Genomic DNA, 71,817 nt, shown 5'->3' with positions numbered 1-71,817 from the left:
GATTGCTAGCTACAACTAAACAGTGATTCAATGTTTGGACATAATATAGGTTTCTGAAACCATTATACTCTTGATAATATATGTCTAAAACTAGGACTTACAAGACATGTAAGTTGTAGAGATCCATCCATCATGAATCTTAGCAAGTTAGTGGGAGCTATAAGCATCTTATGAGAGAAAGATCAAATTGTTTGATTTCTCATAAAGATGTAAATAAATATTTTGATTACTAGGTTTACAACAGATTAGTGGGAGTTAATCAGATTCCTAAATTTGAACATGTATATATGATATATTAATTTTGGAAATGAAAGGAATTTTCTTCATTAAAGTTATGACTTTAAACGTTCTATAATGATAGAATGTATATGGAAGACATAGTCTATATACATGGGATGGAAATCTGTAATGATAGATTTCAAGATATAATTGGATTATCTCAATCCATATTGATAGACGATGGATGTAGGAAGTTTCTCGAATCATAAACTTCAAATGAAAGGACAATTCCAATCAGACTGGGAAATTGCTCTTCTAAAAGGGAATGTACCCTTTAGTGCGTAAATAGAATCCTTTATGCATACGCAAAAAGGTGATTTACGTATTTCATATTGTATGAAAAACAATGATATGAGTTGTACCAAGATTGATACAAGACGATATCAGTGCAAGCCCAGGATCACAACCATGGCAATTATCAAGTGAGTCTTTAAGTATTTAAGAAATACTAAAGGATAAATTCCTCAAGAATGAGGAAGAATTAGAGTAACGCAATGGAAGCGTAAATATATTAGATTATGAATCTAATATCGTATCCATCATTGGATATCTTTTTATTATGAATGAATAGATAATTGGATATCTCTTTATTATGACTAAAGAGATATTTGGGTGGAAACATTATAAATAATGACTTTAGTGTGTTCCATCATGCATGCAAGATATATCGCCATATAAAAGCTTACAACAATGTTGTTTGGATGGGAAAGTTCATTTATGAAATCTCCATTCAGTTCCAACCAAAGTGTCTCTAATATACCCACACTATGACACTAATGGGGCGATAGCTCAAGCCAAGGAATCAAGGTCTCATCAAGATCCAAACTCAAATGAGAGACTTAACGACATGATTGAGAATCATGTATAATGGTGACATCGTTATTCTCAAGGCTGCTTCTATGGATAACATATAGATATCCATTGTCTAGGCCTACTATTCAGCCATTTTTTGAAATGAATTCAAAAGAAGTATCATCACTGATGACCAAGCAGATTGGCTCTAGTGCAAATGGGAGATTGTTGGAAATGTGCCCTAAAACCAATCATATGATGATACTTTACGAACATTTCACATGTTAAACTAATCTAGTTTAATGTAAAGGGCAAAGACTATTGTTTAAAGCCATCTCATATAAATGTTATATGCTTAAACGATAAGTCCAAGGAATATGTAATTGGGAGAATGTGATCTAAAGAAGTTAGATTCATGAGACCATTCTCTTTCATATACATATCTCAAACGTTCATGATCATAGATTGCCAATTAGACATTGACAGTCCGTTAAGATCAATACGTCCCATGTCTTCTCTTAGAGAGAGTGACTAGTCTCAAGTCATTGGTGTGACTGACACTAAGACAAGTATGTAGGTGCTCAATAGAGAATGAGTCCAGTGAACGTGATCAACGAAAAGTTCTCATACTCATGTCACATGAGAACTCATGGTTGGGATAATGCAAAGTAGTCCTTTGACTTGAGGCATCATAGTTGTCTTATGGTTAAGTCATTGATCTTTAACTATATCAAAGTCACTCCATCAAAGGGTGTCCATGACATAGTTGGGGTTAAGCCACTTAGCCATGGAGGCAAGTAAATGCATAACAAGGGATCTCTAACCTTCAAACCTTTTAAGGGAAAATACTCTATGATATGATTAAGATTCTCTGGCTAGAGTATAAACAAGATTTAGGAATTCACTCCAAATCACATTCAAGGTAATCATTTAAGTAAGAGAATCACATTGGATAGCAGACATGAATAAACTATCAAACCAAACAATGTGGTCAAGAGTATTGTATTGGAGAAAGACCGTATTGCATTGTAATCCTAAATTGAATAGGTTCTCCACCTTTTCTGATTAGCTTGGGTAGCCATGACATACTACTAGGTGTCACTCATGGTTTATGGAAGCCCTAAAGGTGTATAATCCCTAAAGGGAGAATTGAAAGTAAGTTTCAATTCACAATCGATTTGAAGAGTTCTAATCACCCACTGACTCGCTAAAAGGAACCTCATGGATCGTACACCGTGTAAGGTAGAGATTGAAGAAACAATGGAGATGAGTAAGGATAATTAAATGGTTTAATTATTTATGGCTAGGATTAATTAATATGTTAATTAATCAAACGAATAAGTTCGTTTTAGTTTTTGAGTAATTATTGGACCTTAAGGCCCATTGGGCTTAGAACCGTCAAGCCCATCAACTTAAGTTGTATGACAACTTAATGACTAAAGACTCAAAAGGGCCCAAACAGCCCAAAGCCTTTAGAAGGCCGGCAATATCATGAATGAAAGGGTTTTGGTTCTTTTTGTCACTTAAGTGAAGTGACTATATAAAAGACTTTATAACCAAAATTCATTAGGGTTCTCTCTTGAGGAAATTGGAGATAACAAAAGCTCTCATTGTCTGTCTAGGAGGCCGGCCCCCTTGGAGGGGATTTACTGGTATGAATCATCTTCCAAGGTTACTCATCTCTTCTTCAAGTCCCTCCTTGGTGCGGAGACTTAGAGGTTTCCTTTCTTGGGAACTTGGAGAATCCATTCATCCATCATCCTCCAAGAAATTCATGGAGCTAAGAAGTAAGGAATGAAGACCCTCTCTCTTAGGTGATTAGCCTTTGCTTATGGAAAGAGGAATCAACAAAGGTATAATATTTCTCAACTTACTTTGTTCTTGAGTTGAGTCTTGGTTCACCACAATTACTAGGCCTTGAATTTCATGGGTAAAGTTTTGTTTTTGAGTGCATACAAGCATGATTCCGCCTTTTAATTGTTAATTGCATGCATAGATGTTGCTCAAATGAACTTAGTTTTCACAAATATTTCCTTCACCAGGAACTCTAGAGGTGGCCAGCATTTGGATCCCACCAAGCAACGCTCACTTGAGCAAGGTGGAATGGATTCAGCAAGAACTAAAGAGAATAACCAACCTCTGGATCACTTCTTAAAGGTTGTATTTTGATGGATCTTGCACTTAACATGTTGTTAGGGTAGATATTGTTATTATTGATCCCAAAGGTGAAAACACAGTTTTTCATTCCTTCTAGATTATCAAGATACTACCAATAATCGAGCAGAGTATGAAGCTCTAATAATTGGCTTGGAAATCTTGATAGAGTTGGGAGCAACTGAAGTTGAGGTGTTTGGTGATTCAGAGTTGGTGATTAATTAGCTAAATGGAGACTACAAGTGCAAACACATTACTATGGCTGGTTATTACTTGGCAGCCACTCAACTGTTAAGTTATTGGGACATTGAGATTTTAGTTAATTATATTCCTAGGGAATGAAATTCAATTGCCAATGAGATGGCACAGCTGGCCTCTGGAGCGCAGATCCAAGAAAGAAGGTTCGAGGTGAATGTGGAAGTACAAAGGAGAAATCTCCCTTCTATCTTCGAAAGAGGGTTCATCCTTTAAATTAGTAGATATGTCACTTCTTGTACTTTTTAGCATGTATTCAAGTTATTTCCAAATTGTTTGCTGTTTATAAGTATTATTTGCACCCATATTTGGTTAACTAAACAAATTTGTTTATATTAAGAACAACCTAGAACCTGAACTCCCTCATTTCTAGACATACAAGACAAGGCAAGAAAAAGAACTTTAGGCAGACTCAACTCATCTACAACAATCCTTTGATAACAAGAAGTTTAGGTAACTTGGGGTGCAAGTAATCGACTTAAAACACACTTGTTCTACATCTGCTATACTGAGATAGCAGTGGCACACCAAGCATATTGTTAGTTTTGATTGTGAGCCTTAAAATGTTTTATTGAAGTAGAAAGTGGAAAAGAAAAAAAAAGAAAAAAAAAGGACGGCATATGCTTTAGTGATAAGAATTTGAAAATTAAAAAAAAAATTAATTCAATAAGCTTAACGCACACCCGTAGTAGTTCAAATGGTTTTCCTAACATACCTCTTCTGACTACCCTCAAGGTTGGCCCTTCTAAATCGAGGGCCCAAGATGGTCGTCTTTTTAAATTTTCCTAATTTTCTATTGATTTATAAGGTTTTTAATTTTGTGTAATTAATTATAAGGGTAAATTCATCTTAAGGGGTTGATGCGAAAGTAATTTGTCATGGCCCAATCCCAAGATAAGCTTAGGATCAACACCTGATGCCACCACATACCTATTCATCTTTCATGCCTTGCCTCCGAGACATGTACAAAACACAAAGCAAAGGTTTAACAACGCAGTAACTTTCCTTTTTATATCATGGCTACATCTTACCTCTGTGTTAAACTATCTACGAACCCTAAAAGATGATTAAGTCATTCATAGCTCACCATTTGATAAATTCCGACATCCCTTAAGGCACTTTCTAGCAGAAAAATATAGAGTTTCATAATCATTAAATTTCTAGAACTCAACAAGCATGATTCACTAGGTTCTAGACTATTTAATGAGACGATATAGCTGCCAAGATTGTCATTTCATCAGTCACATATATCACATTGCTTTGCAACCACAATTCCACAATTACAATGAATATTAGCTTCAATAAATCAAAGACACACAATATTAACATTTAACTATGTTAATCAACCATTAAAATCATATATTACTTTACTAAGTTTAATAAAACCATCCTCCATAAGGTTTGTCGTATTTCCCTACTTGAAATCCAAATCCAGCACTATAACCCTATGTTACAAAATTAAGCATAACAAAAGCAACTTCTATGCACAAGAATCTAGGGTTCCATACTAGTCAACAAAACTAAATAGGGAAAAGGATTTCGTCTACTTAACTAAATCCAACAAGGGTTTTGGACCACTCAGCGGAACCGAATAGGGAAAGGGATCTCACACCATTTAACGGAATTCATCATTGGAATATGTATGTTCCCCCTAATACAGATTAACCAGGCAGAACCAAAGGCAAGCATCCAATAGTGTAGTCCCCTAATACAGATTAACCAAGTAGGATCACCTATGGGAACAAGGTAATCGAATAGGCAGTAACTGCGGTTTAACCAACTAGAGTCATCCCTATAATGCGTATGGTCCCCCAATACGAATTAACCAAACAGGACCATAGGTATCATCAAATGGTGTGATTTCCTAACGCGGATATACCAAGTAGGACCACCTATAAGCATCATATAACCAAGTAGGAAGTGACCCCCCTCCCTAAAATGCGGATATGCCAAGTAGAGTCACCCCTAGAATGCGTAGGGTCCCAAAATGTGGATTAACCGGGCAGGATCATAGGTAAGTATCCAATAGTGTTGTCCTTCAATTTGGATATACCAAATAAGACCACATATGGAAGTAGTGTAACCAAGTAGGTAGTGACCCCTCAATGCGAAATAACGAAGCAGAGCCACCCCTATAATGCGTATAGTCCCTCAACGTGAATTAATCAGACGAGACTATAGGCATGTGCTCAATAATGTGGCCCCTTAATACAGATATACCAAGCAATACCACCTATAGAAGTAGTGTATCCAAGTAGGTTGTGACCCCTCAATGCGGATTAACCAAGCAGAGCTACCCTTATAAGGCGTATGGTCTCCTCATGTAGATTAACCATGCAAGATCATAGGCATGTGTTTAATAGTGTGGTATTCCAATATGGATTAACCAAGCATGATCATAGGCATGTAATCGAATAATGTGACCCCTCAATGCAGATAAACTAAACATGACCATTCATGTACCCCTGCAACATGGTGCAATCACATCATCACACATCATAACTCATACATGAATCACACTATAAGCATGCATACACTGTCGTCCCACATGGCTAACAAATATCTAATCACACTAACGTACAACTAATACAGAATAATTCTAATATGGTACTTGGATTGTCACTTCATACTAGTAATCATAGGTCGGTCAAATAAAAATAACGCGCGATAGGCTCTCTGCCCCTAGTCATTAAATAGTGTTATTCTATCCTCCGGGGGAGCCCAAATTATTGTTCACCCCCGATGTTCATGTTGGGTGAATTATGACCTTTTCTTTGTTTGAAGGCTTCAAGTGATGATCAAATCATCGCATCACCAAAAGGTACTCGAGTGTACCTTAGAGCATGGCGGGTCAGAAAATATAACAAAAAAACAAAAAGATAAAGAATAAGCTCATTCTAACTATTCAAATTTGAAGAAAGACTCTGAAAATGAGGTTTAAAGGGAAAGCAGGCTCGACTAGCCTTCAATATATCATTTAGATCATCTTAAAGTTCACTAATCACGTTAATTTCCAAAAGACGCCACTTGCATGCAAACTAACGTACGCATCCCACAGGATGGCTCGCTGACATGCAAAATAACGTGCATAAGTGTTAATTTCAATATTTAAAAATGATTCAGAACATTTGGGCCAAAGTCAACCCTTGGGCAACAGTAAGGTCTACAACCCTAATAATTCAATATGAAAGATCCATACATCTTGCTGATCCATACATCTTTCTGATCCATAACTTCCTAAGGTCCTTATTATGCATGTGGTGCCATGAGTTACAGAGATGCATGGAACATTGGTAGAGCCTAGAATGATTGGCGATAACTTCTTAAAATGAAGTTATGTGATGGCAACTACTACAATCCAACCGAGTGTTGCCATAAGCCAAGTCTTGATAAGAAACCCAAGAAAATCAACGATTTTGGATTAGAGACATAACAGAAACTAATGTTGTCTTTAGAAAAGCCAAAAAAGTGAGATAAGACATTGAAAATGTGGTGGTTTCTTATAAAAGTGCACTAGATTAGATATGGCTTATTTAGTAGGCAAAATTAAGTTTGGCTATTTTGACGTGTTAGCCATAGTTTTAAGGTACTTAAAGCACATTATCATGGAGTGTAATTTACAATACGCAAAGTATATCCACATGTACGTGAATGATTCAAGATGCTAGATAATTGATTTTTTTATAATGTGAAGTCAAAGTACATAGGTGGATATATATGCAACGACATATGAAAAATATTTTTTTAAAAAGATATGGTTCAATCCATATAACGTGATTTTTTATCGAATAAGGCAAAGAACAATGTCTAAATTGAAAAGAGTAATTTTCACAATAAAAGAGATAATAAACAATATACTTATCGTAAATGATTTCTAAGGTATGAAGAGGTTATAGACATTCCTACAAACACCTTAAATGTGGGGAGAATGTCCAAGTGATTGCAAATTACTTACTAAAGTCTCAAAATGTATTTTTGAGGACTTGACATTGTAAAACAACTACTCTTTTATGAAATATAATTTCATAAGATGGATTGCAGAGAGAAATTTGAAAAACAAAAAGCTCTGTTTCTAAAGAGCTTAAGGTGGGAGGGGAGACAAAGGACTCAGAAGATTTTTAACTTTCGAGTTTCTTTGACATTTTATTCTATAATGGGTGTAAATATAAACATACTTTTTAATTGGGTTTGGTAAGGTACTTTAGGTAATAAATTTGGGTTTAAAAAGATATTAATTCTGTAATTAAAAATAGGGTCAATCTCAGTTTACTACCTTAAAGTTTCATGGTTTTCAACATTTGGTATATGAAGTTTTTTTCATCCTAGAGTCATACCTCAAGTCTTAATTTAGGACAGTTTCATACATCCGTTAATTTTTCCGTTAGAACTTCTGTTAACTGATGATGTGGTGCCCACGTGGATAATAACTGAGCGCCATGTGTCAATATAGGCCCATTTCAGTATTAAAAAAAATTTAAAAATACAAAAAAATAAAAATAAAAACCTCACCCGTCTTCTACCTCCCCCAAACCCCTGCAACTCCATTCCATCTTCTGCGTCGTCGTTTCTATTGCTGGCGACCCCCCCAACAAGAAGCAAAATACCAAAACCTCCATCATGAAGCCCCTCCACCTTCCTTCACCACCCTCTCTCTCTCTTTCTGCACAACCTGCAATTGAAGTGCAGGAACCCCACATTCCTTCCTTCACTCATGCGACATGCATCTACGCATCCCCAACTTCGATCTTCGATTCCTCCACAACCCCAATTTTTCTCGTCCCTTTGCCAATGGAAATTAGGTTTTTTTTTTTTCTAGAGCAACAGAGAAAGAGAGAAATGAGTAGAAATTAGGGTTTTACAAATTATAATTTGAGTGTGTTAGAGGAATGGCAAATTACAGGTTGTAAAGAGGGATTTTAGAGAGAGAGAGAGGGGAATGGGGAAGAAATTGTGGTAGGGCTTTGATTCGAATTTACGAAGAAATCCTGGCTTGTCTAATGTTCCTCCAACATGGATGGCCAACCGCCATATAGATGGTTAAAAATTTTTCGTTTGATAGTTGAAGATTTCTGAAGACTTTGATTGATTAGTTTGCAGTATTTACTGGAAATTCTGTGGAGAAACATCGCCAAAAAGGTTGCTTCCAGAAAGGCAAATCTTTCCTCGCAAGTTCACTTGGGTTCTGCTATTTCTTCTTCAGTGAAAATTTCTCAAGACTCGAGCTTTCTCGAGAAAACCAAGCATTTCAATGCCCGGAACTACGCCAACAATCAGTTTTTGGTGATGGGTTTTTGACAAATTGGCGATAAAGTTCCCAGAATGACGAATTGGGCAGATGCATACGGGTTGCAGAGGGGGTTGGGTACGGGTTGCAGGGGTTGGGGGAGGTAAAAGACAGGTGAGCTTTTTTTTCCCCCTTTTTTTGTATTTTTTTAATTTTTTAATATTAAAGTGGGCCCATATTGACGTGTGGCTCTCAATTACTGTCCACATGGGCGCCACATCATCAGTTAACAAAAGTTCTAACGAAAAAATTAACGAATATATGAAACTGTCCCAAAATTAAGACTTAAGGTATGACTCTGTGGATGAAAAAAACTTTATGTACCAAATGTTGAAAACCATGAAACTTCAAGGTAGTAAACTAAGATTAACCCTTAAAAATAATATGGGTGCAGAAAGTTAGTTGGGTGTAGAAAGATGTTAGATAGGTTCAAATAATAATTCTCATTATTGACTTCCTTTCTCTGTTCTTTGTATGCAATGTATATTCTACTCTTTTTATTCTACAAAGTTTATGATCATTTGCATCAATGGACCTTAATTGGTTACATCTCTGCCTTTCAAGAATTTCACTTGTACTTATAATATCGAAGTTAGCCTCCATTGTTCATGCACTCATACATATTTGTTTTGTTGCATACAAAGGCATGGATGAACTTGAGACTCATTTCGTTGTTTTTATGAGTGTTTGGATTATAATGATATAAGTGTATATTTATGAATGCACAATTGTTGTGATATAGACAACAACAAAGGAGATAAAGGGAAAACGGTAGTTTAGAGTAGATTATATTGATTTCAAAACTTAAAATAGCGTTTGGCTAATACATGAACTCTCTCTCTTTTCAGTCGTCCGACCTTAATACAAGATGTCCTCATCCCTTTATATAGGTCCTCAATAAACCCCCCAACCTTGGGTTTTCCACACTTGGCATTTAATGCACCACCTATGTAGACTAGTATACTGACATTTTTTCACCTATCAATTAGACATTTGACAGCAAAGTGACATGTGTTCAGTCGAGATAACGTGCTTTTTCAAAGTGATCTCGGTCTTTGATTATCCAACCCTATCCCTCCGAGCGTTATTCTGAGCACCTTTACAACCTATATTAAGTTTCTGTCACTGAATGTGGATCGCCATATGGCCTGATTGATATCTGGGCAAACCTATCCATGGAGACTTGTGTCATAAAGCTATCAATTTGCCCACATTCGCTAGACAGTCGAAAAGCTCTTTGCACGTCCCAGTCGAGCTGAACTCATAGGTGGTTAGCTTTAGCACCTTGGAGTGTCCTCTTCCAAGCCCTTTGGACTTCGTAATCTCTCGTGAACTTTTCGCGACTTCTTTCCCAACCTGAACCATTAAATGGGCCTAGCTCTACATTAACAGTATTGTTTCCCATCCTCGATGAGATGGTTACTTATGGTGTTAAGTGTGAGATCAACAGTTTTAGAGTTGGTACTTTCCTAACAATTGCCTCCAAGATGCGGGAAAAGATTCTTGGTATTAATAAAGAGGTGAAGCATGTACAAAACAAGTGAAGATTCTAAAAGGTAAGTATTCCTCAATATATGACATGATGAATACTAGTGGGCTTGGTTGGGATGACAAGACAAAATGTGTTGTTATGGATAGTCTTGGGTACTACAAATTTGGTTGAAGGTACATCATTTTTCTTTTTCTTTCCTAATTGGTTGCTTTGAAAGTATGAGCAAAAAAGATATTACTACCTATTATTGCACCTTCATTAACTTTGCTTTTATGTGTTCTTATCTATAAACATCCTAATGCAACTTACGAACCAAATAAATCTTTTCTATTGTATCCACAATTGCGTATGATGTTGGGAGAGACCTAGCCACGGGTAATATGGCTAAATCAACAACAAATGCAGTCGAAAACATGGCTTTCAAAATTAGGATTACGAGGCCTCTGACATGTTTCACACTTCACCTACCCCAACTCTTTTTGTTGGTGCATCCACTTCATTTGAACGAACCTATTAGGAAAAGGAAAAGGAAGAAGAGGAATGATGGCAATGCAGATCTTGTATCTATTATGGATGTAGGTTGGGATAGAGTAGTTGGTAAAATGAAGAAGTTGGGTGAAGTTTTACTTTCGGTTCGGTTATCTTCTAAGCTTCAGGTTGTGGGTCTCCCATACGAGCAGATGTTACGAGTTACAATAAAGTTAGTGAAATATACTAATCTGTTGCGTATTTGGTGTACCTTTGACGACTCACACAAAAATTTTATTAAGATATTTATGGATGACCTCTAACAATTTGGGGGTTTGCTTTAAGTAGGATGAACTATATTAATATATGATCCTTTCATTATTGTTTTAGCAAGACAATATCTTTTTTTTTATAAGTCAGGACAAGTGTTCAAGTTTAGATATTTCATTTTCTCTTTTTTGTCCAATTTCTTTTTTTTTTTTTTTTGTCCAATTGCATCTTCTCTTATTTTCACACTTTAAGTTCTAGAATGTCTTTTTTTAGGTCACAAGAATATATCAATTTCAAGCACCATATGTTTTGCAATTAATATATCAAAATCTTCATTACCTATTGCGTTTTTAAATAAGTATTAATTTCAATAAGTGTTAGTGTGAGAAATATATCATGAATAAGCATTATGTGTTCAAATATGAACAATTAAAAAAATCATCTCGTTCCTTCCAATAAACATTGTACGAAACAACTGATGGAACTTGAATACATGGGTTATTTAATTTTTTTCGTCCCATTCCCTGCGCATGCCAAATGTGAAATATATATATATATATATATATATATATATATTAACAAAATTCAAATGTATAATTTAAATGTGCACTTTAAAAGAAATTCAGATGGGCCATGAACATTAAGCTTTTAGTTTTGTCAGTTATAACCCATGTCTCAGCTTGGATCAAAGACTGCATGGAAATGCATTTAGGCCCATGCAGCATAGATCAGGACTTTTGTTAAGTTTAATTCTACTTATCTTGTTCAAGCCTACTCGAAAATCTAAATATATATAATAAATTGTAGCAATGGTTCATCAACTAAAAATTCATTATCATTTGTCCTTCAACATATCACGTGTAGCTATGGTCATTTTCGTCAACTCCGCCAAAATGAGTTATGTTGGAAGGACCATTGCTATAATTAGGTTAAAGTTGAGAGACCATTTCTCCAGTTGAATTAAAGTTGAGAGACCATTGATACATTTTTTTATTTGATTTTCCATATTTGCCCCTTGATTTAGCCTCATGTGCATGGCATGTGACTCATTTTAACAGAAGTTCTAAAGGAGTTGATGAAAGGACCATAGCTACAAATTTTAATGAGTTGAGGGACCAATGGTAAGGAATTTTTAGTTGATGAACCATTATTACAATTTACTCAATTATATAAGATATGTTAGAGCTCATTTGTGATTATTTCTCTCAGCCTACCTCTTTTCATAATTATTTCCTAAAAAAATATGAAAGTGCATCTTAAAAAAGCATTTGGTAGTCACTTTTTTTTTTAACAAATGATATTATCTACATTAAGTGAGAGAGAGTGGGCTTAACCTCAAAATGGCTAGCAATAATGTAATTCAAATTTTCTTTAGGCAAAAATCGAACTTAATATATCTCATTTATAAGTGACGGAGAATACTACTAAAGTATTAAGTGGCCATTTGGCAATTACCTTTTTTTTTTTTTTTTTTGGTACATCAATATTTTTACACTAGAAAAAGAGAGAGTTCGATTAAATCACGCAATAGACAGTCTAATTTGTGAGTTACTTTTAAAGGTTCCTTTGAACATGGATTAGACTAACTCCAACCCGGCAAAGGCCAATAATTTTAGGCTTTAGCCTTTTGACCTTGGGTTTCTAATGCTGCCGAAAGATTGACCCAAGCAAAAGAAAAAATGAAAAAGCAAGATTTAAGCCATGATTTTGGCCCTGCGAAACGAGTGGCAACCACGTATGCGGGGGGATTACGCGACGAAGACCAAATGCTGGCACGACGACGTGCAGGACGTGACAGGCACCGCCGACTTTTCAAATCGTGCGATTAAAAATTAAAAGAGTAAGATTTTCTTCTCTCCTGTTCTTATTTTATTTCCCTTTCTCTTCTCACATATTTTTTTTTATTATCTTTATAAAAAATTAATATAAAATATTAAGACTAAATCGTAACCGTTAAAAAAAAAGGAAAGAAGAGAGAGATTAAGAAAAGAGAAAATCCTTCTTCAAAATCAAATCACCAATAGTTGATTCAAGAGAGTTTTAACGAAAAGTCCACGGTACTATTCATCTTAACGAAAAATCATATTTTTACACTAAAAAGTCAATTCCAGTACCATTCACTTGATCCTTTATTTTGCTTTTATCATTAAAACTCAAAATTTTCAAATCATTTTCATTAGTTTTCCTTTGATCCAATAGTCTTATTTCAAAATGTTTTTACTTACTTATAATTGAACCTATGTGATGAAAAAGAGATCAAATTTAATAGTCAAAAATTACTCAATGCCCAAAATTAAAATTCAACCGTTAAAATAAATTTAAAAAAAAAAAATTAACCCTATCGTGTGATATTTGATATTTTTTGAGAATGTAATATTTTTATATTGAAATATTCATAAAATTAAGCTGTGTTAATCTAAACAAATAGTTATTATTTTTTAAGTTAACGGAAACAAAAAAGTTTACTAAAACAACATTTTAACAAATTTTTGGCCTAAAATTTAGGCCATGCTATTGAAGTAAAAACAGTTTCTGGCCAAGGGGCTAAAGCCAAAAGCCAAAATTTATTTTGACCATAGGCCTAAAATTTGAGTATTCAATGACACAATATCTAATGAAGACGGAATCTATAATTATATGTAAAAACTTGTCTTTTTGAAGAGTGCACCGACAATATATAAAGTTTTGCGTGTCAAACTCAAATGAAAATACCCTAAGAAATTACGCAGTCTCCAAGGTGTAAGTGCATTAGTTTGTTTTTTCCGTTTGACTACAATGGTTCTATTATTTAGTGTTAAAGATTTTATACAAGATTTAACCGTTACAAAGATTTATTAAATCCTTATTAACGAGATCTAACTATTAAATTTTCCGGATTATTCAATGGTATATACCATAAAAACTATTGAAAAAGAACTATCATGGTCAATATCTAAGTCGTTGGACATATGCAAAAGACCAAGACTTTGTTTATTTGATTTTTTTTTTTTTTTTTTTTTTTGGGACAAAGAAGGGGATCAAGGTTACAGGACTAATTGGCATTGACACTTTTTGGACAGAAAACGTGTAAGTAGTTGTCAACAGTCAACACTGATCATCTCCTTAATTTGAAATTTCAATGAACATTTTTGTGTACTATCCAAAGATTTGGTTAGCCCTACACAATCTCTTTCTGAAAAGCTATACAGTTTCTCCATCTAAAGTTAACAAAAGGCCGGCGGGCGTGCATGGAGTTGGCAAAACCAACTGTATCTAGTGCGGATAAGCTGCCTTCTACTACAGTAGTAGAGATAAATATTATTTTTATATTACGAAATGAGTTTAAATCCTGTCGACTCACTGATCTAAGATTTAACCTAACAATTCTACAGTATGTTTAGAAACAAACTGCGCCCGTGAGCATAGTTCAATTTAAAAGGAAAAATAAGAGAAGATTCTCGTCGGATTATCTTTGTAAGGATTCCGGAAATCTTTTAATTACATACGTTCATCGTATGTCGTGTGATCAGTTTTCGTTAGGTACAGTTTATATTTAATTTTAAATAAAAAAATTTACAATGATTTCTGACAACACGATACTGAAGATTTCTGAAATCCTCACAAATATAATCTGGTGAGAATCCTCACTCGTTTGAAATATATAAAAAAAATCTTTCTAAATGCTCTATATTGAGTTGCTCAGCTCTTACTTTGGACCGTCCATACGGATTTATATTATATATTTATGGAATGCATGGTTCTTACGGATAAGAATTCTCTTCAGATTTATTTTGTGAGAATCATTAAGATTCTTATATTATGATCGCTTATCGTACATCGTACAGTCAGTTTTTGTTAGGTACTATTTGTGTTTCATTTTAAGTAAAAAATTTAAAATAATTTATAACCGTACAATGTATGATAAATGATTAAAATGTGAAAATTTCTAAAATTTTCACCAACGGATGGAATCCCATTCTGGCTCTTGCAATGCTTGAGAAGCAGCGTAAGGAGAAATTTTTATAGATGACAGGTACACTTGCCGACCTGCAGAGCTATCAAATTCTGCCCCGGCCTACAGATATGACTAGAAAATCGTACGTATCGTGTCATCATCATCAATTGCGCGCGCCACCATTGAAACAGTAATGGAGCTCAACTGCGAAATGTGCTAATTACCAGAGAAAGATACACAACGTGATGCATGCAGGTGCAGCTGCCGCCGTTCATACACATATGCTTGCATGCAAATGCTTTATCATTTGACCGAATAACAGGCATGTCTGCTGATAAAAAATTGCTTTTGTCTCTCTATATAGGAAAGGAATCCTCTCTGAATTTCTTCCTCTTAATTCATCAAATCAGGAAATCTGTATCGTTGAAATTTGATTAAACGACTACAAATAAGGGCTCATTTTAAAAGTTATAATAACTTCAGTCGTTGGATCAACTTTCAATAGCACGGATTCCCTAATTTAGTGGATTAGGAGGAAGGGGTCTGGAGATGATTCATTTCCCTCTATATATAGTTGCTTTTCTGTCATATTAACGGGCAGTTACAATTATACTCATACGAATTTTATGCAAAGAATAACCATTGTAAAAACTCATTGGATTTTATATGAAAGATTTAATCGTTGATTTTTTAAATTAATTAAGAGTAATATACCATGAAAGACAAATTACAATTTTTTTTTAACAAATTTTTGTGACATATATATGTTCTAAATACATATTGTTGTTGTGTAAATCCTAAGTAGAAATAGATATGAAATCCTTTGGGATCTAAAAGATCTTTCCTAATAGACATTTTATTACTTGGAGATGAAGTTTTTCTCCCCCTTATTACAATAAATAAAGGCATAAGGATTGGGGAATTAACACAGAATTCCTCAAACCTATTCTCCATTCTCTTTCTCTCCATGCCGCACCCCTCAGTTAAATATAGGCCACAACACGTTATCAGCACGCTCCCGCTACGCTAAAGAGAATTTATTCGTCTTCAATCAGGGGATTACTACGTTTCAATTATTTTTAATTCATTAAATTTTGATTTTATTGACTTCATATACTTTTATTGATTCCATTTAAATTTTTTTGTGTTGAACGTGATACAAGGTTTGGAGATGGAAAGCCGAAATTGAAGACAAAACATATTCACAATATTCATCTCGCAATCTAGGTTCTTCCAAAACAACAGTTTTTATCTCGATATTTTTGCAGCCTTGATTGCATGAACCTTCACCATAATGTATGACCCAATTTTACGTTTTACGAATTTTAAATTCTACATAAATTGTATATGCATTATAATCATAATATTGCTATTATATGAATTAAATATGTGTGAATAAAGAAGAAGGAAAAAAAAAAAAAAAGGGGATGTTGAAACCCTAGAACTCTTAATGGGCTTAGATACCCTAGTCTATTTTATACTGGGCCTGATCTACAAATCCCCAGCTTGAGCATGCAGCTCGCGCTGGAGCCGCTGAGCCGAAGCTCACGCTAAGCCAGACACAAGGGTCCAAACGACTTGTCGTTCATGTCGTTTTCTCCGTCCACCTCATTGCCTTTGTGCGATTTTCCGTCAAGATGTATGATCTCCGACAACGTAGACGACCTGCAGTCGTTTCCAGGTGAGACCCAAGATTTCCCGATGACCTGAAGTCATCACAGTGGTGAAAGCCGACGACTAGATGTCGTCCGATCTCCTCCCCGAGATTAAGGCTTCAAGGTTTCTTCGAATTCTCAATGGAATTTAAAGTTTTAAGCCCTCGAAAATGGTTTGGAACACCATCCCGACGAAACCCCGATAGCATCTGCTCGGAAATCGCCCAACGCCTGCAGCGTGTGCCTTGTGTCGTCAATAGCAGCACGCCGACCCGAGGCATTGGGCCTCCACTTTTGTGCTCAGCCCACTACAACCCTAGCCCACGTCTTGGGCCTGGGGCTTGGTTCCCATTCTTTTTAGGCCCGCAGTTCTTTGGGCCAGGTCTTGACAGCAAACCCCACGAAAAAAAAAAAAAAAACGAAAATAGGCAGTAAGCCCAGTTTGGCTCTCCTAACCGTTTTGGGTTTTTTCCAGCCCACTTGTTTTCTCCCAATGGACCTGTGGTCCAACCCACGTGTGGAAATAAAATTTTTTTTTTAAAAAAAAAACATCTTTCTTTTTGGGCCTATTTATTTTAGCCTATATGAAACCTTAAACCCTATTATTTGGATTTAGTTTTCGCTTTTTCTTTCTTAACCCATACTTGGGTTTGGGTTTGTTAACCTAGTTTTTCTCGATGGCCCACAACCCAACTGATTAAAATAATATTTTTGGACTTGAAGCGCCATACTTTTGGGGCCATTTCCCTAAACTTTCATACAAAGGGTTCCGAAGCTACCCACTATTAATATATTTGTTTTCTTTTTTGCTTTATATATTTTTGTCTTGTATATATTGTGTTTGTTTGCAGGTATTATGAAGTTGAAGTTCATACTTCCGAACCCAAAGTTTTGAAAAGTGCCATAGAAACCTGAAGTTTATTAATGCGCAACACTTATGTTAAACCAAACCATGTCTTAGAACCTAAATGTTCTAATTTTGATTTTTATGGAAATTTAATTTCCTAAAACACCAATCACATTCTTGTTTCCGCCATTCAGTGTATTGTCGAACCGTAACAAGCTCAATTTCACTAATTTGGAAGTTTCGAATAAGAAACTACGTTATGTGGATACAAGACGTGACACCCCGCTTGACTACGACTAGTTGCGAAATCTTTGTAGCCAGTTGTGGTATGGAAGAGTTGAATAAGCCTTTGTCATGATCTGCATTCGAAGACTTATGCCTAAAGCATATCAAATGGAAGTACCTCACTGCCAAAGATTCCATGGCTCTTTGACTCACTATGGACCATTTCAAATCATGCAAAGATGAATTCTTGCCCCAAGCAAAACATGATTGAAACTTTTATGCCCATGAATAAGTATAATCTGAAGTTTATATCCTATTGAATTTTGACTGGAAGAAAATCTTTCTCGTCATTCTATAACTAAATTGCTCCCGAAGCAGCAATATAGAGACCAAAGTTTACCAAATTCTCGGATCTGATTACTACCACACTTGTGAGAACATGGTACCCCAGCAATTCAGCTGGGAGCTACCGAACGGTATAGACCCAATTTCTACTAGAGTTTACCAAATGGTGGTGTCCTATTTTGGCAGGGATGCACCGAAGGGCATGCTCTGCTTCAACAGAGGTGCACCGAACAGTACTGTTCTGCTTCGACAAAGGCCTACAAAACAAACCCCTCCAGCTTCGGTTGGAGCCTACTGAACCCAAGTCTGGGTCTGTCTCTTTCTCACAATCTAATTTCGAGTTTGTTTTACAACCTATAATAGAATCTAGGCCTGCCGAGAGGTGGTATCATGCTCGAAACATGATCCTTGGCACCTAAGGCCTAAAAACTTCAAGAATATGGGATAGTATTCCCAAATCTCAACCTTGCATAATCTAATTTCGTTTTTCTGAAATAGATCATTGGTTCTGCACTTGTCTGCGCCTTTACCAATGTTGTTGAGGAGTAACATTCCAGTAGCCACTCTATGAGACTAATTTTGCTCCACCTAACACATTTGGCGAGCAAAATTTGACATGGAATACCGCATTGGCCGTCTATTTGGTTTACTTTGTGAACAATTTATTTTGTTCTTGGATTTAATATTGGTGTTTGGATGTCACTATTATTCTCGAATAAGAGTTAATTAACGAAAATTACCATATGTGACTACAATTAACTCATGTTTAGGTATGTTTTGTGGGGAAGTTAGTTGTCTGGTTCTATGCTAACTTCATATCTAATCACCCCCTGACAACCTTTCAAGCTTATTCAACCTGATTGTGGGGGCATGACACTGCTCTATATTGTCCAATGGCACCAATATTACCATAAAGGGAAACCTTATACTCACTTCGTTCGGGAAGAATGCTTTTTTGAGCTTTAAGGATATTTAAGAGCATTATTACCATATTGAAACCAATGTAGAAAATGGAGTAAAATTCTTTCGCATATTACCATATTGCACTTCCTACGAATATAGCAGAAGCGTATTCTAGAGAAGATTGAACGCTTAACGAGTGGATTACACTCATTCAGGCCCATAATGTGGCCAACCAGAAGCCTGAGATTCCAAATGAATTTTCGCTGTGGATGTACGTTTGGGATGTCTAGGATGATCTGTGATGCGCCATTTTAGGCATCCTCTTACTAGAAGTTAAGACATCATACCTCGAAGCGTACCATGCCTTAGCACCCTCCATCTTTTCTACAAATGATTCAAGGGGACATTTGTGGACTGATTCAACTACCTTGTGAACCATTTAGATACTTTATGGTATTAGTTGATGCTTCTACACGTTAGTCACACATGTGGCTGTTGTCCACAAGCTACCTTCTCCATATTGGTGGCTCAAACTAACAAGCTCAGGGCTCACCACCTTGATTATCTGATCAAATTTATTTGATTGGATAAGTTGGAGAATTTACATTGAAAACTTTTGATGGATATTGAATGTCGGTTGGGTTTTGAAGTTGAGCATCTAGTACACCATGTTCATACCCAAAACGATCCAGCAGAAGCATTCATTAAATGCCTTCAAATATTGTTACTTAGACGATCTCTTTACCGCTCATTGTGCAGATTGTCACTTTTATGAGATAGTCTTTCCACCGTTAGGAGGAGATAAAAACGTCAATGTTCCTAAAAGAACAACATGAATTATTGTGGACATCCCCACTATGTCTCATCTCGATCTCAATCTAGATCGTTAGAGTATAACCAGACACTTCCTCTGATCTAACAAAAGTGACGAGATCACATATACCAGCTACAAATGTGCCTACAAAAATGAATGTACCACATGTACGATGAACTTTCGTCCTTGAAAGCAAGAATGGCACTACTGTGGCCGACCCTCATACATTGGCTACTAGCCAATCAATCTGTCTTGCACAAGAAGAGTGGCAGATAACTCAGTTCGAGGATTCACTTTCCCAAAATTGGAGGAATATGGCACGAACGAATCTGCCCCGCGATTGCTATCTCAATCCTTTCCATCTCATGAGATTAAATTCGGATTACTCCCAAGACCTGAAGTTCTTGGTCCAGTATACTAGTTTGGATGAGATATGAAATTGGAATGAGATTATCATAGACAATGTTTCATTTATATGGTAACTACTGACATAAATGAAAAATGACGATAACGAACCGCGTTCCGTTGATTAATGTCAATGTAGAATTGATTGGTCAACTAGAAAAATCAATCTATGACAAATGAGATAAATGAAATAGTGTGATTGACACCTTGTGGCATAAGGTTTCTCTCATACGCCCTGTGATTGATGCAGCATTACAAACATGGTTGTAGTATCTCTGGGATCCTGATACAAAACCTATATGGAGTTTCCAAATGACTTACATGTACTAATTCAAATAATTCTAGACCATAAAAACACCCTCTTGGTTCTAATGAGGCCTTCACTTTGCGGATGTAGAACTATCCAGGCGGATGTGGTATACCCATCTAAGTGAATATTTAATCAGATAGATATATGCCCTTACGCGTACAAAATCCAAAATTTCTAGAGTTAAGAAAACTAACTCACAACTAAAGTCAGACTTTAAGATGAATGATCTTGGGAAAACTTGACATTACCTCGACCTGAAGTTTTGAGCTAGTTTTAATGGTATTCTGGTCCACCACTTGAACTAGACCCAGAAGGTGTTATGTCGAGTATACCTTGATCGTTTGAACGCTAGATGCAAATGAGACCTTTACGAAGGATATGGAGCATAAGGTTCTATATTGGAACTTAAGGCAACCATATCTAAGTCAATTGGTGTTTGTTGTACTTAGCTCAATGCATTAGAATCATACATCTTATGTGATGATAATCTTTTGGCATAAAGCAGCACCGCGCTTACACGCCACCACCAAATTTAGTGTTAAAGACGTTTCTTTCGTTACTATAGATTTGGCTTATCTATCCCTATGCATCTCAGAATATATCACACCCCCTTGATCTTAGGAATGATGCCTATCTTGAGGGATTCACTGAATCAGACTATCTATCTGACTGCATAATGTAGGTTCCAGAATGGTTATGTCTTTACCATTAAGGAACACCACAATATCTTGCAGGTCTGTGATATAGACCTTTTTCTATGAAACCTTTAAATCATTCCAAGACTCACTGTATCTCATCACATGAGAGATATGGTCGAGAACTCTTGTTGAGCATATTCGAATTCCCTGCGATTTTCACCCATCGTTGAGTCCCAATAACGCTCCATGAAGATAACGCCGTATGAATCGACTAGATTATGATACATCCAACAAGTCAACACCAAGCATATTGTGTCTATATCAGCATAAGCATAAGAAGATTGAAGTTAAGCAGTCTAATCCCAGACAACCTTTCCAACCTTTACACGAATCACTGCTGAAGTCTACCTTTCAGAAGGATTTTTTTTTTTTTTTTCAAATTAAGAATACTTACTTATCAAGTTGATCAGTAGATAAGTACTTATGTCAGAAAATTAAAAGAGTGCATTACTTATCGTATATATTTCTTCCCGTTCCAAGGCGCTCCAAATAAAAAATTTATTCACATTAGGTGAGAAAACATAACCAAAAAAAAAAAAAAAGCCTTAGGCGCCTAGGCGAGCTTAAGACTAATCCCATAGGGTAAATTCCAGGAATTGGTATGCGTAACTTTCTCACTTGCAATACTTATAGTTTCATTTGGAAGTTATGTCAAACTTAAGGGGTATCCAAAAGTATACTCACTTGACCTTAATGTACTCTTTTTCCCTACACTTAGGAGCATTTTTCCCACTGTGTTTTTGCTACCTAACTAGGTTTTGACGAGGTCATACCCTTGTGTACGTCCTACTTGCATCCCGAAGATGTATAGTTTTGACTTAATATAACTTCTCACTTTTCTCCTCTAGCTATGGGCTTTTCTGCCACCTTGGGTTTTGCCATAGCAAGGTTTTGTGGGTTTTACCACTCATGCATTCTTCCGTTTGTTTTGAGACTCACATTCCCTACTAGTGCTGACTAGACGAGACGACTTCATCAACTGCTTCTACATTTGCCTGAAGATTTGATGCGCCATCTACTTGAGTATTTGCATAATCAAGGGGGAGTGTTGTGGCATATGTTCTAAATACATATTGTGATTGTGCAAATCCTAAGTAGAGATAGGTTAAGAATCCTTGGAAATCTATAAGATCTTTCCTAATAGACATTGTATTACTTGGAGAGCAAGGTTATCTCCTCCTTATTACTATAAATAAAGGCACAAGAACTGGGGAATTAACACACAATTCCTCATGCCTATTCTCCACTCTCTTTCTCTCCATGCCGCACTCTTCAGTTAAATATAGGTCACAACATAAATGATATTATCTACACTAATAAGTAGGGAATGAATTTAGCTTTTACAAATTATTTATATATAGATAATTAACAAAGAATACCAGCCATCTTTCCGTTATATACTGAATAGTAGACCAATTATACTGACCTTTGATGTAGCTCAATATATTATTATAACATATGTTTTTTAAAATGGGGTGTGCTATCCACACACTTCATTTTACTTTTCACACACTCCTTGATAATTTCTGTTCGTTGATCTTCTTTAATTCATCTGATCATACGGCTGAAAATTAAAAAAAATATGTGAAAAGTAAAATAGGGTGTGTGGATATCATACCCCTTTAAAATTTATCTCAATACTCGCTATCTTGCTAACAAAACACCTGACTCAAAATCCATAACCAAATATCCATCTTCCTTAATCCTCACCTATCTGTTGATGTCATGGCACATCTAACGGCCTCTTCGTCAGCCCATCATCCATTTTTCTCTCATCCGTCATCATTGACACATCCTCTCCGAAATCTCTCACATAATTAAGCTACATTAAAGGTCGATCATTACAATTGGGTACTAGCTAACAGTCGATCTTAAAGGTAATACTATAGAGACTAAATTTTAAAAATTAAAGGATGTGATTGTTGATGATTATATTATTACTTAAGTGTTAATTAACATATTTATTTTCGATTAGTGACACATCATTTAGGTTGCAAATTTAGTTTAAAATTTTAGTTAGCATTACTCATAGTCAAGTATTGTCCTATGGTTGATGCTAGATAGACTAAATTGGTGGATAAAATTTCAAATCAAATGATGTGTTACCAATAAGAATGAGCACGGTTACCAATAATTAAATAATAATCCAACTATTAGCTTTCATATTATTTAGTTTACCAAATTTTATTTATAAATTTAATCTCTGTAGCATTACTCATTACCTTACAGGTGTGTTTGTTTCACCGGATTAGGGGGGACTGGACTAGATTAAACTAATTGCTAGTCCAGTCTCATGTTTGGTTTGCACAAGGATTATGTTTAATGGGATTAGACCGGACACACTCTAACTAGGTCCTTCGTTAAAAGGGCTTAGCGAGACCCCCCAATCAGCAGGGGACTGCTAAGACCGTTTGTGTCCCTTCCTCCTCGCGTCTTCGTCCAGCTGTCCTTCTCGTGTCTTTGTCCTGGTTTGCTTGACCGAACTCGTCGGACCAGCCCACCAACGGCGACGATTGTCGACGAGATGTACAAATTCTCGGCTTCGCGCTTCTTTGGGTTTAGTCTGACCTACATAAAAGATGAGAACGACAACGATAGGCGCAAGGCTGAGTTTGAGCTCTCCACCGCCAGCGGCACAACCATTCACGTCAAATGGAGGAGGGGATGGGGGTGGGTCATTGGAGAAGAGAGGTTTAGAGGGGGAGACGATGGTGGGGTCGAAGGAACGGGGACTCAATGGTTGATTGAGATCCGCAATTGAAAATGTAGGCTCGCGGCATGAGGTTTGATTCGCAGATGGAAACCTTAATGACGCAAATGAAGGCCTGATCTACTTACCCTTCGTGGGAAATATATTGCCAATGTGTGGCTTTTGAGAAATCGAGGCTATAAATCTTTGGTTTTAATTGAGAACATGAATTTTTGGGATAGATTATGAGTTAATTTGCCAATTCTTCCTCTGGGTAATATGCAATTTAGAATTTGATTGTAGATTGGTTGAAATTGAAGTTGGTTGAAATTGATCGAAATTTTGGTAGAATTTGGGAACTGGAAATTTTAGTTGAAATTGAAGTTGGTAGAATTTGGGAACCGGAAATTTTGGTTGAAACTTTGATGTTGGTTGAAATTGAAGTTGAAGCAAATAACATGGATATTTTTTTACATATCACCGGTTGTTTTTTCCTTTTATTTTTATTTTTATTATTCTACTTCTTAGTCAGATATTATACCAAACGCTTCACTAAATCAATCCAGTTTAATCTAGTCTAAGCTAGTCCAGCTTAATCCCTGAAACTAGTTCAATCCAAAATAGTTCGGTGTAATAAAAGCAACCCACATGTCTTAACTATTAATTTTTTCGGACTATTCAGTGGAATACCATAAAAAATTATTAAAAAAGAATTATCATGGTCAGTATGTCGTTTGACGTATGCAAAGCAAAAGACCAAGACTTTGTTATTTAATTAAGGATGTAGATATCACATCCCTTAATTAATTCTTTTTTTGGAAAAAAACCAGGACTTTATTATTTAATTAATTCTTTTTTGGGAAAAACCAGGACTTTGTTATTTAATTAATTCTTTTTTGGGAAAAACCAGGACTTTGTTATTTAATTAATTCTTTTTTTGGAAAAAACCAGGACTTTGTTATTTAATTAATTCTTTTTTTGGAAAAAACCAGGACTTTGTTATTTAATTAATTCTTTTTTGGGAAAAAACCAGGACTTTGTTATTTAATTAATTCTTTTTTTGGAAAAAACCAGGACTTTGTTATTTAATTAATTCTTTTTGGAAAAAGAAGGGGACCAAGACTAATCGACATTGACACTTGGTTTGGGGCTTTTTTCTTGCAGAACACAAGCAAGTGGATTCTATCTTGATTCGCTTTACGGGGATTGCAAAGATTTGTAAATTGTGTTACATTTTCCAATGAATTTTGATCAATTATCTTTTACGTTTAATTTTAAATAAAAAATATTTAAAATATTTTTTAATTATACAATATGTGATAAAGAGATACAATTTACATATTTTCACAAGTAGTTGCATCGCATTTATTCAAAAGATTTTGCATGCTATCCAAAGATTTTACCAGTCTACAAAATCTCTTTCTGAAAAGTTAAAAAGACTATAATTTCTCTTTCTGCTATGTCTATATAATTGGGCACTGGCTAACCGCTCGATATTCAAGTATTGCCCTATATATCTTAACTTATATTAGCTCAGTTTTTTCTTCTTCTTAAGAATCTTAACCCTCGTACACTATCTTAATAGCTACGTGTACCACTGTCTTCCACCCACTCAGCAAACATTCATATTTTGATGGGATAATATTTAGGTTACCGGTAATGCTAGGCAGATTAAAGGTTTAGACTAAATTTTGTGAAATAAATGATATAGAAGTTAACGATTGAATTATTACTTAAGTGTTGATTAACGTGCTTATTTCTTGTTGGTAATACATCATTTAGTTTGAAAATTTAGTTTACCTAACACCCCATAGGTTACATGTAGTTACTAATGAGTACATTATATACTCACTGTTTAATTTGGCCTAATCGAAAAATACCACGTGTTTCTTGTTTTTTGTTTTTTTTTTTTTTGAATATATAAGATATTATCTGCACTAAGGGGTGAAGGAATGGGTTAAGCTTCACATTAGGCTAGCCATAATAATTTGGTTCGAATTCGTTTTTGGCAATAATTAAATAAAACCTCTCATTTACAAGTTAAGAAGAATATCATTAAAGAATAATACTAAGTTATCACTTGTTCCTTGTTTTGTAAAGCCGAAGAAAAATCTTTCTCAAAAAAAAAAAAAAAAAAAAAAAAGCCCTAGAAAAATTAATTAACATGTATTTTTTTTATTAAATTATAAAATATATATTAAAATATTATTGGACCAAAATCAAAAGGTGAGTATATAAGGCACATACTCAAGTACCTAAATATCCATTTTGTTCATCTCACAACTTACAAGAGAGATTTTTTATTATATTCGAAACACGGCTCGGTATACCGGGCCACCGGGCTATGTTTCAATAACATAGAAAATTATCTTCTTATTTGCTATTGTCACTCTTTACAAATAAATAAAAGAGCTATTGTTAAAATGAATCTACTTAATCGTGAATCCCTTTGGAAAAAGATTCGTCTGTGTCCCATACAAAAAATGAAAAGAAAGAAAAAGACTTGTTGAGACAACTACTGGCATGTGGATCACATGAATTCCATCAAACTTTCATTAAATTGAAATCGTCACAAAACTTAATAAATAATACTAGCATTTTCTCTTTGGGATAAGCTCATTCATTCATTAACAAATAACGTATTTTATCGTAAAATTTTTATAATCGGAATCCTTCGATCTCTTAATTTTTATTTTAAGATTATTCTTAAAAAAAATCATCCAAAAGTATCAAATAACTGGATAGTTTATCATTAATATGTTACTTGGTACCTACGTACCGTTGATATATTTGAATACCTAAACGATCACTGTTTCAAATGATTTTGTGAAGAAATATTTTTCAAATAAAGATTAAGACATTGAACAGTTCTGATTACAACATTTTTACGATAAAGATATGTTATTTGTAAGTAGGAGAATGAGTTCACTCCTCCAAAGAAAGAATGCAAGTATTAATCAAACTGAATTCCTCACATTTTCTAAAATGTGTTTTAAAAAACCATGAGTATAGTAATAAATAATCAAATTTAATAAATTAAAAATTAAAAGACTCTTGACATGTTCTCCTCACTCTCCTGTCCAATTTTCATGCAAGAACTTAAGAGCAACTCCACCCCAATTTGTTAAGCTGGCCTAAAGTCCAAAAAAGAGGCCGGCACCCCCCAAAATCACTCCAACCGAGCCTCATAGGCTAGCACCTAGCCTCAGCCAACTTCTAGGCCAGCCCAAAACATGATGAGCAAAGGCCTGACCTATGTGACGTCACATTGGCGTCAACATGACGTCGCATATGCCCACTGATTTTTTTGCCTCAGGCGCGTGGGATACACGCGCAAGTGGGCGCGAGTTGGCGACATGAAAAGCTCTTGGACCGAGGAGAAGCCACATGGCTCGTTTTGGACTGTTGGATTTCCAACGGTCGAAAAAATTTGAAATTCAAACCGAACAACTAGTGACGTGGTGCGTTATGGGCCGTTTGATCCCAAGATCAACGGTCCACGATTTTCGCCCAAAAAACGAAAAAAAAAATACAAAATGGTCAGAATTATGACCATTTGTCACATGTCCACATTTGGGTTGTTGGATTTGAATCTTTTTCAAATTCAACAGTTCAGATTAATTAACTTATTAAAAATTAATAAAAAAATATTAAAAATTGTTTAAAATACAGTAAAATGTTTTTTTCCTATAAATACCTAACTATCATCTTCCACCTTACACCACATTTCAATATTTTCAACACTTTCGGAAAATAACACGTAACGTGACAAGATTGGTTAAAAATCCTATCCAAAATTATAACTAATTTTTTTAATTATTTTATAAAAAAAAGTAATAATATTTTAAATGAATTGGGTGCCAACGCATTTTTTAGAGGTGGAGATGCATTTGTGCCAGCGCATTTTTTAAGAGTGGAGTTGCACTTGACCAATTACTATTCATTGAAGTCAATCCCTATTTATTTCAGTGTATTAAATAGATTAGATGCCAACACATTTTTAGAAGTGGAGTTGCTCTAAAATAACTTGTTTGTCATCGCATCATGCGGCTTTAATGTAGAAATATATAATATATTGGACTTAAGATTATGAGACATCTCAGTCAATGTCTTTTTCTTTTCGGTGAGTCTCATTCAATGTCTTTTTCTTTTCGGTGAATCTCAGTCAATGTTTTGCCGATCTGTTTTGCATATTGGAAAATCTTGTACCCATATCACGATCTGTTTTGCATATTGGAAAATCTTGTACCCATATCACGATCTGTTTTGCATATTGGAAAATCTTGTACCCATATCACTATCTATAAAAAAGAACGGTTGCAACACGTACTTTTGGTTGGTGCGATTGGACCGATTGCAAGACATACTACTATATATAAAAAAGAACGGTTGCTCCACATACTTTTCGTCGGTGCGATTGGACCGATTGCAAGACATACTTTTTGGGCTGTATTTAGCTGGAAAATATTTTCCACATTCAATCAAGGGGCTAATTATAAGCGACAAAAATAAATGGAAGTGTGCACAAATTTTTCATTCAAAATAACAATAAAGTATTCTGCTAATTTTACCTTTTTTTTTTATACAAAAATATTGAGTAGGCGATTTAGTTAAGCCATAAAATAAATAAATATTAATTTGATATCAAATATGAAGGTTGAACTTAAAACTTATCGCTCGTAGAAAAAAAAAAATTATCACTACATGTAGTACTAGTGGCCAGAAGCTTTGTATTATTTGTTCTTTTTCTCACACGGTTTTCTTTAATGGCACGTTTACGTAAGCGTAATTAGAATAAGAAAAGGGAATTGAATTTCGATTACGGAATATTCCGGTGTTTACGAAATATTAAGGAATAAAAAAAGTGGTGGAACCCACACGAAACAAGGAATCCAATTCCTGAAATTAGAGGAACGAGATTCCCTGGTTTTGTGAGGTATTTGAATTCCCTGAGGGTAAGGGAATCGGGAATGCATCTTTTATTCCTATTATGCCCTCACTTGTTTCTTATTATCCCAACATTGCCCTTCATTTGACACTTATTATGTCATTTTTAATAAATAAAAAAAACCTATTTATATATTTTTATATAGATAATTTTATTATATAAATTTAATTTAATTAATTAGTATGAAAATAATTTATTTATATAAGGGCAATTTAGTCATCAACTTAGTTTTCATTTCCATTGAAGTGAATTAGTAAACAACTTATATGGACTCAACATCATTCTTGCCATCTTTTAATAAATAAATAAAACCTATTTATATATGCTTATATAGATGAATTTTATTATATAAATTTAATTTAATTAACTAGTATGAAAATAATTTATTTATGTAAGGGCAATATAGTAATCAATTTGGTTTTCATTCCGATTGAAGTGAATTGGTAAACGACTTATATGGACTCAACATCATTCCTACTCCGATTCCAAACAGTTTTAGTAAACAACTTCAACATGAATCTGATTCTGATTCCATCTCATTTCAATTCCTCCTCAATCCAATTCCCCCTCAATCTAATTCCTCTCAATTTGATTACGAGCTTCTCATTTTACCTTCTTGGCCATCCTTCTTGTCTTGAAATGTTGCTTGATGAGTAGAACTGCCTGCTTTCTAAATGAGAAATTATATTAACGACTTAATTATCATTGTCAAAATGAAGAGTTTAAGTGACATAGAAATAGATATTTAGATCATTGCACAATACAAAATTATCAGAAAAGAGAGTTGAGAATGTTCAAATGTAAAAGTTGTTGCCATGGACGATAAAATTAATATATCATAAACCTAGCTATAATACACATTGATGAATAAACACAAACATCATTGTTAAATAAATCAATAAAAAATTCCCATGGTCTTCAAGACGGCTATACTATCGTGGACTCTAACTATTTAGGCCTAATCTTGAGAAGATCTTCCCTGCAGCTCCGGTGGTGAAGAACAGCAAGTGGGTCTCTTCTCAAGTTGGCTACCGTAATCTAAACTGTGATTGCATGTAATTTTCGTGCAGCAAGCAGCAAGTGATGGTTTAAGGGCAGCACAATCGAAATGGTGGCGCTTCTTGCCCGTGGAGGCTCGATGACATTGTCAATAAATCCAGAGGACGCCTTGCCAGTTTCAATACGAGGAGCTTAAACGTGTTTTTGGAGAAGTAAACTTTGTCCGGAATGCTCTTGTTAAGTTTGGTAAGTGATAAGTTAGCTTGGTGTGGGATAGTAGCTAGCGGCCATATTTGCCCTAGGGGATTCTCTGTAATTTATTTATTTATTTTTTTTCTTTTTGAATACATAGATGTTTTTACATTAAAAGGAATGGAAGTTCGGCTAAGCCATACAATGGGTAGCTTAATTTGGTATTAAATTCACCATCTATGAGATTCGAACTTAAGACCTCTTACTTCTAAGTGAAGATAAATACTATCAAACCGTAATACTGAGTGATCTGTAATTTATTTATCTAAACTAATATTAATGAAACGCTTTTTATTAATCAAGAGAAGGTGAAAAGACATTTTTTTTATTTATCACAATAAAAAAGTTAAAGACAATAACATAATTTTATAAAACAAAATTTTGTAAATCTCACCTACAAATAATTTTATCACCTTTAATTTATTAAAAAAAAAAAAAAAAACCTCTCACACTCTCTCCCTACTCCCACATCCTCTCACTCTCTTCATTTGTCCTTCAATTTTAAAAATTTCACACACGTGTGGCATATGCTAGTTTTTTTTTTTTAATTTTTTATAGAAAGGTCATTATTAAATAAATAAATAAATATAAACAATGACGTCGTTGTGATCGTCACCAACCATTGCGTAGTGGATTTTGAAAAAGCGCACTGTTAAATGCTTCTTTGCTAAAAACACTTAAAATGGTTTTTGAAAAATTAACTTATACTTTTATTAAAGTTTGGCTCTAAAACATTTTATTTAAATGTGCTTTCGGTGTTTGAAAGCCAAAACAAACGAATGAGAAGGCTCTCCTTCTCTGGCTCTCATTACCCTTCAACCTGCAATGCGGCGTACGCGTCGTGTACAGGTAAGATCTCGTTTCCGATTTATCCTCCTAAATTCGCGGTCAAATTTATATAGCTTTTTGCCCCGAAAAAAAAAAAAAAACCCGATTTTTAGTAAATAAAACCCACGAAAACAGAAACAGTAGCGTCGCCGCTGAAAACGAAAAAAAAAAACAGAACATTAATTCTTCTGCTGTACGGTTGTTGTTGCCGTGTTGCAAACCGGCTTTGGTTTCTGTGTTCTTTTTATATGGGAGTTTTGCTTCCTTTTTTTTTCTCTTTTTTAACATTTTGTTTGGTGTGGTTTTTGGCAAAGGAGGTGGGTGGGCCCCAGCACAAGTTTGAAACGCTCCGGGGCCGTGCCAAAACGGAGGAGAGAGAGAGAGATCGAACTCTTTGTTCGTAGCGTACGACGATTGACAGATGGCCGCGTCACGTGGTTCGTCGTCTTCCACGAACGGGTTGTTGCCGACATCGTTGTCGGAGCGGAACCACCACGACATGGAGGCCGGGGGAGGGGGAGGAGGGGAAAGGGTGGGACTGGAGACCGAGTTCGACGACGACGACGCTGCCGCGCCGACCGATCCCTTCGACATTGCCCACACCAAGAACGCGCCTCCCGCGACGCTCAGGAGATGGAGGGTACGTATTATACATTTCAACCACATTGCACTGCTTGCACTGCAAATAGCAAAGTCGCTTTTGTGTATTCAGCAACATAAATTTTTTGTATAATATTGCAATGTGATGCTTGCTAGCATTGTTTTTGGTTGATTGAAAGTGGACACGAATCGGCATTGTCCATTTCGTATTGGATTTTGGATTGGAATCGAATCGAGTCAAATTTTTCAATGCCAGAAAATAATGCCAAATGCCATTGGTGTAATGTAATGGGGCACATTACACAAGCGTTCATACAAAAAAAAATATATGTTAACAATGTACAAACCCCTTCGGGTTAGCCCAAGTGGTACTATAGCTTCAGGCTCGATTCCCTCCAATGTAACCGATAAAAATTTAGGAAAATGGCTTGAAAATTTTGAGTTTTAATGATAAGGACAAAATAAAGGGTAAAGTGAATAATACCAGGATTGACTTTTTAGTGTAAAAATGTGATTTTTCGTTAAAGTAAACAGTACCGTGGGCTTTTCGTTAAAATTCCCTAAAATTTTACAAGGTGTCCGGTGTCAAAATGGGACGCATCTTTTTTGTTTTTTTTTTTTTTGGTGGATAATCTTATTGTGATTATTTTACCAATTGCGCTTGCTTATGATCACTTTCTTGGCAGCAAGCGGCACTAGTGTTAAATGCTTCCAGGCGGTTCAGGTACACTATGGACTTGAAAGCGGAAGAAGAAAAAGAAAATAGCAGGCGGATGATTAGATCCCATGCACAAGTCATAAGAGTAATGTTTCAAACAATAATCAACTTTTCAGTAATTGGAACTATTTTTATCCGTTCGACTGATGATTACTTGTCATATTAGGCAGCATTGCTTTTCAGATTGGCAGGAGAACGGGAACTTGGTAAATGTTCACTCTAGCTTCCAGTTGTTTATATTTACAATGCTATTTTATGAAGCTTACGTGTTTCATCCACGTATTATTGGTTTGCTTAGCATTCTTCTTAAGTTTTCTTCAAAATTTTCATGTCATTTAGCAATTTTCACCATTTCCATAATGTCTTTCGTTGCAGCATTAGTCTTAATTTGTTGTCAAAGTTGAAATGGTTTTGCACAATTTAGTTTGTCAATATTTGTTGTGTTAGACTTCATAGACATTATTGGGCTTATTTCATTGAAACTGAAGCTTTTGCATTTTATGGTCACTTAAGTACTCAAACTCACGTTGTATCTGTAACTTGTGTTATATTGTTGGACAGTTCAGAAGTTCTTTAAACATAATTCTAGCTGTATTTTCATTCTTCTCCAGAAGATTCCATTTTAGTTTTATTTTCATGATTTGCTTTTGTCCCGGATGATATAGGGATTGGCACAACAGTTGCGCCCCCAACTCCCAGTGGTGATTATGGAATTGCACTAGATGAACTTGTTACATTGACCAGGGAGAACAACGTTACCGCTTTACAGCAATATGGAGGGGTAAGGCAACTGAAAATGTGTTTCTCCTTGTTTTTGTAATGTTTTGTGTGCTCTACATACATAAGCCAATCATCATTTCATTAGGTTAAAGGCATATCAGCGTTGCTAAAATCGAATGCGGAGAAGGGAATTGATGGGGTTGAAACAGATGTAGTAAAACGAAAGGAAGTGTTTGGATCAAATACATATCCTCGGAAAAAAGGGCGGAGTTTCTTGGTATATTATCTAATTATAAGGTGTTACTTTTTTGTTATTTTCTGGTTTTAGTTAGGAACATGTTGCAATAACTGAAATTCATTCCTATGATTTGTCCTGCAGAGGTTCCTTTGGGAAGCTTGGCAAGACTTAACTCTTATAATCTTGATCATAGCTGCAGTGGTGTCATTGGGACTCGGAATAAAAACTGAGGTATTCTTGATCATTTGCATCCTCTATTCTCGCATTTATCTATAACCAAATGGTCCCTGTTTGTCTAATTATCTGGGCGTGGTTTTGGATTTCTATTCTTTTTGTTTCTTGGTTTTTTTTTAAAACAGTTTCGTCTACCTTTTTAATTTTGATATCCTCATAGGGTCTGGAGGAAGGATGGTATGATGGAGGAAGCATTTTCTTTGCTGTGTTTCTTGTTATAATTGTTACAGGTATTGGAATTGATATTGTAGTTGTGATTTGATCTTGTTTCAATTAGACTCATCTTGTAAGCATGAGACTAATTTTCCCCTCGTCCCATTTTTTGTTTGTTTGCCAGCTGTTAGTGATTATCGGCAATCTCTTCAGTTCCAAAATCTTAACTCGGAAAAGCAAAATATACAACTGGAGGTGCGCACTCTTACATGTTTGGAATGTTACCATTCATTCTCTGGATGCTAAATTGACTATATATGAAAATTTCTACAGGTACTGAGAGGCGGTAGATCAGTAAAGATCTCAATATTTGATATTGTGGTTGGTGATGTTGTACCACTCAGAATAGGTGATCAAGTGAGTGTACTTAATGTTTTATTTGTTTTACTGGATATTAATTTGATAGTGCGTAACCAAATTATTTTGTTCGTACTTAGGTGCCTGCTGATGGAATCTTAATCACTGGTCATTCACTTGCTATCGATGAATCTAGCATGACTGGTGAAAGCAAGATTGTGAGTGCTTATACAGTACCATACAGTAATTTAATTATCACTATTACCAATACAATTTTTAAGCGCCATCTCTTTCAGGTTCACAAGGATCAGAAAGCACCTTTCTTAATGTCAGGTTGTAAAGTGGCTGATGGAGTGGGTACTATGCTGGTAAATAATTTTAATTAATTTATTGTACTTCACTTTTCATAACTTGACTGAAACAATCATACGTTTCGCATCTCTGTATTTTGATGCTGGAATTTTCCCTATAATCCCATGTTTCTAGTCTCCTTTTTTCGAAACGCAAGATGTGCACCACCTGGTTGCTTCACCTTTTTGGCTATCTGTAGGTAACTGGTGTTGGGATCAATACTGAATGGGGATTGTTGATGGCAAGCATCTCAGAGGATACTGGTGAAGAAACTCCTTTACAGGTTTTTTTCATTTTTCCACAAGTATGGTTGTTTAATCTATAGAAAATCCATTATTTACAGCTCAGAGATATCTTTGGTGCTCTGTGATAGGTGCGTTTGAATGGAGTTGCAACTTTTATAGGCATAGTTGGGCTTTCAGTAGCTGTTTTGGTGCTTGCCATCCTTTGGGGCAGGTAACATTGTGATCATTGAATAATTAAAATTTTATATTACATGAGTTGTTTATCATCTTATTAGCCTTGCTTTTATTTAAAATTTTAGATACTTTACTGGAAATACAAGAGATCTAGATGGAAAAGTCCAGTTTATAGCTGGTCAGACTAGAATTGGCAAAGCTTTTGATGGAGCAGTAAAAATTTTCACGATTGCTGTAAGTGAAGCTTCCGGATCAATTGGGTTTAAGGTTATATGTAGGCCTTTCTTTGACAAACTATAGAACCGTGCAGGTAACCATTGTGGTTGTTGCAGTCCCTGAGGGGCTACCTTTGGCCGTTACCTTGACGTAAGTAGCATCCACCACTTTTGCTTCAGATTGCAGTTACAGGAATCTAAGTTTAATGTACTAATATAGTTCTCATTTGTGTAATCAACTTTGCGTCTGTCTTCAATTCTGTGACAGGCTAGCATACTCAATGAAGAAAATGATGGCAGATAAGGCATTGGTAAGTGTCCTTGGTCTTTTTAATTGAAAGTTTTTCGGTTTCTTAAATGTAAAAAAGTATTTTTCTTGTCTTTTCGGCCTTTGGCTTTCACTGGTCGACCATCATTCTGTTTTCATTTTTGTGATATTTTCGTTTCTAATAGGAAATGTGTTTGTAAAAATCTCGTGAAACTAGTTTATAACAGTAAAATATGTGCAGGTGCGTAGACTGTCAGCCTGTGAAACTATGGGGTCAGCAACAACGATTTGCAGTGATAAAACTGGGACATTGACTTTAAATCAGGTGTGTTCTATGATCAAAAGTTCAAAACTGAATATTGTTTTTCATCAATTTATAAACGCACGGTACTGGGTAGCATGTGAAACTTGAGTATCATGTAGTTGTTTCGATCTGAAAAATGTATTGGTAAAATAGAAATAGTGACAAAAATATATGATATGGCAGATGACTGTGGTTGAGGCATATGTTGGGAGAAAGAAGATAAATCCACCAGATGATTCCTCACAGCTGCATCCACTGGTTTCCACTCTGTTAAGTGAGGGCGTTGCGCAGAATACCACTGGCAATGTATTTGAGCCGACGGTAATATTTCTCTTCAGTTGTCACAGCATTATCAAGGGGGGCATGACATTGTTTCCCTTAGCTGTTGAGCTTTGATGGTATTCTCAAATTCTAAATGTTAATATTTAAACACAAAAATTCACTTTATTTAGCAGGGTGGTGAAGTAGAGATTTCTGGATCTCCTACGGAAAAGGCTATACTTTCTTGGGCATTCAAGGTTTGTTTTAAGTTTGCTTTAGTGTATTCTGGTACTCTTGTTTCTCCAATATTTGAAGATTTTCTTAGTTGTCAAATTCTGCATCGCAGTTGGGGATGAAGTTTGGTGTTATCAGATCGGAGTCTACAGTCCTTCATGTCTTCCCTTTTAACTCAGAGAAAAAGCGAGGTGGTGTTGCAGTAAAGCAGGTAATTGATTAATTAAAGGTGTAAATTTTCAATTTCAGAATCAATTAAGACCCGGTGGGATTTGCATAGTGAGATGTCTTTTAGTTCATTTGGAAAGCCTCGCGTGGTGCGTAACATTATTGATGACTGTGTCTTGTTCACCTAACATAATCAAGTTGTTCCGGGGACAAAATCACTGTAAAGAACTTCTCAACCCAACTTAGTGAACCATTCTTATTTCCGAAACTAGTTAAAGTGACTCCAAAGTTATGCCATATCGTTGAATATATACTCCATTAACTTATCATTTCTCTCTCGATGGTATATCATCTCGTCAAATACATGCTTAATCAACTTATCATGTGGAATAAGACCAAAAACGTATAGTTCCTGTCAATTATACTGCATTGTGGATACCTTACATAACCTTAACCCTCTGCATTTTTCATCTGGAAAATATCACTTTATGCATGTTTTGACTGCAATGTTAATATACTTACTTAGTGATAAATACATGATAATACCTCCAAAGATAAAAACACACAAGCAATGTAGCTACCTTAAACCTTTTCTGTGCACAGCTTCTCTCTCGTTTGCCTGATTAAGCCCATGCTAATGTTATTTCTTCACTTTCTTTCTTTTCGTGACAGGCTGACTCTAAAGTTCATATACATTGGAAAGGAGCAGCGGAGATACTTTTAGCCTCGTGCACAGAGTACCTTGACTCAGATGGTTGCTCGCATAATATTAAAGATGACAAGGTGGGAACACGAGCCATAAAGACATAATCAGAAAGTCTTAGCATAAAGTAAAAAACACATACTCTGAACGGTTTTTGAGAAATTAAAATCTAGGAACAAATGGAATTTCTCATTGATTTAAATGACCATACTCCAGGAAGTTATGGATGAAGAATCTATTATGACATTTATATATATAAGTGCTATATTTGACACTTCTACTCTTGGTAATGATGAGAATTAATAGGCGCAAAACTCTTAGGGTCCATTTGGATGGAAGATCCAAATTTGAATGTAAATTGCTTAGTTGATAAATATTGCTCTTATGTTCAGAAAATCCACATGTTACCTCCTTGGATGTAAAAATGAACACCCATATGATTTTCGTTCAATCCAAATGGGCCCTTACTATCATTTGATAATTAGGTTTCTATTAGAAAGATGAGAAATATTCTTTAATCTCTTGAAATTGTCCTGTGAAATTTGTGTATGATGTCTTGTTATATCCCTCTGCAGGAATTTTTCGTGACAGCTATTAATGACATGGCAGAGAGCAGTTTGCGGTGTGTTGCCATTGCATATAGACCATATGGATTGGACAAAATTCCTACCGATGAAGAGCAATTAAGTCAATGGGCATTACCAGAAGATAACCTTGTCCTGCTTGCTATTGTTGGTATAAAGGTACGCATATCCACAAAGTAAATTCTCAACTATTGCAGTTATTTATAGCATCTCTTTTTGATAGCCTAGGGCATAGACAGCACCATATTCTTAGGCCTTGCTTTTAATATAAAGTATTATCAAACTTCACTTTGAGCTAATATGTATGTCGGTGAGTAGGATCCTTGTCGTCCTGGTGTCAGAGATGCAGTGAAACAATGCACAGAAGCTGGTGTCAAGGTAACTTTTCTCATTGGTTCTTTAACATCTTGATTTATGTTACACTTCTGCAAACATAATGATGTATACTTATTTACATTATAAAATATTTTATATTGTGGTTCTCGCGTCTGGAAAATGACCATATGAATTGCATTTTTGTGAACCTATAGGTACGCATGGTCACTGGAGACAATCTTCAAACAGCCAAAGCCATCGCGTTAGAGTGTGGAATACTACTTTCACTTGAAGATGCTACTGAACCTACTATCATTGAAGGAAAAGTTTTCCGTGAATTGTCTGAAAGGGAAAGGGAACAACTTGCCAAGAAAATAACAGTACGGTTCCTACATTATGGCAATTCTTATAATTTGTATTAGCTTTTGATCTGTCTGTTACCCTCGCAAATTCTGTTATTTCTAGATTGCATATCTCTGATTGTACCTAACGGTAATGAACTTTTTGTCATGTTATTGCTTAGGTAATGGGCAGATCTTCTCCCAATGACAAGTTGTTGCTCGTGCAAGCATTGCGTAAGGGGGGTGAAGTTGTTGCAGTAACAGGGGATGGCACTAATGATGCTCCGGCACTTCATGAGGTTTGTCGCCTTTGTGAATTTAATATGTTCACGTGGTTGGCATTTCATGCCATTTTAGATTTAAACATCCTGATAACCCGTCTTTCTAGCAAAATTCTCCCCTTGATAACATCCCTTCTCCTAGTGTCATGCTTTTTTCCTAGTTATAGCTGATCAGATCTTTACCATTTTGTATTTTAGGCAGATATTGGTCTTTCTATGGGCATTCAAGGAACTGAAGTTGCTAAGGAAAGTTCGGATATTGTTATCTTGGATGATAATTTTGCGTCTGTTGTAAAGGTGAGAAAGTATACTTAATGTAAAACAATAATAGGGTTGGAGTCGTGATTTTGTCTCTTCTGAGTGTTTCTCTTTGTACGTTATGTAGGTTGTTCGCTGGGGACGTTCTGTGTATGCAAATATTCAGAAATTTATCCAATTCCAACTTACTGTTAATGTTGCTGCTCTTGTAATTAATGTTGTGGCCGCAATCTCTTCTGGTCGTGTTCCTTTAAATGCAGTACAGGTATCTCTCTCTCTCTCTCTCTTCCCCCCACTCCCATATATATATATATATATAGAGCACAGCATGTTTTGTCATGGCTTGGGGTTACACTGCATATTTTGCACAATCTGGAATATGAAGCCAGAACAAAGATGAGTGAAAGAATCCTCTGCAGTTTAGGCTCATTACTTTTCTCTGTCATCTTTCTTCTAATAATTTATTTCATGTTCTTTGTCCAGCTTCTCTGGGTTAACTTGATCATGGATACTCTAGGAGCACTTGCGTTGGCTACCGAACCACCTACAGACAACCTTATGCATAGAACACCAGTTGGCCGAAGGTGTGAAATCGTGTGATTAGCTAGCAATGATATACTTTGATACTTTTCAAGGTCAAATTCTTGTTGTATGCTAGATTTCGATGAAGTGAAGTAATAATCTGATATTTGTTTCTCAGGGCACCTCTTATAACGAACATCATGTGGAGGAACCTACTCATTCAGGTATCTCCTCTCTTTCAATTATCATTGGCTCTGTTACTAACATCGCAGTTGAAGAAGCATAAATTAACATTGTATCACTCTGTTGTCTAATTTCATCATTTTTACTTGGCACAGGCAATGTATCAAGTTACCGTCCTCCTTGTCCTCAACTTTTTGGGAAATAGCATTCTTGGTCTGCAGCAGGATGTCCCAAAGCATGCCGTTGGTGTGAAGAATACTGTCATATTCAATGCATTCGTCTTTTGTCAAGTAAGTATAGGACTTGAAAATAGCTAAGTGAATTACGATTAGGAGTTGCGTTTCAATTGTTTAGTTAAGCTGGTTTAGTAATTTGTTCCAACGCTTATGTTTACTTCTTACAGATTTTCAACGAGTTCAATGCTCGAAAGCCTGAAGAAATAAATGTCTTCACTGGAGTGACCAAAAACTACCTCTTCATGGGAATAATAGGAATTACATTTGTACTTCAGGTGAGAGGCTTCTGCGTTTATATTTTTGGTTTCGGGTTCTTACCATATATAATTACTGAGTATAACTCTATTTTCAGATAATCATCGTCATGTTCCTCGGAAAATTTACAAAAACGGTTAGACTATCATGGCAGCAATGGCTCATATGCTTGGGAATTGCCGTTGTCAGGTACGTTAACTTGATGATGCCTTACGTTTTTTTCTAACTGGATGAAGTTTGGCTGAAGTTTAAGAACCACAAGTGGATGTAACGAAATCGGTTTCATAAAATATGCGAGTCATTCTGTTTTGCAATTTATATTTGCCTAATCGCGGTACTTAACTGACTTTATGTTCCGACAGTTGGCCTCTTGCTATTATTGGAAAACTAATTCCGGTCCCAAGGACTCCGTTCTCCCAGTACTTCAGTCGGCCTATTCAGCGGTGCAGAAATTCTCGTAATCGTAATACCTAATGCTCATCTCCCTATCAAACCATCAGTCTCCATATCTTCGAAACTTGCAAGGATCACGCTAGGCATCCGAGTTTCTTCTTACTACGAGAAATAAATGAGGAAAATCAATGGTTATTGTTCTCAAAACTCAACTCATTTGATCTTTCAAACTAGGAGGATTGGCATTTGGCACTCCATGGAAATGCCCTTCCGGGCTTTTCCCCCTCGTTTCTAAGGGCACGCGAGAATAGAGATCCCTCATTTTTTTTTTGCCTGAAAGTCTTCAATCCGGCGTATGGGGATGGTTATAGTATGGCATGCCCTTGCACTATTTTCTATGGCTTTTCTAAGAGTTGGGTCGGCACAGATTTGTATATCCAATTAGCAAATTTGCCATGTAATTTTTTAGCCAAGTGTACATAGAACGCTGCTCTCAACAATTTTCAAATTTTCTTGAGCAATTTTATCAATCAAAAGAAGAATTTAAATTAAACCATTGGACCTAACAAATTAAGCTCATATATTTGTGCAAAGATGGTATTCTATGCTATTCTAATCTTTGGGCAGAGGAATTAGAACTTAAATGCAAGGGGTCGGCACATTGCTCTAGCTAACTGGCATAGCTCGCGTCTGAACTTGCACATCTCTACGGGTGAAGGTAACAGTCATTTGCGAAAGCTTGCATGTCCGAGCTGAGCCCCGAAGGTTCACTGATCTGCTGGTCTTGGTGGTAACTGACACCAAGAACAGCATTTTGCTGCTGCTGCAGTTGGTGTTGTGCAATGTTGGATGCTATTTGACCGTTGGTCTTGAGTAACTCAGATTGAGCCTCCAATATATGGTGTTGCAGCTGAGAAATGATTCTAACACATCCGTAAATCGGGTCTTCAACACGTAACGACGCCCCGTAGAACATGGAGTCTGCTGCTGCTTCTCTTAAATGGACTGGAAGTTGCTGCATTTACGATACAATTAGACGATTAATTAAGATTAGTAACACATTCTATACTCGTATATCTGAAAAATAAGAAACAAGGTTTTCAATTATTTCTCATATTTTCGACTAAAATTTGGGGCAATGGCGTAGCTAGAATTTTAGCCTATGAGTGGAGCAAACGATCAATGTCATTTGAGTTTGGTTTCGTGTCATCTTCATCATCCTCTCCTTAAACCTAAACTCCAAGCCTCCCTGATTTTCTTCCTCTCTCCCTCCAGTGCTCCCCAGATGAACTCCTCAAAGCTCACAAGCAACAGATTGCCTAAACTTCATAGGAGCCACCAACCTCAAATCAAACCCGATGAAAAAAATTAAAGTAAAAAACGTCGAATTGGGCATGAGCCTACGAAAAACCTTGAAAAATCATAAACATTACATTAAACTTTTTTGCGTGAAAAAAATGTCCAAATGTGCCTGAAACCATCCTGGTCCCTTCATGGCGCAGCCTTTGAATTGGGATTAAGGTAAACACATAGACATTACTTGTATACATGTTCATAAAGGTCCCAAGTTCGAATTTCTCTCTCCTTCCACTCATTGAAAAAAAAAAAAGACGGTTGTATACAACTGGTATTCTGAACAATTTGTAGTGCTTCCAAATTGTGTTTGGATTAATTTACCAAAAAAATTTGTGTTTGGATTTAGTTTCATTTTACACAAATGATTAATAATAGTTGAGACAACCAACTAAAGATTAAACAAATGCACTCGATGTGAGTGTAGCGACATTGGCTAGAAAAAATATGTGCAAATTAGAGTATCGCTCGTATAAAAAATGCTACTTAATCAACGGCAACCATTATCTTATTTAATTGGTTATTACCTCAGCATTTTGGTAATGTTGCTAGCACCAAAGATCCTATGGACGCAAGAAAATCTCTCAGGATTGGAGGAGGGAAAATAGGGTGCCAAAACACAATCTTGAGGGCATCTTCTTCGCAAAAATCTGCAAGCTGCACATCTCGTTGGATTAGACATCCTTAGATTCCACAAAGCGATTGTTTAGAATCTAAACAAAAGATTTTGCTTCTCAAAATTTCGATGAAATCGAAATTTTCTGAGGGATTTTGTAATATTTGTCAAAGATTTTGTTTACAATATATATATATTAGGTGTTCATAGATCCGTTTGAATATTTTCAATTCAATCACGAATGTTTAGGGTGGTAAATTTGTCTAATGTTGGAAACAATATAACGGCTACTTTCTTTTGTCAAAGTTTCAAAAATTTGAGGAAAGATTTGATTGAAGGCAATGGAAGACATAAATTACTTAAATTAATTTTGAAGATTTTCCATATGAATTGTTAGGGTGTTACGGTGTTTATCTAATTTACGATTTTTTTTTCCCAAAAGTTTAGGGTTTATTTTTTTTATTTTTTTATTTTTTGAGTAACCTTTCTCGCTCGACAACTTATTTCTATTAGATTCAGGCTATTGTGCTTTTCTGTAGAAGCGATATTGGAGAAGGAGAATCAACACAATATCTTGAATCTAAGGATATATGGTCTTAACTACTAGAACTACAAACTCACTCTGTATCTGATTAACTTCTCACTGGATTTTTAGCAAATGATGATGTGTGCCAAATGTCCAGACCAAGGAGAGAAACTTGAGCATGACAGCATGACCAGCTAAATAGTTAGGCATAACAGACTTTACTGAAATAATCTCTCAATGTACAAAGTCTCACCATTTATGAGAGTGGCGTAACCGCCCTACCAAATTTTCCTTGATTATTCTAGCTTATAAACCCACTCTGTATCTGATTAATTTCTCATTGGGTTTTTAGCAAATGATGATGCGTGCCCAATGTCCATACCAAAGAGAGAAACTTGAGTATGACAGCATGACCAACTAAATAGTTAGGCAGAACAGACTTTACTGAAATAATCTCTCCAATGTACAAAATCTCACCATTTATGAGAGTGGCCTAACCGCCCTACCAAATTTTCCTTGATTATTCCGGCTTAATCATAGTTTGAGCAACCAAAGTTTCCTTGATTATTCCGGCTTATTCATAGTTTGAGCAAGTAAATAATTTAATAACAAAACAAAATTCCAATCATCCTAGATGAATAATTCTTGTGCTAAACTATTTCGGTGAATTTGTAATGAAAAATCATGCATGACCAATTAATTGGCCTCAAGATATATATTTACACTAACGGGGTGGGGGAGTGAGCTAAACTAAGGGGGTGGGGGAGTGAGTTAAGTCTCACAATGGTCTAGCAATAATGTGGTTCAAATTCCCCTTTGGCGAGAATCGAACCTAAGACCTCTCACTTACAAGTGAAGAGAAATACTATTTGACCGTAGTACTAAGTGACAATTAGCCTCAATATTTAAACTGTACCAAGATCGTCTATTTCGATTCAACTTAATGCTTTATAGTGAACACGCTCAAGAGGCACGGTTGGAGTACAAATGAAATGTTCCAATGTTGATAATTGTGGAAACTATTTCGATTTTTATGTTTACTTTTTTGAATCTGGTACATGTTGAAAATGTGCCCCTAAAGCCAATCATGAGATGATACATTACGAACATTTCACATATTAAACTAATCTAGTTTAATTTAAGGGCAAAAATTATTATTTAAAGTTGTCTCATTAATTGTTATACACTTAAATGATAAGTCCAAAGAATATAAAATTAAGAGAATGTGATATAAAGAAGTTAGATTCATGAGACCTTTTTCTTTCATATACATATTGTAAACGTTCATGTTCATAGGATTGCTAATTAGACATCAAATAGATTAGTATATATTATGTCTTCTCTTTCAGGAGAGTAACTGGTCTTGACTCATTGGTGTGAATGACACCAAGACAAGTATGTAGGTGCTTAAAAAAGAGTGAGTAAACTGAACGTGATCAACAAGAAGGTCTCATACTTATGTCACATGAGAACTCATAGTTAGGATACTGCAAAGTAATCATTTGACCTGAGACATCGTAATTGTCTTGTGGTTAGGTCCTTCGTCTTTGACTATGTTAAAGGCATTCCCTTTGAGGATGTCTACGATATCGTTGGGGCGAAGCTACTTTGTCATGTGGGCATATGAATGTACAACAACGAATATCTAACCTTTAAACTGTTGAGAGGAAATACTCTATGATATGATTAAGAATCTCTGGTCAGAGTATGAGTGGGATTTAGGAAGTCATTCCAAAGCATGTTCAAGGTAATCATATATACAAGAGAATCACATTGGAGGGTAAACATGAATTAACTATCAACCAAACAATGTGATGAAGAGTATTGGCTTAGAGAAAGTCCGTATTGCGTTGTAATCCCAAACTGAATAGGTTCTCCAACCTCTTCTGATTAGCTTGGGTAGCCATGACTTATTGCTAGGTGTCACTTATGGTTTGTAGAAGCCTTGTAGATGAATAATCACTAAAAGAGGAATTGAAAATTCTGATCCGATCCAATTCAATTTTGAAATTTTAAATTGGAATTCAGAAACATTGTTTCCAATCCAATCCACCCGAAATTACCTCGATCTTAACCTCTCATCCAAAATGCTTGCATTTATCTTGTTCACATAATGAGCACAAAAGTTATGAATAAGTTCCAATAAATCAAACCATAGATGCAAAATATGGTGCTTGCATAAACTAAACTCATAAGGGACACAACATGTAGGATCATCAAAATTAGCCAATGTATAATTTTTTTTTTTTTTTTTTTTTTTATCAAGAAGAGAACTTCCATTATATTAAAAACTAGTACAAGGCTAAAAAAGAGTCAGGTAAACAGCACTAGATAAAGTAAAATTAGGTCCAATCAAAATGAGAGCCGTAACCTAAGATACAACGGAAGATCCACATAAGCTTAGGCCCGAAGGTTGAAAAAACAAACAAAAAAAACCCTAATCTCAAGCAACATAAACTAGATCACCACCACCGCCATATCCTCGGAGGAAACCAACCTCCGAACAGAGAAAGTAGTTTTGAATATTGGAAAATCTCCTGCATGTTTTTATTCACAACTAAAAAATTAAGATTTAATTAAATATTCTATTTAATTCTCATCCGTTCTTTCTTTTAAAATAATGTGCAGGAGATTGGGGTAAGAAGAAGCCTGTTGGCGCCAAAAATCTCAGTGCTTTGGATTCATGATGGGGATAGAAACACGACCTTCTTCCATTGTTGGGCCAACTACAGCTGAGCTAAAAATCACATCAACCAACTCAAAAGTGACAATGGAGTATGAGTTTATGGCGACAGGAACATTGAAAGAACGTTCTTAATTACTTTGAGAATTTATTCTCTTCTGATGGACCGATCAACTGCGACCCAATTCTCGATATCCTTGAGCCTAGGGTCATGGCTTAAATGAATCAATCCCTTGATCGAAACTTTTTGTGAAAAGGAAGTGAAGATTGCACTGTTCCAAACGGACCCTTCTACAACACCAAACTCGGACGAGATGACCACTTTCTTCTACCAAAAATTTTGGCATGTGGTGGGAAATGACGTCTCAAATGTTGTTTTAGGATTCCTTTCTCGGGCAAGTTGTTAAAATAGATTAATTTTACTCCGGTCTCACTTATACCTACGAAAAGAACCCTGAAGACATGACACACTTGAGGTCTATCAGCCTCTGCAATGTCCAGTTCAACATTGCCTCCAAAGTCTTGGCTAATAGGCTCAAGGTCATGCTACCTAACATTATCTCCTCTTACCAGAACGCCTTCATCCTCGGACGAAATATCTCTGACAATATAATTTTGGCTGTCGAGGTTTCCAACCATATCTTCAAACGACGGTGAGCCAACAACGTCCTTATGTCTTTAAAATTGGATATATACAAGGCCTATGACAGGATTGACTAGGGTTACCTTCGGGGAATTCTTATGAAACTCGATTTTTCTCATAGATGGGTGAAGCTAATGATGGTTTGTGTCTCATCCGCGTTATATTCATTCATTATTAATGGCTGCCAGATGGCTTATCTCCATCCATCTAGGGGTCTTCACCAAGGTGATCATCTCTCCCCTTACCTATTTCTTCTATGTGAGGAGGGCCTATCTACCCAAATTGCAAAACTTGAAGCTGATGGTTTAATCAAGGGCATGCCTATTTGCTCTGGAGCTTCACCTCTCAGTCACCTCCTATTTGCTAATAATAGCTTGTTCTTTTGTCGGGCCAATGCATATGAGTGTATCCATGTTATGAACGCCCTCCGTGCTTATGAAGTAGCATCTAGGAAGAAAATAAACTTAAGCAAGAGTAAGGTGTGCTTCAGTAGGAATGTTAAACCTCATATGAATAATTGGTTGAATCTAATCTTAGGTGTTCGATGTGTCTCCCGACATGAGAAATATTTGGGCATGCCCACCCTTGTGGGCTGAAAGCGCATCAACTGCTTTAGGTACATTAAGGAATAGTTATGGAAACGGCTTCAAAACTGGAAGGGGAAACTCCTTAGTGCAGCGAGGAAAGTAATCTTGGTAAAAACGGTGGCCCAAGCTATCCCTGTTTTTACCATGTGCTGCTACCTAGTGTCCAACTACTTATGTGAGGATTTAAAAAAACTCATTGTGTCATACTGGTCGAATGGGGATGAAGGGGAACGTAAGATACACTAGTGCTCTTGGAATCAACTGTGCATGCTAAAGAATGAGGGTGGGCTTGGGTTTCGCAACCTTTACGCTTTCAATTTAGGAATGCTTACCAAACAAGGGTGGAGGATTCTTTCCCACTTAACTTCACTGGTGGCCCCAAGTGTTGAAGGCTAAGTATTTTCCCAACACATATTTCCTCTAAGCCGGGGTTAGTAGTGATGCTTCCTTTTACTGGAAAAACATCTGTACTAGTTAGACTATCCTTTCTCGGGGTTGTCGCTGGTAGGTTAGGGAGGGAAGCTCAATCCATATTTAGGAAGATTGATAGATCCTTTTACAATCAACCTTCCGGCCTTTTTCCCCCATGCCTTCAGATTGCAGTTTTTCAAGGGTATGTGATCTAATTGATCCTGATATGAAGGGTTGGAGAACTGAGATACTCAATTCTTTATTTTCTTCAAAGGAAGTCAATTTCATTCGCTTAATCCCGATCAACATTTGATCCCCTCCGGACACACTTGTTTGGCATCATGAGATGAACGACATGTTCTAGGTTCGGAGTGTTTACTACCTAGCAAGGGTGGTTATTGTTCAGCTCACCAGTTCATTGTCGAGATCTTTGTCCCCATCTGCCATGGTCTGGGACAAGCTCTGGAAATCTCATGTTCTACTGAAGGTAAAGGTGTGTGTATGACAACTGTGCAATAACTTCGTCCCAACCCATGCAAATCTCACCCGACGCCATATAACCTTTGACCCCTCATATGTAATGTGTAATGGCCGCGAGGAATCGGTTATCCACCTATCACGCTTCTGCTCTTTCACTAAATGTGTATGGCTTGCATCGAATTTGGGTGTTCCATTATGAGACCTCAACTTCCTTCCTTTTATGGATTGGATTATTGACATGGCTAATCAACTCTCCTCCAGGAACTGCAAATTGGCTCTCAAAATTCTTTGGACAATTTGGGGTGCTCGAAATCAAAATTTTTGGTCAGACACTTGGGACAATCCCGTTATGGTTGTGACCCAATGTATCACTTGGTGGCAGGAATTTGTGCGTACTAGGGCACCACAGTACAAATGCATTCCTTAGTCATTTCCCTCTCCCATGTGGGTTGCCCCCACCTGGTTTCTTTAAGATGAATATTGAAAGGGCTTGGAAGGAGTCTGCAGGGCTTGGAAAGAGTCTGTGAACCTTGGGGACTTTGGTCTTGTTGTCAAAGACTCTGTTGGTTCTTTTATGGCTACAAAAGCTGGGAATTTCAGAGATACTTTCTCCCCTCATTCATGCGAAAGTATTGGCATTTCGTTTGACTTTGGTTTGGGTGTGTTCTAGGGGCTTTCACAAGATGATTTTTGAGTCTGATTCGCTTCAGATCATTCAAAACTTTGAAGGATTCCTCACGTAATCTTTCCCTACTTGGACAGGTTATTGAGGATATCAAAGCTTGGATTTCCACGATCACTGAAGTTTCTTCTTCCCATTCATGCCGCCAAACCAACGAGGTTGCCCATTGTCTAGCTAGGTATGGTTTTACGGTTTCCTATGATTGTGTTTGGTTGGATCTCCCACTAAGTATAATTATGGACACCCTCTTTGATGACTTCCCTTGCCTTAATTGGCCTTTGTAATGACTTTTCTTTGTGAATGAGAATCTACTATCGTTTCATTAAAGAAAAACATGTGCAGGAGATCAAGATTGAATATTGGATAGAGGTGGACTTGTACGATTACATGCATACGTGGAGTAAGGGTTTAGACATACTGATGAGTGTATTATACTATGTTTGGATATGGGAAATAAACTTGAAATTTAGACAAACATCCTAATTTATAAATTGACATGCACCAATTTCCTTGTTTGGATTCATAAACATAGAAATTTAGAATTTATGCATGGAAAAAAACTTGGAATTTGGGACCTTCAATCCCCAAGTTTAAATTCTATGTAAATAGATATCATTTTCTAATTTCTATGCGTGAGAGTTTAAAAATAACAAATTCCATATTCAAATTCTAGTGTTCTTTTAGATCATTTCCAATCATTGGGTTAAAACCTAGAAAATTTAGGTTTTAATCGAGAAACGGTTTTTTTCCTCCAACCCTTATAGGTTAAATTTTTAGCTCAAGATGATTAAAGAATGAATTTAGGATAATTTTTTCTTAAAGTAACTTAAAAAAAAATATATGTAGACTATCCTGATTTAATTTTATGAACATTTTGGCCTAAAAATATTTAGATTCTGATATATATTGAAAAATCACTAAACCGACACTATGAAACTCGTGGAACATTATGAAAAAAATATGAAACACATAAAAGACTTTTTTTTTAATTACTTTAGCCGTTGAATTTAAATTTAGACAATTAGATCATTTTTTTACCGTTTGATTTGATCATATTAGATTTTAATAGTTAAATTCAATAAATTTATAAATATAAAACTAAAAAAAAAAATACATAAATGGTAGGCTAGCCCCACTAACTCAGGGGAATCTTGGATTAAATTTGTCAAAGAAATGAGTTTTGGATTAAAACTCATATTTGCCCCAACTATTAGAGCAAGTTGAGATAAATTTAGAACCTAAAATTTGAATTTTACTCAAAGAATATGTCTTAAGTTAATAAAATAAGAAAATTCATAAATTCTAGAAAATATACGAAAAAGTAATTTTTACCAAAAAAAAAAAATTCAAGAAAATTCATAGATTTTAGAAAATATACGAAAAAGTAAATTTTTTTTTTTTTTTTTTAACTTCTGGGTGTGAACAGTCAATAATTGGGTATGAACAGAACAATTCCCTGCACCTGTCCGACTCTCAAGCCATTCCCACACCTGCCTCTCCCTACACTTAACCGTCACTCGCCCTCTATCCTCTCTCTCTCTCGAGCTTTCCTTTTTCAGTCTCAGTCTCCGTCGCCATCGCAGTTTGATCGGCTTCGTGTTCTCCTTCAGTGTTCAGTGTATTTCTACTACTCCTCTGCTTGCAGCTGCCAGCTGATCCGACTCAAGCTTCTCCTCCATTTTCTCCTCTTGTCAAACAAGGTACTTTTCTTTAGCTTGCGATTGAGATTTGTGTTAAAGAATCACCTTTTGAGCTTCGAATTGTGTAAAAGAATCAGCTTTTGATTGTGATATTTGGGTTTTTTTTTATATGTAAAGAAGGGGACTTGATTTGTGAATTTGTGATTGTTGGGGATTTTGGTGAAATTAGGGATTTGATTTTTAGTAATGTTGAAATTCATGCTATTGGGGATTTTTTTTATACCTGTAAACATATTCAGGCGTTTGGTTTTAGATGTTGGGTTGCTTCTGAGCTTTGGGTACTGAAATTAGGTTGGACTGGTTGCAAAATTAATATACTAGCCAGCTTGCATTGGATTTAGTTTTGCCCATATTTGATTAGTTTCCGGCCCGTAAGCACCTTTAGTTTGATTCTTGCTCAGTCTGTATCCATTTGATCTTTGCTTAATTTGATCCGTGGATTTACTGTGGATAGAAGAAGATTAGGAGATGTCTGACCGTTTGACCCGTATAGCTATTGTGAGCTCCGACAGATGCAAACCCAAGAAGTGCCGCCAGGAATGCAAGAGGAGCTGTCCTGTTGTCATCACTGGTATATTATAGTTACCTCTTCTCACTTGTATCATTTCCATTTTGTTTATGTAATAATTTGTGTGTATATGTCTGTTGATATCATAAAGGAATTAAATATCTGGATTAATTGAATTACTCAGATAATGGTTTGTTTTGTTTTTTATTTTTAATGAAAACAATAGAATCTTTTCTTGTTTCTTGAATTATGATCTTGCTATTATATTTCTATAGGGTTTCTAAGATGCACTGTTCTTGATTAATTGGATTTGTCACCCTTTTTTTTTTAATCATGTGACTTGGTATTTATCTTGAGACATATTATTTGTGTTCAAATGTGGTCGTGAAAGCTACTTATGATGAAAGGAAATAAAGGTAATGGAATGCCTCCTGCAAGGAGAAACATTCAGAAATTTTAATTATGCTCAAAACTTTCCATTAAAGGAGATTATTGGTTGATAAAATCAAGGAATGCTTGTATTAAAGGTTACTAAAAATACAGGCATGAGCTCTTGCATAATATGAGACGGCTCCAAATAGATTTAATGTTTCTGTTGGTGAGTTCCTGTTATGCATTATCATGGCAACTATGTTTGCTTTTCTGTGAACGAGCACTTTTTTATTATAACCGGACTTAGTATTATTATGTTTTTGTCCTGTAGTGCTACAAACATACACACTACTAATCAGTCTATATACAGGTAAACTATGTATCGAGGTTACCCCTGCATCCAAGATTGCTTTCATCTCAGAAGAATTGTGCATTGGATGTGGTATTTGTGTTAAGGTCTGTAAGAAGTGCTGTTACCGTCAATTGTCTTTTTATCTGAAATAGTTGTGAGCATTAATTGGACTCTATACCATCTGATGATGCAGAAATGCCCATTTGAAGCAATCCAAATCATTAACTTGCCAAAGGATTTAGACAAAGATACAACCCATCGCTATGGGCCTAACACTTTCAAGCTACACAGGTTAGCTCCTTACCACATTATCGGGAAGTGATTGTTTGAGCATTTATGTGGTTTGGGATGACATAAATTTTGTAATTTCAGGTTACCAGTCCCTAGGCCAGGTCAAGTTCTTGGTTTGGTTGGAACAAACGGCATTGGGAAGTCAACTGCCCTCAAAGTTTTGGGTGGAAAGTTGAAACCAAATTTAGGTCGTTTCAAAGTAAGACTCCTTACACAAATTCCCCTTCTTTGACAAGTTTATTATGTTTCAAACTTGTTTGGTGCATTCTTCGATGATCTTATCTAGATGGTTTTTTTATTTTTATTTTTGCAGAATCCTCCAGATTGGCAGGAAATCTTGACCTACTTTAGAGGATCTGAGTTGCAGAATTTTTTCACCCGTATCCTGGAAGATAATTTGAAGGTACCATTTAATTTTGCTGTCCATAACCTTTCGTACTAAATTGGAAATGAGTTTAGTTTTTAAATGAATATAATTTTGCCTGTTGTGTTGTGGGTATATCTTGGCCATCTTTTCTTGTCTCTAACCAGTATATTGTCTCATGTTATATTTGTTCTTCTTGCTAATTTGCTTAATATTCTTTTTACTTAACAGGCCATTATAAAGCCCCAGTATGTTGATCACATTCCAAAAGCAGTTCAAGGGAATGTTGGGGAGGTGCTCAGTCAGAAAGATGAGAGGGATATGAAGGAAAAATTATGTGCTGATCTTGAGCTGAACCAGGTTATAGAGCGTAAGGTAGGGGATTTATCAGGTGGGGAGCTTCAAAGATTCGCCATTGCTGTCGTTGCCATACAGAATGCAGAGATTTATATGTTTGACGAACCTTCAAGTTATCTTGATGTCAAACAGAGGCTTAAAGCTGCCCAAGTTGTCCGATCTTTGCTCAGGCCTAATAGGTTTAATTTCGTATTTTCTCTTCTTTCCTCAAAATTGAATTGCATGGTTTTGTTGGATTCCATTTCTTGATTGTCTGCATATTTAACTAATAGTCATATGCTCTTATATTTTCAGCTATGTAATTGTTGTGGAGCATGATCTTAGTGTCTTGGATTACTTATCAGACTTCATTTGCTGTTTATATGGGAAACCGGGTGCATATGGAGTTGTAACTCTTCCCTTCTCAGTTAGAGAAGGAATCAACATCTTCTTGGCTGGATTTGTTCCTACAGAGAATCTTAGGTTTCGGGATGTATCTCTGACCTTCAAGGCAAGATCATAAATTTGTCCATGAAATGCTCTTTTTTTGACTTGCAACTGGAAAAAACAGAAAGACTCCTTTGACTTATCATTGCTTTGTGATTTACTTTGTTGTCTTTACCAGGTTGCTGAGACTCCACAGGAAAGTGCTGAAGAAATCGATACATATGCACGATATAAATACCCATCAATGACTAAAACTCAGGGAAACTTCAGGCTTCGTGTGGTTGAAGGCGAATTTACTGATTCTCAGATTATTGTAATGCTGGGAGAGAATGGAACAGGGAAGACAACATTCATCCGTATGCTGGTATTCTTTATTTTTCATCTTATTTTTCTTCAGTCATAATTACTTTGCAGCTTTGGATGTTGAGTTAGCATATGCCCAATTTTCAGGCTGGTCTATTGAAACCTGATACTGTGGAAGATTCCGATGTGGAGATACCTGAATTCAATGTTTCTTACAAGCCCCAGAAAATCAGCCCAAAGTTTCCATCCACTGTCAGAGCCTTGTTACATTCAAAAATTCGTGATTCATATACTCACCCCCAATTCATGTCAGATGTGATGAAACCTCTTCTTATTGAACAATTAATGGATCAAGAAGTTCTGAATCTCTCTGGTGGAGAGCTCCAAAGGGTTGCATTATGCCTATGCCTCGGGAAGGTAGATTATTATTATCCACCTTTTATAAATCATTGGATTAGTGGAATAATGTTGCTCAGCTGGGTTGCTTTGTTACATTGTGGCGTTAAGCTTTTTGCGTCTTGGTTATGAAATTTAGAAGCCTAAAGTTTTCAATAAGCATTGTTTATTTTCGTAGATTCGTGATTTTTCAACAAATGATTTGGTAGTTAAGTTGAATTACTTGGTGAAAGGTCACAAGGTTCAACTGGCTTTGAAAATCAGAAGTTGTGTTTATTTTTCCCTTATATCAGCCTTTCGTAGGAAGGGAGAGATAGGGTTCTGATGTGAAGTAATAAATGGGCCTTTGTGTGTCTAAATGAATCATTTTCAACACTTTATGCTACCCCTTATATTTGTTTCCGTGGATGCATCTTGAGTAGGAGGGAATTCTCTACTTGTTTTAGATTTTTCCATCCTTGAACACGTTTGGCCATATAGCATGACCATCTGTCATTCCTAGGTTTGTGCTCTAAAATCCTAAAAGAATTTTTTGTCCTTGCCAATGTTGCCATACATTTGTTTATCCTCTGTCTTAAAGGTAACATTGTAATTAGTGATTACATGTTCACAATAACAGTTTCACTCTTTTTAATCTTTTTATTGTTTGGCACTGGGAAGGCCATGAATTATAGTTCTTCTGTTGTTCTGGCTGGTGAAGATGCATGCAAATCACCTGTCACGGACTCATTCTAATCCACATCTCTATTTACTTAATGCAGCCTGCAGATATATATCTTATAGATGAACCGAGTGCGTATCTTGATTCTGAGCAGCGTATTGTTGCATCTAAAGTCATAAAGAGGTTTATCCTACATGCTAAGAAAACAGCATTCATCGTTGAACACGACTTTATCATGGCTACTTACTTGGCCGATAGGGTTATTGTCTATGAGGGGCAGGCATCAATTGATTGTACTGCAAATGCTCCACAGTCATTGTTGACTGGGATGAATCTCTTCTTATCTGTAAGTCTTGCAACTTCTTCATTCCACTCGATTGTTTTGGACTGCGACTATTTTAGTGTGTGGTGATAAGAAGTTAATTTTGCTCTTTTCATTGATTTTTTTTTTCTTTTCAAAATGATGCATGCATGCAGCATCTTGATATCACATTTAGGCGTGACCCGACTAACTATCGCCCACGAATCAACAAATTGGAGTCGACGAAAGATAGGGAACAAAAGGCAGCTGGGTCCTATTATTACCTGGATGATTGATTAATCCACAAGATGGTATGTTACTATGCTTCTTTCTCTTTTTTTTGGGTACAAATGTTATGTTACTATGCTCCATTCATTACCGTGTTTATTTCATGTTTCTTCGGCGTGTTGATAATTTAACTGGTGTCTCAGTTCCACTTTGCAATTTTGGCCGAGTATGGAGGGTGTTAGTATAATGGAATCTCGGCGGAGTCACAGCATGCTACGTTTAATTGTCAGTCCTTCGTCTGTGAAAAGGGTGAGGTTTGCTTCCAGGCCCTTACGCATTGTTGCTACTCAAATATGCACATATAATGTGCTTGCAGTTATCCAGTTTTTGGTAAATTATCGTTGAACGAGCAAATCTAAATGTACAACGGCCTCTCGTAGTATCAAAATCAAAGGGATGTTATTTTTTGGGGTGGTTAATCTGTTTGGTACGTTTAAATTTTCACCAAATGACATGTTAGTTCGACATGGGGCTTGCTATATCTAATTTTGGTTATTATTATCCATTTTTTATTATACTTTTATCTAATTTTGGTGTTTTACAAACAGCCCAATTACAACATTGACTTGATTAAATACCCATAATTTCTCCCCTACATTTAACAAAAAGTTTGCCACTTAGTACTACGGTCTAGTGGTATTCTTCTTCACTTGTAAGTGAGAGGTCTCAAGTTCGATTATGCCAAAAACGAATTTAAACCACTTTATTGCTAGCTCATTGTGAGGTTAAGCATATCCCTCTCTCTTAGTGGAAATAATATCATTTGTTCAAAAACAAAACAAAAAAAACAAAAAAAAACAAAAAAAACGAAAAACAAAAGGTTTGACGGTACCAAAGGAAGGGACCAGTAGTTTAAAGAGTGTCCCTAGTTTGAGGACGACTATATTATATTTCAACCCTAATATCAAATTCAGGGGTGGGTGACCGCTAACAATCTACCCTTAACAGAACGAAGACTCTAAAGCTAAAATCGTAACTTGCCACTAGTACTATAATTTAGCGATGTCTCAATATTTAAGTGAAAAATTTCAAGGTCAACTTTACAAATGGCAGTGTCAATACCTAGTTTTAGCTGGACTATCGAGTGGTTAACCGCAAATTCCACGCCCAATACCGTTGCATCAATAAGGCAAAAATGCACTTGGGCTATAATCTAAAGATATTGCTACAATTCAGCTTATTAATTTATCCAAAAATGTTCTCATAGTCACCTAGTAATCGAGGAATGCATAGTCACCCGTCGTTTGATTTCAACCATATATCCTTAGTCACTAGGTGATCAATAAAACGAGACTTTTAACTCACCTATTTTCTGTCGATATGTCAAATTCGTCATAATTTACTAACCCAACAAATCCCAATTAGAAAAGGGAAAATCTAACGCCGGCCTTATAGAATAGGAAAGTTTGGGACCTAAATTAAATTGAAGGAGATAGAAACGGTGTGGTGACAAAGAGAGAGAAAAGATAGGTGTAGAGAAAGGTGTGCCCTTTCCTCCTACTTTGTACCTTCATTTATAGAGAACATAATGGGTTTACTTAAGCTACAAGTAAGAAAGCCTAAGATCTTTTAGATTAAATAAGAATCCTGAATACAATACACTAGGATTTACATAATAACACGTGCTATATAATTCTAACTACAACACTCCACTTTAGGTGTGTAAATACTCATGTGAATGGCGCATCAGATCTTCACGGATGATGTAGAAGCAATTGATGAAGTCTACTCATCTAGTCGGCCCAAGTAGCGAATCCGAGTTTCAAAATAAGGAAGAATGTATATAAGGATAAACTTCACAAAACCTGCCTATGGTAAATCTAAGGTGGGACAAAACTCATACTCTAAGGAGAAAAGTGAGTAAAAACAAGTCAAAACTAACATCTTTAGGACATAAGTAAAACACACACAAGGGTATGACCAACCCAGCGTTTGTGCCTCATCAAAACCTTGTTAGGCAACAAAAACTCAATGGGATAAAAAGATTATGATCGTAGGAAAATAGTACACTAAGGTCAAATAAGTATGCCTCAAGATACTCCCCATGAGTTGACAAAACTCAATGAGAACTACACACATTGTAAATCAGACAATTTACGCATCCAATTCCTCGAACAAGCTTTTGAAAAGTAGGCATTGACCATGATTTTGTGAAGAGGTCGACAATGTTGTTTTGAGATTAGATCCTCTTGACTTCAATCTTCTGATGTTCTTGCTGCTAATGTGAGAAGAAAAACTTCGGCACAATATGCTTGATGTCCTTTGACGAGTCATTCCTTGATATGGTCGATACAAACGGTGTTGTCTTCGTAGTTCATTATCAAGACTGTTGTAGAATGACAACCTAAAAGAGACATCAATGACAGAAGAAAGTCAACAAGTTCTTCGAATATGCTCAATAACGTCTGTGATCCAAAAGCATTTGCACGTGGCTTCATGAAGGTCGAGAATTTCAGTATGGTTTGAAGTATGTGCAACTAAGGTTTATATAGTTGCTTTCCAAGATATTGAGGTGTCTCTAGCAGTAAAGATGTAACCCATTTGAGAATGTGTCTTTTGTGGAGCAGATAAATAACCTATGCCAACATAACCAACAAGGAAAATATCATTCTGAAGACTAATGGGGTATGATCTATTCTGAGATGAATAGGGACAAAATAAGCCCACATTTGTAGTAACTCTGAGGCAACGAAGGATGTCATTAACACCATTACAATGTCAGCGTGTTGGCACGTTGCTATATCTTGCCAATAGATTAACGGCGAATGAGATATCATGTCTAGTGCATTGAGCTAAGTATAAAAAAGCGCCAATTGCACTCAAACATGTAACTCCAGGCTCCAAAACCTCTTTTTCATTGTCTTTAGGATGGAGAGGGTCTCATTTTGCATCTAGCATTTGGACAACCATAGGAGTACTTGTGAGACCCGTATTAAAAAAAAATATATGATATTTTAAAATATCTTTTGTTTCATGTTTGTTATTTTCTATGTATTGTATACGTATGTATGCCCTGTATGTGTATACAATAAACCATAGTAGTATAGATATCTTTTGTTCCATGCATTAGGTTAGCATACCTCCTCCTGCATACAAGACGTGGTGATCGAGATCAATGTTGTTTGTGGTTGTTCATATACCCAGATGTCCACTTCTTAGGTGCACCACCATAGTAACCATCCAATCATTCAGTCCAGTCTTATTTGCATTGTCATTACAATGGAGCTTGAGGTTGCTCCGTGTGTACCATTCATCCTCTTTAAGTGACATCTATTTATCCACTTGGCAGCCAAAACTACTACCCTAACAAGTGTCAATCTCTCATACCTTATTATCCAATGATATTGGACACCTCCTGCTATACTTGTCGACTCCTGTCTGTCTTATATAAATAACTTCTGCCACTTCTCCATTTCATTTACATTTCCTCGACCTTTATCCTTCTTTTATCTACGTTGCATACATATATATATATATATATATGTATATATATATATATATATAGAGAGAGAGAGAGAGAGAGAGAGAGAGAGAGAGAGAGGAATCTTTTAACAAGAGGGATTCTCATTTTTCTATAAAAATGAGGACATCCTTTTGATCGTTGGATTTGACTTTAATGAAATTGTGTGGCCTGTGATTTAATCTCAACCGCACAATTTCATTAAAGTCAATCCAACGGTCAAGAGGATGTTCCCATTTTTTTTTTAAATGGGGATTCCTCTTGTTAAAGAGCTTGTATACACACACACACACACACACACATATATATATATATATATATATATATATATATATATATATATATATATATAGGGATAGGATCAAGGGACAAATATTTTTACAAACATTTTTACACTTCTTTGTAACCTTTAGATTTTTTTAACATTCCAAGATTCTTATTTATTCATTAAATAACTTGGATACTTATGTGTATTTTAACTAATATTAAAAATAAAAATAAAATTGAAAAAACTTAAAATCTGGAAAAAAAAAGTAAAACTAAAATTAAAAGGGGAAGAAACCCTAGCTATAATCGTGAAAATAAGAAAGGAGGTTTGCAACCTCCATCTCCCCCAAGTTTGCAACTTCCATGCCTTGAATCTTCATTTCGTAAGCAAAATGAAACGTCTCTAAATTCTATATTATTGTTCATATATGCAAGGTGATAAAACTAAGTTTTATCAGTTCATATGAATAATGATTTTTACTCTTAAATCGTGTTTTTTTTTATTATTATTAGGATTATTTTTATAAAATGAAAGAGGAGAAGCACTGCATACCTCATCGGCAAAGGAGAGATTTCATGTTTTTTAGTTATTAGGGTTCAAATGTTTTTTTTTTTTCCTTCAGTTTTATTCCATTAGATATTTTTTTCTTAATTGAGATTAGCATTTTCCTTATTAATTATTATCCACATGATCATTCAAGTCAATTAATCACATCACTCTTAGTCTAGACCGTTGAATTTTATAAAATCTAAAGGTTACAAAGAAGTGTAAAAATGTTTGTTAAAATATTATCCCATATATATATATATGTGTGTGTGTGTGTGTGTGTGTGTGTGTATTTATATTTAGAGAGAGAGAAAGAGAGAGAGAAGAAAGAAAGTTTAGGGTCAGGGAGTTGGTTGTGTGGAGATTGTTAGTGGACTTGTCTTGCCGAGGTTCTAGCTATTGATCGAGGTGGGGAGTTTATATAATGTGTTTCAAAATATTCTTATTTTTTTATAAACGAAACGCACGAGCTATCGTGGGTTTTCATCTATTTACAAATATCCATCTATTTTAAATCAAGTATGTTTGATTTGTTGAAATGTTTACGATGGGATATATGCACATTCTAGGTGGAATTGTTTGAGATGTTCATGGAGCATGAGAACTCTAGTGTTGCATTAATCCAGTGGATAAATGTAAACTTCACACAGGGATATTAGGGTGGAATTGATATTAGGGGTCACGTGGTGAGTTAAATTTGAGGAAGGATCTAATGAACACATAAATGAATGATGTGATATGGAATTACGTGGCTAAAGTTTTGATATTATTGTCATACTTCTAGCATGTGAAAAAAGGACATCACTTGACTGACATATTACATATTTTACTCACTGGGCGATAGTGGCTGTTGCTCACCCCTCACCTTTTATTTTACAGATGAGTTATGTGGCAAGAAATGTGATAGATGAGCTGAGGTTGTGTTTGATGAGGGATTTACAACTTTTAAGGATTTTAATTTATTATGTACACCCTATAAGGATTTTGGAGTTATTTGTATAAGAGAAATTTGTTTTTTGTATTTATTTTTACTTTTATTCACACGCCAGATCTAGTTTCAAATTTTCCGCCAACCCGGGTTCGAAGCATGACAGTACTTTAAGGCTTCGCTCTATCTTCATTAAATTGACGTAACACCTTTTGGTATAGTCAACTATTGTACCAGAATATCGTCAAAACATTGTACAATCTTCAGATCTAGGCAATATCGAGGTTTTCCAAGGTCTTTGATCACAAATTCGCCTTTGTTCATTCTTGGTCCCAACTTTCAACCTTGCAAATCCCTCTTCCCACCACTCCCTTCACCGAGAAACCCTTCGATCAGAAAAAAACCCGACGCATTCCTCCAATTTTATAAGCCCCGACAACAAAGATGTGATGCAAAATGTATTTGTTCCTTCCTCTGGAATCAGAAGAAAGAATTCATATTATGGTAAGGACAATCCAAAAATAATTAAACTCAGATTTACTCATTACTACAGTAGGTTTTGTGTCCAAATGAAAAAATAATTAAATTTAAATATAAGATATATCTGCAAGTGCTTTTAGATCATAAAAAAGTCAATTATGTTTAGTAGAAAATTTAAAAGTATTTTGAATAAATAAAATTACTTGAAGTGTTTCTAGAAAAAACAAATTTGTTGAAATTTTCAAAGTCCTAATAAAAACACTTTTATGCTTTAAACAAAATTATTTTTTAAATGCATTTCCTAATTGGCTCAAACACTTGGATTTTTATTGAAATTCTCGACGTACTTCAAGTGGAAGAAAGCTTTGTTAAAATATAAATTACATATTAATAAAATTTTCTTTGTTGACTAAAAGATGATGAAAAGAAAACCTTCTATCACAAAATAAATTTATGAACAGTAAAGTAATATAGTTCTCGACTTCTGAAAAAATGAATTACTGTGGTGAAGTTACTTGCTGGTCCTTTAAAAAATTTAAAAAAAAAAAAAAAAAAAAAAAAAGTTAATGTGAATAGTACTCTTAATTATGGACCCCAACTCATATAAAAATAAATACTTATTTATCGCCGTCTGTGGGAATCGAACCCACGACCACGTGGTTAAAAGCCACGCGCTCTACCAGCTGAGCTAAGACGGCTCACATGATTTGATCATTCATTTCATGTATTTATCTCTTAGTGTCATATCTAACCATTTTCTTCTTATATTTCAATGTTTAACCATTTTGTCATTCGTTTTCTTTCGTGGAATGGATAAACTTGAAAAGAAAAGTGATTTCAGAGCATATATAAAAATAAAAGAAATTGAATGTCGGAAGTGGCCTTTTATTATAGTGGTGAAAAGGAGTTCAACTCTTATAAGACAACGTGGGTTCGAACAACATCGATGATTGATCTAACATCTAATTTAACAAAATCTATCGTTTGAAAAAAAAAAATTTGTCAGAAATAAACATAAACATGCAAAAATCATTTTCATCTGAAATCTTGATTAGAATGACCACTTCCCAACAAGATGACATTTCATTTTCTACAATCCAATTGGTTTGGGAGGTTTATTTTGGTATTTTAAGGTTTGGAATTTACGGCTAAAATGGTAGACAAGTTTCAGAAGGAGCTCGTGGGAGTAGGGTATACCATTCTGTCAAAGACTAAGACTAAGTGGAAGATAATACGTTACACATTATTAAATTTTAATATTTTTATACGGATAATGTTAACCAGAAAAACTTTTAAAACCGAAATTTGTAAACCACATAATTTATTGTTGACGGTTATTATTTTTTTTTAGTTCAAGTACGATATTCATTAATGAAGAAGGAAATACATAGTTTGGATAAAGTGCAAACAGTGGACCTCAATGAAGGCATTGTGGTGGATGACATTTGTGTTTTATGTAGTTCCTCTTCGGAGTCGGCGCTACATGTGTTTGCTGAATGTCCATTTGCAAGAGCCGTTGGTTCGTCTGCCAACATTGAGCTTGGACCACTCCGCTCTTCTTTCTCTTGCTTCTTGGAGTGGCTTAGTTGTCGTGTTGCTGTCCTCAAGCATGGTCAATTTGATCTTCTTCTTGCCCTTCTCCATTCTATTTGGCGTGCTAGGAATTCCCTTCTTTGGGATGATAAGCAGGAGAACCCTATTGTGGTGAGTAGATTGGCGGGCCTTTTCCTATCGGATTTTGTGTCTTCACAACTCCAAACTGCTCCTTGCCCCCTGCTTTCTCCTTCTCGGTGGTCTCCACCACTGCCAAACTAGATTAAGATTAATGTCAATGCTTCCTTTTGTTCAAATTCGAAGTGTGGGGGTATCGGTGTGGTTTTTCGTGACAAAGACCTATGGTGGAGGTTTCATTTGTAAAATTTCTCATGTGATCGACCCCTATACTGTGGAGATTCTAGCAGCTCGTGCAAGCTTGCACCAAGCTGCACAATGGCATTGGAGGCTAGTCATTCTGGAGAGTAATGCCTTACAAGTGGTCCAAGCACTGCAAAGTCCCCATTGTGGCGTTTCTACTATTGGTTTATTAATTGAGGATGTGAAAGCCAGATTGCAGAGTTTTGCTACAGTGAAAGTAAATCATATATGTAGATTTGCCAATGCTGTGGCGCATAGTATGGCTAAATTGACCTTAAGTTCTACTGTTCCTAGTCTATGGTTTGAGGTGCCTCTGGTTAATATTCTGGATGCCATGCTACATGATTGTATGCTTCATTAATATTATAAATAAAATTGCTATCGTATCTTCTTCTTCAAGAAAAAAAAAAGAAAGAAAAAAGACCTCAATATAAATCTTGCCGAAAATGGTTAATTTTTTTTTCTTTTTTTAATTCTTTAAATCATGAAGCCTCACTTTAGGGCATCATGCATGTGATCCCAAAATGTGATTTTAAAAATGATTTCCTAGCATTTTCCATTTTATACACATTTAACTCTTGTTCCTTTTTTTTTCTTTTAAAGGACCTGTAATTACGTGATTATATTATACTTTTATCATCTAAATCGAGTCAGATTTAGTATGGTCCTCTATGGACAAAACTACCTTGGATCTTGATCCAACCCTCCATTTTCTTATTCTTATTTTCTTTTTGTTCTAAGATCCAAACCCATGTGAAATTTGTTTTATTCGTTGACCTTACATGAATATTGGTTTAATTAGCAGAAAATGATTTCCGCAGTCTTTTGTTTTCCTTTCCCACTCTCTTCTTTGGTTACGGCTTTTGCATTGAACGAATGATCAACTGTCAACAATAGACAGAAAAAACAATGCGAAAATCGTTTCCCTAATTAATTTTTTACCAGTCCAAATTGTATACATGTCCATATTTTAAAAGTGATATTCTTAGGTGTCACAAACACGTGATGAGACAGGCACAAAATTGTATACGATGTGATAACAATATTACAATGAATATAGGAAAAATGTTATGGAATATAATCAAACAACACATGTTATGAACCATTTAAAGGTTCAAAACTTCCTGCCCTATCAAACAGTGTCTGCAAAACATCATTTTTAACGGACAAATTTCTGTTTAAGGTTTCTTGTAACCCAGATTAAGTATACATTATTATACAAACTAGCCTGTCCAATCTGCGTAACCATATAAATCTCGATTGAGCTAACACCCTCTTTGAAGGCTTCGATGCATCCGCCCCGCCTTTCTTCTTCCCGGGTTTCTTCTCACGGAGGGACATTAACAGTAGCATGAATACGCCAAATGGTTCTTCTTCGAGACATAATGTGTGATGAATTTGGAGGCAGATGCAGAGGCGTCGGGGATGTCAGCTGGGACAAGTATTTGAGTTTTACTGGAAGCAATTCTCTTACCTGCCACATTTGCATAGAACAAGCCTGAAATGGCTGGTACAAATACATCACTTTGCGCACACACGTAGAAGTCAATGATCTTCTCGAATTCAGACCCCTCGGAATCCAGGTACTTTGACTTCTTGTCTGCTGGGATAATGCCATCCTGCAATGAATTCCGGACTCATTTAAGTACAAAATCTACATCTGGAATAGCAATGGTATGGGTTTCGGGAGTAACTGAAACAAAGTAAAATATAAGGCATGACAGAAGAAGCATGCACCTTTATATAAGTTTTCGGGAAGATGTCTTTAAGAGCATCAAGACTGCTGTCCCATTTTGATTCGGTCAGATAGATTGTGGTATCCTTTGCGAATCCAAGTTTCCTCAGGAATAAAGCAATCTCTTGTGCTTTATAGCAACTTTTTGTTCCGGTTTCATCTCCTCCTTGGCAGCCTTTCTTCTCCAATATGTCAACCCTCAAGTCCACTGCTACAAATTGGCCATCTGACTTGCGGCTCAAAGTTTTCAGACGCTCAACCATTGATTCAACCACTTCACTAATCTCTTGTTGCAACTCTAATGTTCCGAACATCCCCAAACATGCAACTGAATCGCTAGAACTCTTTCCTTCTGTCTTCTTCATATTAACTGAAGGAAAGTAAGTAGCCAGCCTTATGTTGCCCTTCGATCTATAAATTGGTTCCACATGTTCAACAATGTAATCTTCTGTAACCCGATTGGGAACCTTAACAGCGGCAAGATTCCTTGTGGATAATTTACCGGGTCGTTCTTTTACTACTCTGACCACACCATCCAGGCTACTTATAAACTTCTCGGCATCATAAATCTCATCAAAGTTCCTGGAATTTCAGTTAAATTAGTTGGCTGCCAAAATCTTTTATCTAAATCGAACCAAAGAATTCGTTTATGGTATTAGTACAGAAGATATCAGCAAAGGACAGATAGAGTAACACAGCAGCAACACGGCAAGGAGTATTACTTATTCTTCAACTATAAACAATCGAAGAAAACATGCTTTTAACAGAGCATTAGTGACTGACCTCTCATCCCCTGGGTTGGTCCCTCTAATATCAGGAAGTACAAGAGTTGCCCCAAGATACCTTGCCACAACAACGGCATCTGCGACCTGAAGAGTGCCAAGGTACAGATTAATGAGAGAATAGCGAATTGGTTTACAGATCAAATGGCTAATTTAAGAATGTACACCAGAAAATCTTTAAAAAAAAGACCCAAGATTTTCATCATTCCATAAAGTAGCAAAACACGTGTCTGATCATAAGTCTGATGTAAATGAAGTTATGAACACTCTACGCAGAGAATGTTAAAGAATCAATACTAAAGATTTCCGGGAAATAGACATAATAGAGAACAGAGATGAACATACAACGTAGCACAGTCTAACAATTGATAAAAGGATGAAATGACTGGATTTATAGAAATTTTGAGAGTTTATATTTAGGAAATGCTATATCAGTTTCAGGGACCCAAATAAATAACTCTATCAACGAAATCAACTGTTCATTAAATACCTGTGAAACATGGTATTCAGGGCCATTTGTTAATGAGAACAGGACGTACCCCTCCGTCTGCTCTACATCATCTGCTAACCAAGAAGAGAAGAATTTATGAAAATAATTAGGCAACTCATCATTGCAATAAACAGTATATGAAACAACCAATGATTTCAAAAGGCAAGGAAAACTTACCAGATGGCTTAGACCAACACTGTTTTAGCTCCTCGCCATCATCTTTCCAAGGCCCGCCATTCTTTTTAGCAAAGCTAACGAGGCCCTCCTTTGAATACTTGGAAGTTTCTAAGGTATCTCTTCCTCCTCCTCCAGGAAACTTCTCCTATATAACGCAAAAGAGCAGAAAATCACACAATATCCCTGTAAATCAATGCTTATATCTATTTGCTGAAAATAAACAATGTGAACTGCATAAAAATATGCATGAGACTTGAACACTACACAACTCTTCTAGAGCGAAAACGCCGAAAACTGAAGTGTGCCAGATGGTTGAGAGGGGAAACAAAAGAGATCTTTTGGATAACAAATCAAAATTTTCAACTATCAGAAATGTTTGGCCTATTTTGGAATCCCATAAATGTCACTGACAAGAAATCTTTCTTCAACTATTACAAAACTCAAGTTCTGAATCCATTTTGCTTCTCAATTTCTAACAAAATGGGCTACATCTATATCAACAAATCTACTGTGACCCGAAAACAAAGATTGAAACTTGCAGTGATTAAACTTCAATTACAACAAATCAATGAAACCCCATCAAAGATAACAAATCAAATGAAACAAAAGACCGAGAAGCAGATAAAATGCTGTTGCACAATGACATAAAATTTGATTATTCTGCAATTAAAAATCAAACAAAAAACAGTAAAGTTATAATCTTTAGCAGTGTGGAGAGAGATTAGTGGTGGGTTTTGTGAACTTACTTCAACAGAATCAAAATGGTCTCTCTTAATCATGTTCCCAAGCATCACAAACATTGCCAGTGTCAGTATTCCTGCCACTACCTGCCTCAAATCCACACCCATCTCTCTCTCTTTCTCTCTACCAAAAAAAACAAAAGAACTCTCCTTTCCCACTCACAGTCACAGATCCTACTCACTGCAAAACACTCTCTCACTAACTCTGCTGAATGGGGAGAGAGAGGGAGAGAGAGAGAGAGGAGAGAGACGAAGAATGCTGAAACCCTAGTGGGTAATGATGGATTGGAGCACTTGAAAATCAAGCAAAGAACTTGTGTAGAGTGATTTCAATCAAAAATGGAAAACTTTAAAGGAAAGCAGGAAATGAATCAGATCATATATTACGAGAAATGCGTTGTGTAATTGTAAGTCTTCCATCTAACAGCACCGACACCGACACTCTCCTTTGGCATAATGACACCTTGCCCAAACCTTACACCTTCCCTCATTTTCTTTTTAATTTTTAATATTTTGTTTTTCTTCTTTTCTTTTGTATTTTTGTATTTTCATGGATTGATTGGAAAAGAAAAAGGTTTTTTTTTTTTTTGGTTGGATGGAAAGAAAAAGGTTAACAAAATTTTAGGTCCCCAAATTAAATATTAAAAAATACAATTGATTGTGCTATCGATTTAAGGTTATCAAATTTGGATTTCATATTTAAGTAAAACTCCACAAATCAATATTCTGAATTAATTATTTAACAACATAACATAATTTTTTTAAACAAAATCTAACAACATAAAATATCTAATAGATTTATAAAGAAAAATATAAATTTAAATTGAGATTGAGATCAATAATTATAAAGTGGGAAAATAACTTTTCTTTCAAATATGTGAATTGAGATTTGAGGCTTAGCTCTCTCTCATACCTCTTTAGTGTAAATAAATCGTTTGTTAAAAAAAAAAAAAAAAAGTGACATGAGGGATGCAAATTAAGAGAAGGTAAAGCAATATACTAAAGTGACATGTTGTTAGAACCTTAGTGGTTTGAGAAATATCAATAAGATTCTTTTAAAAGCGAAACTCTTCATGGACTTTTTATCCTTTTATGTTTTTTGCACAATATTTTATAATGTTGGCACTGAAATTGACGTTAAACTGTAAAGTGACAGAGAGTATATAAAGAGTTTAATTTTTATGGGAGTCCCATATTATTTCTTGGTACGGGAAATGTTGTGAGGAAATTATGATAAAAAAATATTTATTGAAATTAAAATTACAAAAATGTAGTTGTAACATAAATTGAGTGTTAAACTACTGCTTTCAATTCTTTAATCTTTTATTGACCATAAACACCTATCCTTGACCTCGTGTGTGTGTTTTAAAAAAAAATAATAAGTGGGTGGAGTGGCATTATTAATAATTCCGTATACTTTTTAAAGAAAAAGAAAGAAAAAAAAAAAAAAAAAAAACCCTTGCTGTCTTAGTCAATGATGATATGGCTGATCCAACGTTTGCCAAACTAATTTTTTCTTTTGGACAAAAGAGACGGGAAATCAAATTGAGAACTTCAAATGCGAAAAATCGATTGAACTACAAGCTTCTTGCTAGCTGGACTAGTTAAATCATTTTGTAAGTAAGTAGAATTTTAGTGTTTATATATGTTTTACATACAAACTTTGTAATGTGTATTTATGTTTATTATTTGTAATATGGAAAAACTGTTTTACTAGTTTTAGTTTTAATGATATTTTTCTCTATTTTGTTAGAAAAATCTTCAAATTCGATAGACATAGTTGGACGAGATGATATATATTAACTTATAATGAGTTCACCTAATTGTTGCTAGCCTCACTGACATAACATATTTTTATTGCAGTACCGTGTTGTAAATGTCTATTAATTTCCTTGTAACGAATATGACAACATCTTAACATTTCTTCATTTTTAGTCATTTTTTAAATACATAAAAGTGATAATTAGAAAGAAGAATTGAACATATGAATTTGTACGTAAAGACACACACACACACTTAACCAGCTGAACTACAAATTCTTCCTACTCTTAATGTCAAATATTATAGTTATGATCACATCATTTATAACTAACTGATTGTAGTAAGTTAGACTTTTGCAATTGAGCTTTAGACTAATAATATTAATGAAAAAGTAGAAGCGGTCAAAACTGGTAAGGAACCGTCTCAAACGGCACTCATCCGCCTCAGACAGCGGGGAGTCTGAGTCAACCAAGGACAAACACGTCCATCAAATTTGGCTCGCGTGTTTGCGGGGATTATATAATATGTTTATAATATTAGTGAAAATATTTTATTAAATTAAAACTTCAACATCTTAATGCCAATATTATTATTTTTTTAATTAATCTAAGATCTTCTAAGAAAAATAAAATAAAATCAGTGTCTAATTGGGTTTGTTTTGGCAGAGTACTGGATCCGAGATCTACTTATTTAAGTTAGATGCTTTTTTTTTTCTTTTCTTTTTTGTTAGATACTTAAGTTAGATGCATAAGTCTTCCTATACAAAGAGGGATTCCTCTTTAAGAAAAGATAACAAACATTGTTACTAGCACAATTTTGGATCAATAATGTAGTGTTACCTTCTATGTCGAATTCATTCATGTTATTCAAATCGATACCATTTTTCATTTCAGGAGTAGAAAATATCATGTCTCTTTATGTGGTACCGAAACTGTATAGAAAAGGGGATTGATATGTCATTAATCTGTGGTGTAATATCTCCGGTATTCAAATTGATATCATTTGATCACTAGGTATATATGATCAAAATAAAGTGTCTTCTAAAAATCGCATACTATATGCCCTAAAAAACTTAACTCTTGAGGTGGGGAGGATGCAATGAATTCAGAAAATCGATAGGTTAAGAGTTCGATTGCCGAGAAAATAGCTATGAATGACATAGTATAGGATTCAAGTATATTATTATTTTTTAATTAACAATTGAAAAATACAAATTTGAACTATATTATTACTAGTTTATTGTAAGGAGAATATCGTTTATTCAAAAAAAAAAAAAAAAAAAAAACAAACAAACAAACAAACAATTGAAGTTCATGAGATTTGAACTGAAAGACTAGGTGTCATTAGACTAAATTATCATCATGCATTTAATTTTCCGAAAAAGTATAATTATGTACTAGTATTTTTGCTTCATATTTTGTTTTTACATTTAATCGGTCTTGTATTAATTTACTAACTGTTTAGCACAACGTTCGTATATAAGTCATGCTTAGACTAAAGTTTTTTTGTGGGGAACTGCTGCTATATTATTTTACAAATTGTGGCGTTGAAATTAATTAATCAAATGATTAAGGTGGTACGGTTTGCTCTAATTAAATTTGAGATACTTATTCTTCATGACGTTAATGAACTCATAAGTTATTTCAAGTGGCTTTTTTGGTTTAATTAGATGGGCAATTGTTTTCAGTTTTTTAATTAATTAAGGGAAAGCTTGGTTTGAATGAACAAGAGCAGGATTGCTCAACTAATCCTTAAGCTACATAAGAGCACGTTTATTGATTCGATTGTTGATTACATCTCTTAAACTAACGATATTCATTAAATATGATATGAACAATCGTGATAAATTGTGCAAAGTCCTACCATCTTTGTACCAAAAACAGAAATTAATTGTCATAACTTATGGGATAAAACTTACCCTAAAAAACGGATTTGTAGTTAGAGATGATAAGGAGTTATATAAAGAACTGACAAAGAGAAGCCCCTCGGGCAGGAACTAAAACGGAAGAGTGTATCACCAAACCTGACACTCATGACCCGTGAGATAAATGATCAATTTTAGCTAACGCATTGGCTATAAAATTTGTTTTCTGATAAATATGGTGAAAGGAGATATTGTCACACCCCAAAACTTGAGGTGTGATGTAAGATCTCACATCGTCTAAGAGAGTGATCCTTATATGTATATTCTCATCCCTATCTAGCACGAGGCTTTTTGGGAGCTCACTGGCTTCGGGTTCTATGGGAACTCCGAAGTTAAGCGAGTAGTGCACGAGGGCACTCCCATGATGGGTGACCCACTAGGAAGTTCTCGTGTGAGTTTCCAGAAACAAAACCGTGAGAGCATGGTCGGGGCTCAAAGTTGACAATATCGTGCTACAGTGTTGGAGCGAGCCCTAGTTTCAGAGTGTAAATAAGTCATTAGCCAAAGAGTTTGACAGAGTAAAATTTAAACTCAACAAATATAGTAACCAAAACTATCAGTGGAACTTTAGCAAATAAAATATAGGGCTTCTTGTTGTATTACAAACTGCAGAAAATGACCTGTAACATAAAATTCACCAAAAACACTCGTTTAACTAAAGAGTGAAAAACTTCAAATTCAAGGTAGACATAAAGGAGTAACTTGTGTACAAAAATTCGTGGGTTTTCGAGTTCGGAAACTATGAGAAAATTGAAGTCTAAAACAAGCAAGATGCTGTTTTTCTGAAGAAGAAAAAAATATAATAAAATAAATTTAAATATAAAGTCGATTACGTTCTAAAGTGTCAAAATCTAAAATGCAAAATGCAAACTAAGTAGTAGATAAACAACCACAAATTTGAGTATAACCAATCTTCGTAATGGTTCTCAAAACACAACACATCCAGCCCCAAAAATATAACAAGTTCACAAAAGAAACCTTGAGCTTCTTACAAAAATATATTCAGGTCATTATATGAAAATTACACATGAACGAAAATTTATACAAGACAAAAGACAAGTGATCAGATGTTACATGGTTCTTTTCCCAGGTAACTAGAGACACTAACTATTGAAAGTCCTATCTGTGTAATAGGGTTTGTGTCAACCCTAGTAGTGCTTTATCTAGTTGTATAAATGTCTTATCTTGTTGGCAGCTTGTTGGCAGCTAATAGGGTTTGTGTCAACCCTAGTAGTGTTTTATCTAGTTGTATAAATGTCTTATCTTGTTGGCAGCTTGTTGGCAGCTGGTTGACAGCTGATTGGCAGCTCCTTAATTCAAGGAGCTTAATTATGTTTCCTATGTCGACTTCTTAGCTTGATTCAAGGAAGTTCTAGGTTAGAGTCTTGAGTGTTGAGTGTAGTTTGCAACTCACTCAAACTCCTCTATATATTTGTATCATGTTTCTGTTCCTTGTACGACAACAATATACAAAATACACAAACTTCAAAAGTTAACATGGTATCAGAGCAGGCATCCCTCTGAAGCCTGTCTTTGAATATCTTACGCTGTGATTTCTCTTTAGCAAAACTATGGCTGATGAGCATTCGGAGGAAGAGAGCATCATTGCTTCTCCTTCCACTCACATCTCTGAAATGGATATCAATCCAAATCAACGACTCAGTTCAGTGTTACTGAATGAGTTCAACTATTTACCGTGGGCAAGAGCGGTTAGTCTCGCACTAGGTGGAAGATCCAAACTGGGTTTCATCGATGGCAGTTTTCCTGCTCCTGGAGTCACTTCTCCTGAATATGGAGGGTGGCTTTGCAAAGATCAGCTGGTCATGTCATGGCTGCTTAATTCCATGGAAAGGAAGATTGCTGAGATCTTCAGCTATTCCGAATCGTCACTCACTCTCTGGACAACAGTGAAGGAGATGTATGGTAATCAAAATAATTCTGCCCGCATTTTTCAACTCAAGAAGGATATCTCCAGCGTTCAACAAGAAGGTAAAACCTTTGTTCAACATCTTGGCTCTCTAAGAAGCATGTGGAATGAGCTGGATGTCTATAGACCTCACACCATTGATCCCACGGTGCTTCTTAAAAGAGCTGAAGAAGATAAGATATTTCAATTGCTGTCTAGTCTGAGCTCAGACTATGAGGATTTGAGAAG

The 71,817-nt window shown here is 35.6% G+C and overlaps 5 protein-coding genes and 1 non-coding gene across 13 annotated transcripts; 3 read left to right on the top strand and 3 right to left on the bottom strand.

Moving 5' to 3' along the window:
- Nucleotides 1-30,731: 30,731 nt before the first annotated feature.
- On the top strand, nt 30,732-40,710 carry LOC137749544 (calcium-transporting ATPase 9, plasma membrane-type). 6 transcript variants are annotated; one of them, XM_088689181.1, is made up of 34 exons: nt 30,732-30,867; nt 31,164-31,486; nt 32,133-32,249; nt 32,331-32,370; nt 32,830-32,945; nt 33,030-33,161; nt 33,264-33,353; nt 33,517-33,586; nt 33,694-33,764; nt 33,843-33,926; nt 34,007-34,084; nt 34,163-34,234; nt 34,417-34,500; nt 34,591-34,673; nt 34,762-34,870; nt 34,947-35,002; nt 35,120-35,162; nt 35,361-35,444; nt 35,607-35,744; nt 35,879-35,941; nt 36,031-36,129; nt 36,759-36,869; nt 37,365-37,532; nt 37,692-37,751; nt 37,904-38,068; nt 38,212-38,328; nt 38,509-38,607; nt 38,696-38,833; nt 39,052-39,152; nt 39,269-39,314; nt 39,429-39,563; nt 39,677-39,784; nt 39,862-39,953; nt 40,127-40,710. In XM_088689181.1, exons 2-34 carry the CDS (start codon nt 31,268-31,270, stop codon nt 40,236-40,238), a joined length of 3,300 nt encoding a protein of 1,099 aa, XP_088545307.1. In that variant the 5' UTR covers nt 30,732-30,867; nt 31,164-31,267; the 3' UTR covers nt 40,239-40,710. The 6 variants fall into 6 exon arrangements, with proteins under 6 accessions (XP_088545307.1, XP_088545305.1, XP_068345751.2 ...); XM_088689179.1 differs by having other exon boundaries at nt 35,876-35,941; XM_068489650.2 differs by having other exon boundaries at nt 30,745-30,867; nt 31,161-31,486.
- A 153-nt stretch (nt 40,711-40,863) lies between these two features.
- Nucleotides 40,864-47,423, bottom strand: LOC137709079 (protein ASYMMETRIC LEAVES 2-like). The gene is made up of 2 exons (XM_088688477.1): nt 47,388-47,423; nt 40,864-41,172 (listed from the first exon to the last, which is right to left on the bottom strand). Exons 1-2 carry the CDS (start codon nt 47,421-47,423, stop codon nt 40,864-40,866), a joined length of 345 nt encoding a protein of 114 aa, XP_088544603.1.
- A 2,143-nt stretch (nt 47,424-49,566) lies between these two features.
- Nucleotides 49,567-54,985, top strand: LOC137707823 (ABC transporter E family member 2). 3 transcript variants are annotated; one of them, XM_068446743.2, is made up of 13 exons: nt 49,567-49,838; nt 50,293-50,409; nt 51,089-51,174; nt 51,264-51,361; nt 51,443-51,560; nt 51,675-51,764; nt 51,957-52,261; nt 52,377-52,572; nt 52,687-52,872; nt 52,959-53,228; nt 53,969-54,214; nt 54,346-54,480; nt 54,601-54,985. In XM_068446743.2, exons 2-12 carry the CDS (start codon nt 50,307-50,309, stop codon nt 54,463-54,465), a joined length of 1,818 nt encoding a protein of 605 aa, XP_068302844.2. In that variant the 5' UTR covers nt 49,567-49,838; nt 50,293-50,306; the 3' UTR covers nt 54,466-54,480; nt 54,601-54,985. The 3 variants fall into 3 exon arrangements, with proteins under 3 accessions (XP_068302844.2, XP_068302845.2, XP_068302846.2); XM_068446744.2 differs by having other exon boundaries at nt 49,572-49,838; nt 50,296-50,409; XM_068446745.2 differs by having other exon boundaries at nt 49,641-49,838; nt 50,299-50,409.
- Nucleotides 54,986-60,764: 5,779 nt separating this feature from the next.
- TRNAK-UUU (transfer RNA lysine (anticodon UUU)) lies at nt 60,765-60,837 on the bottom strand. The gene has a single exon. It is a non-coding gene; the product is annotated as a tRNA-Lys (tRNA).
- Nucleotides 60,838-61,510: 673 nt separating this feature from the next.
- On the top strand, nt 61,511-61,954 carry LOC148689460 (uncharacterized). The gene has a single exon (XM_088688476.1). It carries the CDS (start codon nt 61,511-61,513, stop codon nt 61,952-61,954), a length of 444 nt encoding a protein of 147 aa, XP_088544602.1.
- Nucleotides 61,955-63,059: 1,105 nt separating this feature from the next.
- LOC137707470 (protein MANNAN SYNTHESIS-RELATED 1) lies at nt 63,060-66,466 on the bottom strand. The gene is made up of 6 exons (XM_068446346.2): nt 65,984-66,466; nt 65,238-65,382; nt 65,061-65,131; nt 64,572-64,657; nt 63,791-64,370; nt 63,060-63,672 (listed from the first exon to the last, which is right to left on the bottom strand). Exons 1-6 carry the CDS (start codon nt 66,083-66,085, stop codon nt 63,394-63,396), a joined length of 1,263 nt encoding a protein of 420 aa, XP_068302447.2. The 5' UTR covers nt 66,086-66,466; the 3' UTR covers nt 63,060-63,393.
- Nucleotides 66,467-71,817: the final 5,351 nt, after the last annotated feature.

The sequence above is a fragment of the Pyrus communis genome, chromosome 17 (genome assembly GCF_041283825.1).
Source record: "Pyrus communis isolate YQ-2024b chromosome 17, ASM4128382v1, whole genome shotgun sequence".
NCBI lineage: Eukaryota > Viridiplantae > Streptophyta > Magnoliopsida > Rosales > Rosaceae > Pyrus > Pyrus communis.
The sequence above is the reverse complement of the archived record's forward strand: the minus strand, read 5'-3'. Positions and strand labels throughout refer to the sequence as shown.

Coding starts and splice junctions, on each gene's coding strand:
- LOC137707823 (XM_068446743.2), top strand. CDS start 50,307: ATGTCTGACCGTTTGACCCGTATAGCTATTGTGAGCTCCGACAGATGC. Junction 51,561..51,674: donor CAAATTTAGGTCGTTTCAAA/GTAAGACTCCTT, acceptor TTATTTTTGCAG/AATCCTCCAGATTGGCAGGA. Junction 53,229..53,968: donor TATGCCTATGCCTCGGGAAG/GTAGATTATTAT, acceptor TACTTAATGCAG/CCTGCAGATATATATCTTAT.
- LOC148689460 (XM_088688476.1), top strand. CDS start 61,511: ATGAAGAAGGAAATACATAGTTTGGATAAAGTGCAAACAGTGGACCTC.
- LOC137707470 (XM_068446346.2), bottom strand. CDS start 66,085: ATGGGTGTGGATTTGAGGCAGGTAGTGGCAGGAATACTGACACTGGCA. Junction 64,658..65,060: donor CTGAATACCATGTTTCACAG/GTATTTAATGAA, acceptor GGCACTCTTCAG/GTCGCAGATGCCGTTGTTGT. Junction 63,673..63,790: donor TCCCGAAAACTTATATAAAG/GTGCATGCTTCT, acceptor AATTCATTGCAG/GATGGCATTATCCCAGCAGA.
- LOC137749544 (XM_088689179.1), top strand. CDS start 31,268: ATGGCCGCGTCACGTGGTTCGTCGTCTTCCACGAACGGGTTGTTGCCG. Junction 34,674..34,761: donor CTTGCCATCCTTTGGGGCAG/GTAACATTGTGA, acceptor TTAAAATTTTAG/ATACTTTACTGGAAATACAA. Junction 35,745..35,875: donor GCAATGTATTTGAGCCGACG/GTAATATTTCTC, acceptor CACTTTATTTAG/CAGGGTGGTGAAGTAGAGAT.
- LOC137709079 (XM_088688477.1), bottom strand. CDS start 47,423: ATGGCAGATGGGGACAAAGATCTCGACAATGAACTG. Junction 41,173..47,387: donor AAGATCTCGACAATGAACTG/GTGAGCTGAACA, acceptor TCGTAAATGCAG/CAACTTCCAGTCCATTTAAG.